The 62,377-nt window shown below is 45.2% G+C and overlaps 1 protein-coding gene and 1 pseudogene across 2 annotated transcripts in view; both read right to left on the bottom strand.

Annotated features, from left to right (window-relative positions):
* Nucleotides 1-2,552: 2,552 nt before the first annotated feature.
* On the bottom strand, nucleotides 2,553-36,876 carry LOC138349811 (monocarboxylate transporter 12-B-like; annotated as a pseudogene).
* Nucleotides 36,877-45,564: 8,688 nt separating this feature from the next.
* LOC123764539 (monocarboxylate transporter 9) overlaps nucleotides 45,565-62,377 on the bottom strand; it is a 47,943-nt gene continuing 31,130 nt past the window's right edge. Inside the window, exons 3-5 of one of the 2 annotated variants that reach the window (XM_045752519.2) lie at nucleotides 61,705-62,377; nucleotides 57,480-57,671; nucleotides 45,565-46,436 (exon numbers count right to left, since the gene is read on the bottom strand). The exon at nucleotides 61,705-62,377 is cut by the window's right edge and continues 284 nt beyond it. In XM_045752519.2, coding sequence (XP_045608475.2) covers nucleotides 46,237-46,436; nucleotides 57,480-57,671; nucleotides 61,705-62,377 — 1,065 coding nt within the window. In that variant the 3' untranslated portion in view covers nucleotides 45,565-46,236. The remainder of the gene's footprint in view (nucleotides 46,437-57,479; nucleotides 57,672-61,704) is intronic. The other variant, XM_069314586.1, reaches the window with a different exon arrangement.

The following is a 62,377-nucleotide window of genomic DNA, read 5'->3' as shown; positions in this document are numbered from 1 at the left end:
AAATACAGTCCACTTAGAATTATAGTTCAATATGAATAATTAAACTAAAAATTATAAATTAAATTCAAAATATATGTATATAAATAAAAATATAAATGTTCGTATGTTCAAAATTGCTAATCTCCAAAAGTTCTTCACTGAGTGCTTTAAAATTTTCACACAACGTTCCATTCGCATCCGAGCGGGTTTTTATATACATACTAACTCGTACCTATATACGTTCCTACCTATCCTACCTATACGTACCTACCGTCATACCTACCTAACTCGTACGTATATACGTACCTACCTCTGCTCTCATCTCTCTATATTATGCACTAATCTATCCCTATCTTAATTATGGTATCTGTGCATGGGGTTCAACCACTGCAAACCACCTCAAGTCCATCATCACCCAGCAAAAATCTGCTATCAGAATAATAAGAAATTCTGCTTTCAGACAACACACAGCCCCCTTGTTTAACTCCCTAAACATGCTAAACATAATCTCACTCCACACATTCTTTTGTGTCAACTACATTTACAAAACCCTGTTCTTAAATGCAAATCCTGCTCTGAAACTCTCCCTGGACAGATGTAATAGGACCCATTATCACCACACCAGAAATAAATATCTCTTTGATATCCCCAGAGTCAAACTTAATCTGTGTAAACACTCTATGCAAATAAAGGGACCCAGTCTATGGAACTCACTCCCTATTGAATTGAAAAGCTGTCCAACTTTTGCGTCATTCAAAAACAATACTAAAAAGTACCTAATTTCATCTTCATAATTTTTACCTTTTGCTTTAAAATTGCACTGTATCTATTACTACCCAATCTCCCAATCTTTGTGTACCCAATCTGAACATCTTTATCATTGTGATCATTGCTGTCTTCTTATATGTGCTGTCAATCTGCTGTATGGTGTCTATTAATCTTGTTTAAATTACCAATCAAGCTGTCAATGTAATCAATCAGAGCTTTAATATACCAATGTGCTTTAATATACTTACTAATCTCTCTCATCTCATTTTTTTTCTTGCAATGTATTTGTTATCATTTTATTAATTCTGATAGAATTTACCTATTTAAAATTATCTGTTACATTAAGGACCTGCCCGAAACGCTGCGCGTGCTAGTGGCTTTACAAGATTGTAAATACTGTACTATGCTATGTATTCTCACAAACCCAATGTACCTTCTTGTATATAAATAAATAAAAATAAATAAATAAGTACTATATAGATGTCACGTCTGTGACAGTGAAACACATTTTTTTTTTATTTAACTGTGTTTTACATGTGTTTTTCATGTGAGGGGAAATCTTCAAAACCTCTTTACTGATTGCTTTGAAATTTTGACACAACGTTGCATTCGAATAGGTGCGTGTTTATATATATCTACTATATACATGCCTCACCTGTGAAAGGAAAAAAACATACTTTTTGAAAAACAGAGCCATCTGTTTGATATAAGAGCAACATATGCTGTAATCTCCAAAAGTTCTTCACTGATGCTTTGAAATTTTGATACAACATTTCATTCGAATGTGCACGTGTTTATATACTTACTATATAGATGCCACACCTGTGACAGGTAAAAACATTTTTTTTTTTTAAATAGCACCATCTGTTGCATATAATAACAACCCATGCTATACTAAATATGTTACGATTCCGTTTCAATGTTTCTGATTGCATTGATAAATTAAATTATCACAGAATTCGATATATTTCATTTTCATTAAATTATTTTGTGACATTGTGTTGGAATTCAGTTATGTTGTTTACCATACCATTAATTTCGTAAGTATAAGTATAGATGCCACACCTGTGACAGGTAAAAACATTCTTTTTTTCAAAAAACAGCATCATCTGTTGCACGTAAGAGCAACAGATGATGCATGCTATACTATATATGTTACGATTCAATTTCAATGTTTCCAATTGCATTGACAAATTGAATTTTCATAGATTTTGATTTATTTTCATTTTGATTTAATTATTTTTGTGTGACATTGCATTGGAATTGAGCTGTGTTGTTTACCATACCGTACATTTTGTGAGTACATTTTCACCTCATCCAAAACTATTGTAACATCTCACTTCACCCAAATGTAGGTATAAAAACTCGAAAGATGTTTAAGCTCTATTCAGTTAAAGTTGTGTGTGTTTGTGTAACTAAAGTCTTTGAAAATGTAATAAGTTTTATGAAACGCGCTCAAGTGTCGCGTCAAACTAGAAATAAAAATGAATTTTGGAGAATTGATCTTTGAATTACAATCAACAGTGAAAAGAAACGTAAGAAAGATCGAGAAAATTCGTGTTAGAATTATTAATCTTACTTTTTTGGTTATATTTAATAATATATATATATATATTATATATATATATATATATATATATATATATATATATATATATATATATATATATATATATATAATATATATATATATATATATATATATATATATATATATATATAATATATATATATATATATATTTATTTGCATGTAAGACAGACGAACCATTATAAGAACAAGTCGTATAAACAAATATGTCTTACTGAAAATAGCGGCAGCAGTAGCAGCGAGGCCGGCCATGTAGGCAGCCCTCATGTTGAACCTTGGGGAGTCTGAGAGCGCAGACATCAGTATCCTGCACAAGAGATTACAGCCCGCTGACACTGATATGCACCAGGCCGCATCCTCCAGCGTGTGGCCGGCTCTTAGCATTGCGAAGGAACCATCATTATAAAGTTATAGTAGCCATTGATGAAGAATGTACACCCGAGGGAAATAATCACCGCTCGCGGTTGAACGGAATATTCTCAAATCACTAAGGATGTTGTGGGCTACACGCAGTGCCAGCTCCCCCAAGCCTGTCCGCTGCTTCCCTTCCTCGTGATCGACACTAGTCATCTGTGATCCGTTCTGGAGTGCGGTAGTGATGCCAGTTTTATTGAGCGAGGGGAGTGAGAGGGCTGTGGCTTCCACTGGTGGTGCTTCAATCCCCTCTCTCACCTTGGCGTCCACTGGTGGGGCCTCCCACACCTCTCGCACTGCACAGTGACTGGCAGGAGCCCTTCCATGCTGTGTCTATAACTTCCTTCTTTTTAACAATGACTTCTGGTAATGTAAGACTTGTTCCACCACTCAGCCACTCACCAGTACCGTCACACGCCGGCCTCATGTGCCACTCTACCGGGTGGAAAAATGCTGCGCCGACGAGAGCATTGAGCATGAGAGCACCGAGGATGAGAGTGGCGCCCTTGAAGGTGTACACGTCTTGCAGGAGACGGACGAAGGGCGGACCCACGATCTGCCCCGTGCACACCCCAGCCATCATGACAGCGTTGGCCAGCCCTCGCCGGCGGTCAAAGTACATAGGGACTATGATGAAGCACATGCACACCACCACGCCCCCGCCCACACCTGCAAGGATAACTCAAGTAAACACATCACTCAAACAAATAAACGGTTTGACAAAAATAAGATGTAAAGAACCTTAGACACACACCTCTAATCATCTGGAGAGCATAACTGGAAATACCTGGAGAGGGTTTCCGAAGTTCTTCTGAGCGTCGTACCTTCAACAGATTACACAGGATTTTATTATAGATTTTACAGTTTGGCGACCTTGAGGAAGCCAGAACTGTTATCTTAGATCGGTGAGGGTATCTAGTACCCCCCCCCCCCCAACAGAGTGCTGTTTTTGTGTATGTTTAACACAATTAGCTAACTTACTATGTGGTGTCGGATATTTTTTTCTTCCTGGTCTGTGTTGGCATGCTTCAAGTGGCCCTACACCTTATTATAACTGTTCAGGTCAAACCAGAGACCCATATCATTCAGTATTTTATTAAGGAGCTTTTCAAAATCCATCCTGTATATATCTGTTTGGGGTCTTTTGACCCAGTACTTTGGGGGACTAGGGAAAGGACAGTTGATTCTCATATTCTTTAGGAAATCAAACACCACTTGTGTGACACCTAGTAGTTTCGTTCAGTTCTGTTATGGACACTTTGGGGCCAGTAACCGGTTTCTTGCTGTTATAACCTCCTCTATCTCCACCCTAAGTCGGTGGTAAGCTTTTAAGAACTGGCTGTAAGGTATTAGTGTAAAGAATAAAAGGGGGGATAAACAATACACTATCACACCTTCACCAATATATTAGCACTTTCACCACTATATATAATATATTAAAGTATTACTACACGTATTTACAAAGTGTCTCTTTCACTCTGGACAATACATCGGCAGTGTTTATTAATACCGGTGAATCCACTTTCCAGGTACACGTCGTCCACGCCTAATGGCAAACACTGGCGAGTTCACCTTCTACAGCATGGGCCAGTCCATGACACTGTATCTTCACGATGTGCCAATACCCCACCTCTGCTCTCCAGATACACACTGGCAGAGGGTTTCAGCAAGACGCTGACAGGGGTCTCAAAGAATCGCATACATAGGTAGCTAACACCCTGGCAGAAGTCTCTAGCAGCTCGTTAGCAGCACTTCTCAACAGACGCAACACTGCTGTCGCGTAGCTCTTCCTGGACAATTCCCGGGTATATCGGCCCATTCAACACTGCATAAACCAGCAGCTAACACACTGCAATAACCGATGGCAGCCACTTCGTCCTCTCACAGGACCAGGTTAAGAGTTCTTGAACTGCCCTCGTTAGCACAATCGGCCTGCTTACTTCACCTCTATGAACACAAAACGTCATTAACTTGTCGGACAGTACACTGGGTGCCCGTAGGATAACGCCACCCACCTGGGAAGTAAAATTGTAACTTGTAGCCACAACCAAGATGGCGTTGATCTCGATATGCCACCCACCAGAGGTGATCATCATCGACCTCCTCTTCTAACCGAGGCAGGAAACCGGAGCCTTTTACTGATACCACGCCACCACCAATAGTTGGCGTTGTCTGCGTAGCACCCAATACTAGGGAGTTAGAGTGCAGATCCATAGATGGAGCTGAAATCGCCACTCCATACTCCAGCGATGGTATCGATACCGTAACAAGTTCAGAGTACCGATTAGGATCAATTACCAAAGTCTAAGGTGATTCTGGATTCTCAGTGGGAGCAGTGATATTAGTCACAATGACTTGTGGCTTTTGTTCAGGCCACTGGTCACTGACTAGCCACTGAGGTCCATTGAACCACGTCTCTCTGCTTTTGTTAATTGCTGTAAAGTTAGGCCTCTAGACAGATAATCAGCTGGATTCTCTTTGGTGGGTACATATCTCAGTTTGTACCCTGCTGATAACTCTCTGATTTTCTTTAAGAGGTTACTCATGTAAAGAATTTTACTGTTGATATTTCTCACCCATTGTAGTACTGCCTCATTATCTTACCATAACACTTCTTCAATGTGGATGTTACTTAAGACATTGATCAGATAATGAGCCAATCTTACTTCTAGCAGTTGGGCTGTTAACTCCAGTTGGGGCAATGACCGTTTTTTCAATGGTGCCACCCTGGCCTTTGCTGTGAGCATTTTTGGCTTGCCTCATCTGATATTAGGTAGGCTACTCTGCCATAAGCCTTTCCTGAGGCATCACAGAACATGTAGCTTAATTGGTCGAATCTGATGTACTATGTTCCGAGGGAACTTGACAGACTCTAGGATACTTAGATCCTTCACTAGCCCCTACCACTTTTCTTGCAAGGCCGGTGTTAGTGGACCATCCCAGTCTATCTTCTGTTGCCAGAACTGCTGCATTATCAACTTCCCATTTATTAATATGGAACTTAATAGTCCCATGGGGATGAAGAGTTTGCTGACTTGGGATAGTAGTTTCCTCATTGTTAGATTGGTGGTACCTGGTTCCACCGTTATGATGGTCAACTGATTCGAAGTTGTATTCCGTTCGACACCTAGTTCCTTTGTCTTCTGGAGAACTTTGTAATTGGGAAATTCTGCTTCGGTCAGTTGTTTTAATTAAGTTGGTATTATTGGAGACCCACAACTTGAGAGGGCATATTTGCTCCCAACAACTCTCGTGTGGCCTCTTGGTATATATTCAGCAGCCTTTCTTCACTGTTGGTTGTTCCTTGGAAATTGTCTGCATACAGGTTGTTGCTAATTTCAGTTTTATTTGGGCTATTTGACTCCTTCAAGTGCATGTATAAGGTTGCTCTAAGCTCAAACGGTGAAGAAGTAGCTTCAAACAAAACTCAAGCAAACCTGTATGCAATCAATTCACTGTTTGGATCATTAAGATCCTTGATCCATAGGAACTTTGTGTAGGTACGGTCTTCTTCTTGGAGACCTACCCTATGGAATGCCTTACTTATATCAGTCGTGTGTACACAAGTCCCTATATGGGATTTTAACAGCACTTCATACAGCCTTTGTGTCAGGATAGGGCCAGTTTTGAAGGCAATCATTCAATGAGACACTATTCTGCCTGGTTTTGACATTGCAGTTAAATACTAGACTTAGTGGGGTAGTAGCTGAATTTTTCAGTACTGGATGGTGCGTCAAATAATGTCCTTCCTTAGGGTCATCATTAGTTACAACCTCGATGAATTTGTTATCGAGTTGTTATTGGATTATACCATGGTACAATTTCAAGTATTCAGGTTGTCTATTTAAGCACATCACCTGAGACCTTAATTGGTTTTGTACCATGAAATGGTTTACTGGCAGCTGAAGATGATTCAGCTTCCATGGTACCCTGACTCAGTATTGGTTGTCCCTGTAGATAACTGAGTCCAGGTATTGTTTGTAAGTCCAGTCACCATCTGGACTAAGTTGTTATGGGACTATCTCTAAGGTGGCTAGATCCCATAATTTATGTACTGAGGGATCAGGCTCATCTTCAGACATATCTATGAATTTGAGTGGTGACTGTTCTTCACCTAGTCATGCAACCTTCACTGGGTTGACTTGTTGGCTGTCTACAGGTGTGGGCTGCTTCAGACTCAATACTGGGCCAGTGAGCAAATTGCCTCCCACAGACAATAACAGGTTCATTCCCTGCCGTTTTGTACTTCCAGTGATGAATTTATGGTAATAGTCTGCACCTACGAGGGAATCCCATGTTTGAGAGGTGATCAGATGTTATATTGTTATCAGCCAAATTAATTCCCTTTCCCTGTAGGAATTTGGCTGTTGGACCTAGACCATAAACATATAGGACAGATGGGATTTTGTCTACCACAATGGCCTGTACCATTTGGGCATAACTACCTAAACATATTAATAGTTGGACCACTTTATACACTTGGGTTCTTGAGTTGGTCAGGAATCTTGATATGTCTAGTTTCACCTGTCGAACGGGTTTTAGTTTTAAGGTGTCTGCCACTTTCTGTGTGACAAATGTCTTTTTGGGATCCTTGGTCAAATAACCCACGAGTGGTTACCTTGGACCTTCTGTTTTTGATGAGTAGTTCAGCAATGGGTAAAGCTGTGTTATTATCAGACTTTGTTGAAAGGATTCTTACATCCTGACGTACTTTACACAACTGTATTGTAGTGGAAGTTTCTCCCTGCACCTGGGGTTAGGGAGACCTTGGTCTTGTGTCCCCACAGAGAGCTGCATGGTATTGACTCTTATTGCACCTATTGCAGGTGAATATTTGGGTTACACAGGTAATGGGGTTATGTGACCTTATACACTTAGTGCATTTATGCAACTCCTTGAGTTGTTTTACACGTGTAGCACGATCAGGGTTAGTAGTACAGTGTTATATGGAATGTTCTTCATCAAAGAACAAACACGTCATCCATTTTACAGAACCTTCAGGAGCCACTGCCTTGGGTGATACAGTAACGGTAGGTTTGAAAGGACCCACTGCATATGTTCCCACTCTGCCTTGCTTCCACCTTGGAGTGGAGGTAGAAGGTTTATTTGGAGTACTGTGTGTACTCTGTGATATACAGTGGGTGGTTAACGAAGATTTAGATGTGATTTACCATCTGTGTTTGCTCTCTGTCGTTCTATAACAGAGCGTTAACCTTTTGTAATCTCCTGAACCGTCAGGGAAGCTTTGTTAAGCATGGTACACAACTTATCCAGTGTTTCACTGATTAATTTGCGTCTTACAATAACTTTTCTTTTAACCAGTCTGCTCCATTTAGATCGATCTTAAATTTGAGTGTTTTGAGTAATGACTCAAGCTCTAATCTAAAGGCTTGGAGTGAGTCAGATGATCCGTCTGTGGATGGTAAGTCCAACAATGTTTTAACTAAAAGTGTGACAGCTCGTTCTGGGTTAGTATAATTATCCTTAAGGAGTACACACTCCCATGGTGTAGTGAGGGACCCTCCCATGGTGTAGGGAGAGGGTCACACTCCCACGGTGTAGTGTGGGACCCTCCATGGTGTAGGGAACATATCTTTACCACTCAGCAGGGAGAAGGAACCTAACTTACCACTCAGCAGGGAACTTACCACTCAGCAGGGAACTTACCACTCAGCAGGGAACTTACCACTCAGCAGGGAACTTACCACTCAGCAGGGAACTTACCACTCAACAGGGAACTTACCACTCAGCAGGGAACTTACCACTCAGCAGGAAACTTACCACTCAGCAGGGAACTTATCACTCAGCAGGGAACTTACCACTCAGCAGGGAACTTACCACTCAGCAGGGAACTTAACCACTCAGCAGGGAACTTACCACTCAACAGGGAACTTACACTCAGCAGGGAACTTACCACTTAACAGGGAACTTACCACTCAGCAGGGAACTTACCACTCAGCAGGGAACTTACCACTCAGCAGGGAACTTACCACTCAGCAGGGAACTTACCACTCAGCAGGGAACTTACCACTCGAACAGGGAACTTACCACTCAGCAGGGAACTTACCACTCAGCAGGGAACTTACCACTCAGCAGGGAACTTACCACTCAGCAGGGAACTTACCACTCAACAGGGAACTTACCACTCAGCAGGGAACTTACCACTCAGCAGGGAACTTACCACTCAGCAGGGAACTTACCACTCAGCAGGGAACTTACCACTCAGCAGGGAACTTACCACTCAGCAGGGAACTTACCACTCAACAGGGAACTTACCACTCAGCAGGGAACTTACCACTCAGCAGGGAACTTACCACTCAGCAGGGAACTTACCACTCAACAGGGAACTTACCACTCAACAGGGAACTTACCACTCAACAGGGAACTTACCACTCAGCAGGGAACTTACCACTCAACAGGGAACTTACCACTCAGCAGGGAACTTACCACTCAACAGGGAACTTACCACTCAGCAGGGAACTTACCACTCAGCAGGGAACTTACCACTCAGCAGGGAACTTACCACTCAGCAGGGAACTTACCACTCAGCAGGGAACTTACCACTCAGCAGGGAACTTACCACTCAGCAGGGAACTTACCACTCAACAGGAACTTACCACTCAGCAGGGAACTTACCACTCAGCAGGGAACTTACCACTCAGCAGGGAACTTACCACTCAGCAGGGAACTTACCACTCAGCAGGGAACTTACCACTCAGCAGGGAACTTACCACTCAGCAGGGAGAAGGAGAAGAAGAGGAACTCCGCTGAGGGCGTGAAGGCTGACATGATGACAGAGACGGACGTGAGGAGGACGCCCTTGATGGCGATGTTCCTCCACCCGAACTCCTTGGCCAGCGGCCTGACGACGAGGGCCCATCATGTTCCAGACGAAGCACTGGACGTTGAAGATCCAGGCGGTGGTGGTGGAGGAGCTGCCCTCCTGCAGCAGGAAGCGGGAGAACAGCACCCCGAAGCAGGGACCCAGCAGCGGCACCAACATCTTCACACCCAAACACAAGGTCAGCTTCAGCAAGTAAATTTAATATTTAACAAAACATTTACCAAATGAGCCAAGAATGGCTTAGTTAATTGAGGACAATAATTTATCGAGAAAGAAAAAGAAAAAATAGCTGAAAGAAATTATGCAGCAGATAGCCGGGACAGCAGACAGCAGGGTCAGCAGACAGCAGGGTCAGCAGTCAGCAGGGTCAGCAGTCAGCAGGGTCAGCAGACGAGCTTACTGAATGGATGACCAGCTAATGAAAGCTGAGGCAGGACAACTTCCTCAAGTCATTGGTGAAATTTTGACTACGTTGTCTCTGTATTACTCGTGTATAACTTTGTCCTCCTGCAGCAAGTGACCTTGTGGTCCCTCCTGCAGCAGGTGACCTTGTTGTCCTCCTGCAGCAAGTGACCTTGTGGTCCCTCCTGCAGCAGGTGACCTTGTTGTCCTCCTGCAGCAGGTGACCTTGTGGTCCCTCCTGCAGCAGGTGACCTTGTTGTCCTCCTGCAGCAGGTGACCTTGTTGTCCCTGATGCAGCAGGTGACCTTGTTGTCCTCCTGCAGCAGGTGACCTTATTGTCCTCCTGCAGCAGGTGACCTTGTTGTCCTCCTGCAGCAGGTGACCTTATTGTCCTCCTGCAGCAAGTGACCTTGTGGTCCCTCCTGCAGCAAGTGACCTTGTTGTCCTCCTGCAGCAAGTGACCTTGGTGTCCCTCCTGCAGCAGGTGACCTTGTTGTCCTCCTGCAGCAAGTGACCTTGTGGTCCCTCCTGCAGCAAGTGACCTTGTGGTCCCTCCTGCAGCAGGTGACCTTGTTGTCCTCCTGCAGCAGGTGACCTTGTTGTCCTCCTGCAGCAGGTGACCTTATTGTCATCCTGCAGCAAGTGACCTTGGTGTCCCTCCTGCAGCAGGTGACCTTGTTGTCCTCCTGCAGCAAGTGACCTTGTGGTCCCTCCTGCAGCAAGTGACCTTGTGGTCCCTCCTGCAGCAGGTGTCCTTGTTGTCCTCCTGCAGCAAGTGACCTTGTTGTTCTCCTGCAGCAAGTGACCTTGTTGTCCTCCTGCAGCAAGTGACCTTGTGGTCCCTCCTGCAGCAAGTGACCTTGTGGTCCCTCCTGCAGCAGGTGACCTTGTGGTCCCTCCTGCAGCAGGTGACCTTGTTGTCCTCCTGCAGCAAGTGACCTTGTTGTCCTCCTGCAGCAAGTGACCTTGTGGTCCCTCCTGCAGCAAGTGACCTTGTGGTCCCTCCTGCAGCAGGTGACCTTGTTGTCCTCCTGCAGCAGGTGACCTTGTTGTCCTCTTGCAGCAGGTGACCTTGTTGTCCTCCTGCAGCAAGTGACCTTGTGGTCCCTCCTGCAGCAAGTGACCTTGTTGTCCTCCTGCAGCAGGTGACCTTATTGTCCACATGATGGACACAGTAGCCCCACACAGTACTCACCATGATGGACACAGCACTCACCATAATGGACACAGTAGCCCCACAGAGTACTCACCATAATGGACACAGTACTCACCATGATGGACACAGCACTCACCATAATGGACACAGTAGCCCCACAGAGTACTCACCATAATGGACACAGTACTCACCATAAGGGACACAGTAGCCCCACACAGTACTCACCATGATGGACACAGTACTCACCATGATGGACACAGTACTCACCATGATGGACACAGTAGTCTCCCACACAGTACTCACCATGATGGACACAGTAGTCTCCCACACAGTACTCACCATGATGGACACAGTAGTGTCCCCCACAGTACTCACCATGATGGACACAGTAGCCCAACACAGTACTCACCATGATGGACACAGTAGCCCCACACAGTACTCACCATGATGGACACAGTAGTCCCCCACACAGTACTCACTATGATGGACACAGTACTCACCATGATGGACACAGTAGTCCCCCACACAGTACTCACTATGATGGACACAGTACTCACCATGATGGACACAGTAGTCTCCCACACAGTACTCACCATAATGGACACAGTAGCCCCACATAGTACTCACCATGATGGACACAGTAGTCCCCCACACAGTACTCACTATGATGGACACAGTAGTCCCCCACACAGTACTCACTATGATGGACACAGTACTCACCATGATGGACACAGTAGTCTCCCACACAGTACTCACCATAATGGACACAGTAGCCCCACATAGTACTCTCCATGATGGACACAGTACTCACCATGATGGACACAGTACTCACCATGATGGACACAGTACTCACCATGATGGACACAGTACTCACCATGATGGACACAGTACTCACCATGATGGACACAGTACTCACCATGATGGACACAGTACTCACCATGATGGACACAGTACTCACCATGATGGACACAGTACTCACCATGATGGACACAGTAGCCCCACACAGTACTCACCATGATGGTCACAGTACTCACCATGATGGACACAGTACTCACCATGATGGACACAGTACTCACCATGATGGACACAGTACTCACCATGATGGACACAGTACTCACCATGATGGACACAGTAGCCCCACACAGTACTCACCATGATGGTCACAGTACTCACCATGATGGACACAGTACTCACCATGATGGACACAGTACTCACCATGATGGACACAGTACTCACCATGATGGACACAGTAGCCCCACACAGTACTCACCATGATGGTCACAGTACTCACCATGATGGACACAATAGCCCCCACACAGTACTCACCATGATGGTCACAGTACTCACCATGATGGACACAGTAGCCCCCACACAGTACTCACCATGATGGTCACAGTAGCCCCACACAGTACTCACCATGATGGACACAGTAGCCCCACACAGTACTCACCATGATGGACACAGTAGCCCCACACAGTACTCACCATGATGGACACAGTAGCCCCACACAGTACTCACCATGATGGTCACAGTAGCCCCCCACACAGTACTCACCATGATGGACACAGTAGCCCCCCACACAGTACTCACCATGATGGACACAGTAGCCCCACACAGTATTCACCATGATGGACACAGTAGCCCCAAACAGTACTCACCATAATGAGGAAGCTGCCAGCCACCACCAGCCAGCCCCAGCCACCGTCGGGGACGCTGGCCGGCCGCTGGCCACAGTCAGCCCGGGTCAGGTCTTGGGCTTCCGGTTGACCAGCATCGTGGGAATGGTTCGAGGCTTCCTGGGCGCGCGTGCGAGTGCGTGCATCACTCTCCACTGGGCCATAGCGCACCCATGGTCGCCACTCACGCACTCTCATTCCTGAGTGGCGGTCAACACTCATGTTGTGAGGGCTGTGGGCCTGCTGTGTCAGTGTGCTGTGGGCCTGCTGTGTCAGGGTGCTGTGGGCCTGCTGTGTCAGTGTTGTGGGTCTGCTGTGTCAGTGTTGTGGGCCTGCTGTGTCAGTGTGCTGTGGGCCTGCTGTGTCAGTGTTGTGGGTCTGCTGTGTCAGTGTGCTGTGGGCCTGCTGTGTCAGGGTGCTGTGGGCCTGCTGTGTCAAGGTGCTGTGGGCCTGCTGTGTCAGGGTGCTGTGGGCCTGCTGTGTCAGGGTGCTGTGGGCCTGCTGTGTCAGTGTTGTGGGCCTGCTGTGTCAGTGTTGTGGGTCTGCTGTGTCAGTGTTGTGGGCCTGCTGTGTCAGTGTTGTGGGCCTGCTGTGTCAGGGTGCTGTGGGCCTGCTGTGTCAGTGTTGTGGGTCTGCTGTGTCAGTGTGCTGTGGGCCTGCTGTGTCAGGGTGCTGTGGGCCTGCTGTGTCAAGGTGCTGTGGGCCTGCTGTGTCAGGGTGCTGTGGGCCTGCTGTGTCAGGGTGCTGTGGGCCTGCTGTGTCAGTGTTGTGGGTCTGCTGTGTCAGTGTTGTGGGCCTGCTGTGTCAGTGTTGTGGACCTGCTGTGTCAGTGTTGTGGGTCTGCTGTGTCAGTGTTGTGGGCCTGCTGTGTCAGGGTGCTGTGGGCCTGCTGTGTCAGTGTTGTGGGCCTGCTGTGTCAGTGTTGTGGGCCTGCTGTGTCAGGGTGCTGTGGGCCTGCTATGTCAGGGTGCTGTGGGTCTGCTGAGTCAGTGTGTTGTGAGCCTGCTGTGTCAAGGTGCTGTGGGTCTGCTGTGTCAGTGTGTTGTGGGCCTGCTGTGTCAGTGTTGTGGGCCTGCTGTGTCAGGGTGCTGTGGGCCTGCTGTGTCAGTGTGCTGTGGGCCTGCTGTGTCAGTGTTGTGGGCCTGCTGTGTCAGTGTGCTGTGGGCCTGCTGTGTCAGGGTGCTGTGGGCCTGCTGTGTCAGGGTGCTGTGGGCCTGCTGTGTCAGGGTGCTGTGGGCCTGCTGTGTCAGTGTGCTGTGGGGCTGCTGTGGATGGCACGGTGGCACTTCCTCTCCACTATGTGTTTGGGAGCATTTGGCAGTGTGGAAGTTGCAGACACTATCTTGTGAGCATGACTTAAGCTACTGCTGTTACGTCCAGGACTTTCTGCTTACGTCCAGGACATTCTGCTTACGTCCAGGACATTCTGCTTACGTCCAGGACATTCTGCTTACGTCCGGGACCTTCTGCTTACGTCCAGGACCTTGTGCTTAGGTCCAGGACCTTGTGCTTAAGTCCAGGACCTTGTGCTTACGTCCAGGACCTTGTGCTTACGTCCAGGACTATGTGCTTACGCCCAGGATCTTCTGCGTACGTCCGGGACCTTCTGCGTACGTCCGGGACATTCTGCTTACGTCCAGGACATTCTGCGTACCTCCGGGACCTTCTGCTTACGCCCAGGGCATTCTGCTTACGTCCAGGGACTTCTGCTAACGTCCAGGACCTGCTAACGTCCAGGACCTGCTAACGTCCAGGACCTGCTAACGTTCAAGACCTGCTAACGTCCAAGACCTGCTAACGTCCAAGACCTGCTAACGTCCAGGACCTGCTAACGTCCAGAATCTTCAGCGTGTGCGCCGTGGTCCTCAGCCTGTAAATGACACTGAGCGTTACTTCTGTCACAACGGAAAAATGAGTCCCTCTCGTAGCTCCAACCCATCCTCCGAATAGACAGTAAGTTTTAATACTAAATGTAATAAGTACAATCCTGACTATCGGCATAGTACATAAATACACTTAATTGGCAGCACCGCACCAAAATATTGTGAATATTGGAGTTTACCTGAAAAGCTGTATAGAAAACCACGACCTAACCTAACCTAACCTAACCTAACCTAACCTAACCTAACCTAACCTAACCTTGGGAGTGTTGGAGGACAAGCATGTCAATTACATTTATTGCTTCTTAATTACAATTAGTACTTAACCTATAGCTATATTGATATTACAGTTTTATAAAACTAATTAAACAAAAGTAAAGTCTGTCAATAAATTATAAAGTAACTCAGGATATTTTCAAATTTTGTATAAAATCTCTATTGTTTAATAAAACTGATATATATATATATATATATATATATATATATATATATATATATATATATATATATATATATATATATATATATATATATATATATATATATATATATATATATATATATATATATATATATATATATATATATATGTCGTACCTAGTAGCCAGAACTCACTTCTCAGCCTACTATGCAATGCCTGATTTGCCTAATAAGCCAAGTTTTCATGAATTAATTGTTTTTCGGCTTCCGAACCTACCTAATCTAACCTAACCTAACTTTTTCGGCTACATAACCCAACCTAACTTATAGAGATAGGTTAGGTTAGGTTAGGTAGGGTTGGTTAGGTTCGGTCATATATCTACGTTAATTTTAACTCCAATGAAAAAAAAATGAACTCATACATAATGAAATGGGTAGCTTTATCATTTCATAAGAAAAAATTTAGAGAAAATATATTATTTCAGGAAAACTTGGCTTATTAGGCAAATCGGGCCATGCATAGTAGGCTGAGAAGTGAGTTCTGGCTACTAGGTACGACATATATATATATATATATATATATATATATATATATATATATATATATATATATATATATATATATATATATATATATATGTCGTACCTAGTAGCCAGAACGCACTTCTCAGCCTACTATGCAAGGCCCAATTTGCCTAATAAGCCAAGTTTTCATGAATTAATTGTTTTTCGACTACCTAACCTAACCTAACCTAACTTTTTCATGTACCTAACCTAACCTAACCTATAAGGATAGGTTAGGTTAGGTTAGGTAGGGTTGGTTAGGTTCGGTCCTATATCTACATTAATTTTAACTCCAATAAAAAAAAATTGACCTCATACGTAATGAAATGGGTAGTTTTATCATTTCATAAGAAAAAAATTAGAGAAAATATATAAATTTAGGAAAACTTGGCTTATTAGGCAAATTGGGCCTTGCATAGTAGGCCGAGAAGTGCGTTCTGGCTACTAGGTACGACATATATATATATATATATATATATATATATATATATATATGTCGTACCTAATAGCCAGAACGCACTTCTCAGCCTACTATTCAAGGCCCGATTTGCCTAATAAGCCAAGTTTTCATGAATTAATGTTTTTTCGTCTACCTAACCTACCTAACCTAACCTGACCTAGCTTTTTTTGGCTACCTAACTTAACCTTACCTATAAATATAGGTTAGGTTAGGTTAGGTAGGGTTGGTTAGGTTCGGTCATATATCTACGTTAATTTTAACTCCAATAAAAAAAATTGACCTCATACATAGAGAAAAGGGTTGCTGTATCATTTCATAAGAAAAAAATTATAGTAAATATATTAATTCAGGAAAACTTGGCTTATTAGGCAAATCGGGCCTAGAATAGTAGGCTGAGAAGTGAGTTCTGGCTACTAGGTACGACATATATATATATATATATATATATATATATACATATATATATATATATATATATATATATATATATATATATATATATATATATATATACATATATATATATATATATATATATATATATATTAGTATATTTTGGTAGCAGTCTTTCCTGTAGACATATATTATTAAATATGACCGAAAAAGTAAGATTAATAATTCTAACACGAATTTTCTCAATCTTTCGTACATTACGCTTCACTGTTGGAGGTAAATTAAAAATCAATTCTCCAAAATTCATTTTTATTTCTAGTCTGACGCGACACGGGCGCGTTTCGTAAAACTTATTACATTTTCAAAGACTTTAGTTCACAAATACACAACTGAATAGAACTTACGTATCTCCGATTTTATATCTACATTTGAGTGAGGTGGAAGGGGTGATGTGGCATTAACACACGACAGAACAAAATGTGGTATTAATAGGGTATTAATTTCATCAACACAAGACAGAACAAGGGTATTAATAGGGTATTAATTTCATCAACACAAGACAGAACACGAAACAATGGATATTGAATAGAAGTGTTTGTAGAAAGCCTATTGGTCCATATTTCTTGATGCTTCTATATTGGAGCGGAGTCTTGAGGTGGGTAGAATATAGTTGTGCAATAATTGGCTGTTGATTGCTGGTGTTGACTTCTTGATGTGTAGTGCCTCGCAAACGTCAAGCCGCCTGCTATCGCTGTATCTATCGATGATTTCTGTGTTGTTTACTAGGATTTCTCTGGCGATGGTTTGGTTGTGGGAAGAGATTATATGTTCCTTAATGGAGCCCTGTTGCTTATGCATCGTTAAACGCCTAGAAAGAGATGTTGTTGTCTTGCCTATATACTGGGTTTTTTGGAGCTTACAGTCCCCAAGTGGGCATTTGAAGGCATAGACGACGTTAGTCTCTTTTAAAGCGTTCTGTTTTGTGTCTGGAGAGTTTCTCATGAGTAGGCTGGCCGTTTTTCTGGTTTTATAGTAAAAAAAGTGAAAAGCCATGCAACCTCTGAAGAGACAACTAACACAACACCTATTCCCCCTATTAGACTATTTTACAGGAACTTCTTTTCCACAGCTCATAAAACGGAGGAAAGGGTCCTGAAAGATATTGTTAATAGAAACGTTATCCCTACAGACAAAAATCAGAGGATACAACTGACGATTTACTATAAAACCAGAAAAACGGCCAGCCTACTCATGAGAAACTCTCCAGACACAAAACAGAACGCTTTAAAAGAGACTAACGTCGTCTATGCCTTCAAATGCCCACTTGGGGACTGTAAGCTCCAAAAAACCCAGTATATAGGCAAGACAACAACATCTCTTTCTAGGCGTTTAACGATACATAAGCAACAGGGCTCCATTAAGGAACATATAATCTCTTCCCACAACCAAACCATCGCCAGAGAAATCCTAGTAAACAACACAGAAATCATCGATAGATACAGCGATAGCAGGCGGCTTGACGTTTGCGAGGCACTACACATCAAGAAATCAACACCAGCAATCAACAGCCAATTATTGCACAACTATATTCTACCCACCTCAAGACTCCGCTCCAATATAGAAGCATCAAGAAATATGGACCAATAGGCTTTCTACAAACACTTCTATTCAATATCCATTGTTTCGTGTTCTGTCTTGTGTTGATGAAATTAATACCCTATTAATACCACATTTTGTTTTGTCTTGTGTTAATGCCACATCACCCCTTCCACCTCACTCAAATGTAGATATAAAATCGGAGATACGTAAGTTCTATTCAGTAGTGTATTTGTGAACTAAAGTCTTTGAAAATGTAATAAGTTTTACGAAACGCGCCCGTGTCGCGTCAGACTAGAAATAAAAATGAATTTTGGAGAATTGATTTTTAATTTACCTCCAACAGTGAAGCGTAATGTACGAAAGATTGAGAAAATTCGTGTTAGAATTATTAATCTTACTTTTTCGGTCATATTTAATAATATATATATATATATATATATATATATATATATATATATATATATATATATATATATATATATATAATTGAACACGAGAACTTCAACCTAAAAATTTTTAGTGTTTTTATCAGAAAATGAGGAGAATATATGGGGAGGTAAATGTAACAGTACAATTAAGTGTATTTATGTACTATGTAGACAGTCATGAATGTACTTATTACATTTAGCATTAAAACGTACTGTCTATTCGGGGGAAAGGTTGCATAGCTCACAGGAGGACCTCTAACAAGGGCCTCTATATGAAGGTAGAGGAGTACCCTGAACACTCCCACAGCTAAGGTAGAGACACACAGAGAAAGATTGGAGAGAGACAGAGACACAGAGAAAGAGTGAGAGATAGACACTAAGTGGGAGCGCATCCTGCGGATGGAAAGCAGTTGGCCCGATAGATAAAATATAGACACACACACACACACACACATGGAGTCCATATCTAGTCAAGTATAAGACTAAACTGGAAAAGATTCAAAGGTTTGCCACCAGACTTGTACCCGAGCTGAGAGGTATGAGAAACGAGGAGAGACTACGGGAATTAAACCTCACTTCCATGGAAGACAGAAGAGTTAGGGGGGACATGATCACCACATCCAAGATTCTGAAGGGAATTGATAGGGTAGATAAAGACAGGTTATTTAACACAAGGGGCACAGACACTAGGGGACACAGGTGGAAACTGAGTGCCCAAATGAGCCACAGAGATATTAGAAAGAACTTTTTTAGTGTCAGAGTGGTTGACAAATGGAATGCATTAGGAAGTGATGTGGTGGAGGCTGACTCCATACACAGTTTCAAGTGTAGATATGATAGAGCCCAATAGGCTCAGGAACCTGTACACCTGTTGATTGACGGTTGAGAGGCGGGACCAAAGAGCCAGAGCTCAACCCCCGCAAGCACAATTAGGTGAGTACACACACACACACACACACATCCTAAGTGAAATACCTTGGGACACAGACCTCAGAGACAAGTCTGTACAGGGTATGATGGACTATGTTGCCCAAAAGTGTCAGGAGGCAGTAAACAGGTTAATCCCGGCTCAAAGGAAAAAATCCGAGAAGCAACAAAAGAATCCATGGTATAATAGGGCGTGTATGGAAGCGAAGAAACTGAACAAAAGGGCGTGGAGGAACTTCCGGAATAACAGAATACCAGAAAGCAGAAAGAGAGATACCAGAGAACCAGGAATGAGTACGTCAGGGTGAGAAGAGAAGCAGAGAAAAGTTATGAAAATGATATAGCAAACAAAGCCAAGACCAAACCAAACCTACTCCACAGTCACATCAGAAGGAAAACAACAGTGAAAGAACAGGTATTGAAACTTAGAACAGGCGAGGACAGGTATACAGAGAATGACAAAGAGGTGTGTGAAGAACTCAACAAGAGGTTCCAGGTCTTCACAGTAGAACAAGGTGAGGTCACTGTGCTAGGAGAAAGGGAGGTAAACCAGGCGGCCTTGGAAGAGTTCGAAATTACGTGAGAGGAGGTCAAGAGACACCTGCTGGATCTGGATGTTAGAAAGGCTGTTGGTCCAGACGGGATCTCGCCATGGGTACTGAAAGAGTGTGCAGAGGCACTTTGCTTGCCACTCTCCTTAGTGTTATAGTAAGCCACTGGAGACGGGAGACCGACGAGAAATATGGAAGACGGCGAATGTGGTCCCAATATACAAGAAGGGCGAGAGACAAGGGGCACTGAACTACAGGCCAGCGTCTTTGACTTGTATACCATGCAAGATGATGGAGAAGATCGTGAGAAAAAACCTAGTAACACATCTGGAGAGAAGGGACTTGGTGACAAATCGCCAACATGGGTTCAGGGAGAGTAAATCTTGCCTGACTGCTTAATAGAATTCTACGATCAGGTGACAAAGATTGAGCAAGAAAGAGAGGGCTGGGCGGACTGCATTTTCTTGGATTGTCGGAAAGCCTTTGACACAGTACCGCATAAGAGGCTGGTACATAAGCTGGAGAGACAGGCAGGTGTAGCTGGTAAGGTGCTCCAGTGGATAAGGGAGTACCTGAGCAATAGGAAGCAGAGAGTTACGGTGAGGGGTGAGACCTCCGATTGGCGTGAAGTCACCAGTGGAGTCCCACAGGGCTCTGTACTCGGTCCTATCTTGTTTCTGATATATGTAAATGATCTCCCGGAGGGTATAGATTCATTTCTCTCAATGTTTGCAGACGATGCCAAAATTATGAGAAGGATTAAGACAGAAGAGGACTGTTTGAGGCTTCAAGAAGACCTAGACAAGCTGAAGGAATGGTCGAACAAATGGTTGTTAGAGTTTAACCCAAGCAAATGTAATGTAATGAAGGAAGGTGTAGGGAGCAGGAGGCCAGATACAAGGTATCATCTGGAAGAGGAAATTCTTCAGGAGTCAGAGAAGGAAAAAGACTTGGGGGTTGATATCATCCCAGACCTGTCTCCTGCAGCCCATATCAAGAGGATCACATCAGCGGCATATGCCAGGCTGGCCAACATACGAACGGCATTCAGAAACTTGTGTAAAGAATCATTCAGAACTTTGTATACCATATATATGTCAGGCCAATCCTGGAGTATGTAGCCTCAGCATGGAGTCCATATCTAGTCAAGGATAAGACTAAACTGGACAAGGTTGAAAGGTTTGCCACCAGACTAGTACCCGAGCTGAGAGGTATGAGCTACGAGGAGAGACTATGGGAATTAAGCCTCACTTCGCTGGAAGACAGAAGAGTTAGGGGGGGGACATGATTACCACATTCAAGATTCTGAAGGGAATTGATAGGGTAGATAAAGACAGGCTATTAACACAAGGGGCACACACACTAGGGAACACAGGTGGAAACTGAGTGCCCAAATGAGCCACAGAGATATTAGAAAGAACTTTTTTAGTGTCAGAGTGGTTGACAAATGGAATGCATTAGGGAGTAATGTTGTGGAGGCTGACTCCATACACAGTTTCAAGTGTAGATATGATAGAGCCCGATAGGCTCAGGAACCTGTACTCCTGTTGATTGACGGTTGAAAGGCGGGACCAAAGAGCTAGAGCTCAACCCCCCTCAAACACAACTAGGTGAGTACACACACACACACACACACACAGACACACACACACACACACACACACACACACACACACACACACACACACACACACACACACACACACACACACACACACACACACACACACACACACACACACACACACACACACACACACACACACACACACACACACACACACACACACACACACACACACACACACACACACACACACACACACACACACAGGGTGACCACAGTCGTGGTCAGTCAGCTGTGGTGGACAGAAGTGGGTCTGGGAAGCTCTTGGGCTACTAGTAAACTGGGAGGGATAATCAGATTACATTGAAGTGAGAAAGTGTTTATGAGTGAATGAAAAACTAGTAAACTGACTCAAACCACAAGAAAGTGTAGAAAGAAAGTAGCAATAGTGCCATTGATAATAAGTTTTGAACACATTGTGGCATTGTGAGATAGTGTAGCAGCCCTCGTGATGGCCGCGACCTCACAAGCCTCAATCTGTGACCGACCGGGACCTCATACCTGACGCACAGCGTGGAGTACTTGCTCGCCGTTTATGTAGCAGATCGTGCAAGGTATTTTGGAGCGCCTGTTGACTAGGTTGTCTATTGCAATGACGAAATCAGGAAGAGCCTCACGATCAACCACCAGCAGGGAAGAGGAGGAGGATAGATTTGTAGACAAGCTAATAGGGAAATTTGTAGAGAGGAGGAGCATTTGGATGGAGAATCTAATCCAAGGGATTAAAAGTGAGATATTTCAACAAATACAGGACGAGGTTGAGAGACAGAATCAAAGGCTTATGCACTATATTTAGTAAGAAATTTGGAACAGCAGGAAAGAATGGGAGCGTGAATATGTTCGGCTCACAAATGAATTAGGAAGGATTAACAGCTTGGCTAGGGACAGTGGATTAGTGGGGAATGAATAGTGAGTGTGGGGAGGGATGGGGGTATCCAGGGGAGGGGCTACCAGTATGAGAGTGAATCACTGAGAAGGCGCTCAATTATCCTTCAAGAATTATTCGAATCAGGGGCAACATCAAGACATGAAAGGATAGAAATGGAAAAGTATGAATTGCATGAGATTTTGAGATGTATTAGGGCCAAGATGGCAGGAAATGAGGTGGAACTCAGCCGCCGGGTTGGACCTTACAAGTGTACCAAGAATAGACCTGCTCTGGTACAATTCTCTAATGAAGAGGCAGTGGATTACATAATGAAGAACAAACATTTACTCAGAGGCAGCGAAGCCCATTACAATGTGTTTATTGAAAGGTATATGACGAAAGAAGAACAAATAGCCAGCAAGGCGAAATGGCCAGCACGACACCAAAACCCCTAACCTCCCAAGTAGTCCCATCACTCTTTCCCAGGTCACACCCTCCCCAACTCTGCCCTCCCTTCTCTCCCCCCCCCCTGCTTCAACCCCCGACAACTCCCCTGCCCCTTCCACACTTGCACTCAACTCGGCCTGCTACATCGCTCCCTTCAATGACCCTATTGGGCCAAGCCATACCCTCCCCAAACCCACCTTCCCACCCCTCCTCCCCTACTACCCCCTCCAACTTCCCTACCTCTTCTACCTCATTGCCTTCAATTCCATCTGCTCCATCCCAGTTCCCACTGCCCCCCCCCCCCCCATGATGGGGTATCCAATAAAGCAAAAGAGATTAAAGAAAGAGTTAGTGAGGCAAATCCAGACATAGTTGCAATAGTGGAAACTAAAATAAATGGCATGATCTCGGATCCAATCTTTCCAGAGGGGTACCAGGTGATAAGAAAAGAAAGGACACAGAGACAGGGAGGAGGAGTGGCACTCCTAATAAAGCGAAAATGGAAGTTTGACGAGCTGGAAAATCTGGGTACCAATGAAAGCACAAGCTCCATACATGGAACTCTGACAGCGGATTGGAAGAAGATTGTGATCTTGATAATCTACAATCCCCCACCAAACAGTAGAAGGCCCAGGCAGAAGTAGGACAACAGCAACAAGGCTTGTATAGATGAACTGCAGATGGCAGCAATAATAGCGCATAGAATGAAAGCGAAACTGCTGGTCATGGGGGGACCTAATTCAAGGAGAGATAAATTGGGAAACAAGCAATCCCCATGGTGGGGAGGAAACGTGAGGAGCGAAGTTAGTAGACGTTATAGACATAAATTTCCTAACACAACATGTGAAGGAAGACACAAAGGAAAGAGCAGGGGATACACCGAGCCTATTAGACCTGATTTTCACCCAGAATGTGGAAGACATCGAGAATTTGGAACATGAAATACTACTAGCAGCCAGTGACCATTGTGTCCTTGTCTTTGACTACATGATGGAACTCAAAATTGTGACCAAAGGACAAGAGGCTTGGGAAAGGAGAGTTGATTACAGGAAAGGGGACTACAGAAAGATAAGAGACTACTTGGGAGAAGTGCAGTGGGAGGAGGAAATTAGAGGAAAAACAGTGCATGATGAACCTAGTCATATGGAAATGCAAGGAGGCCGAAGAGAGATTTATTCCAACAGTAAAGGAAAAAAGCAGGAGGGAATATTAAACCCATAGTTTAGTAGACAGTGTCAGGAAGCAAAAATGAGAAGCAGGAGGGAGTGGAGGAAATACAGAAGACAAAGGACAGAGGACAACAGGATTAGATGTAACAGAGCTAGGAACGATTACATTAACATAAGACGAGTATCGGAAAGAAATTATGAGAATGATATTGCAATCAAAGCGAAAAAGCAACCTAAATTACTACACAGCCATATAAGAAGGAAGATGTCAGTAAAGTGACAAGACTGAGGAAAACAGAAGGGGCATATACAGAATGTGATATGAAATCTGCGGGGTACTGAATGCCAGTTTTCATGGAGTGTTTACAACTGAGCCTGAGCAGCCTGTCTGAGAAAGACTATCAGATATAGAGGTGACAGCAGAGGAGGTAATGAAACAGTTGACAAACACTGGATGCAACTGAAGTGGTTGGACCAGACATAGTATCACTGTGGATACTAAAAGAGGCAGCGCAGGCCCTCAGCGTGCCTCTGGCAATGATCTTTAATGAGTCACTTATGTCGAGAGAATTACCCAGTTGCTGGAAGAAGGCAAATGTCGAACCGATCTTCAAGAAAGAAGATAGGGATAAGGCACTTAACTACAGACCCGTATCACTGACAACCATCCCCTGCAAAATACTTGAAAGAATAAATGGGCTAAGACTGGTTGCACACCTGGAAAACATTAGGCTTGTAAACAAACACCAACATGGGTTCTGGACAGGGAAATTATGCCTAACAAACCTTTTGGAATTCTATGATAAAATAACAATAATAAGACAGGACAGAGTAGGTTGGGAAGACTGCATATTTCTAGATTGCCAAAAGGCCTTTGATACAGTACCACCACACATGAGACTGCTATTTAAACTTGAGAGGCAGGCAGGAGTAAGCAGAAAGGTCCTAGCATGGGTAAGGAACTACTTAACAAGAAGGAGCCAGAGAGTAATGGGGTAAGGGGCGAAAAGTCTGACTGGCGAACAGTAACGAGTGGAATACCTCAAGGATCGGTGCTGGGACCAATTCTATTTCTAATTTACATAAATGATATGTTTACAGGAGTGGAATACTACACGTCAATATTCTCGGATGACGCAAAATTAATGAGAAGAGTTGTGACAGATGAGGATTGTAGGATCCTCCAGGAGGATCTGGACAGATTGCAGAGATGGTCAGAGAAATGGTTACTGGAGTTCAACACTAGTAAATGTAAGGTTATGGAAATAGGATCAGGTGATAGGAGACCAAAGGGACAATACACAATGAGGGGGAACAGCCTACCTGTGACGACTCGAGAAAGAGACCTGGGAGTGGATGTGACACCTAATCCAATTCCTGAGGCACATATAAAGAGGATAACGACAGCAGCGTACTCTACACTGGCAAAAGTTATAACATCATCCAGAAACCTAAGTGAGGCGGCATTTAGGGTGCTTTACACTGCCTACGTGAGACCAGTCTTAAGAGTATGCCGTGCCATCATGCAGTCCCCACCTGAAGAAACTCAAAAAGGCTCAAAAGTTTGCGACGAGGCTTGTCCCAGAGTTACGACGGACGGGATATGATGAGCGCCTGAAGGAACTGAACCTTACGACATTAGAAAAAAAAAGGGAGAGGGGGGATATGATAGGAACGTATAAAATACTCATGGGAATTGACAAAGTGAAAGTAGATGAAATGTTCACACGTAATAGTAACAGAACGAGGGGACATGGGTGGAAGCTGGAAACTCAGATGAGTCACAGAGATGTTAGGAAGTTTTCTTTTAGCGTAAGAGTAGTGGAAAAATGGAATGCAATTCAGGAACAGGTTGTGGAAGCAAACTCTACTCATAATTTTAAAGCTAGATATGATAGGGAAATGAGACAGGAGTCATTGCTGTAAACAACCGATGGCTGGAAAGGCGGAATCCAAGAGTCAATGCTCGATCCTGAAAGCACAAATACGTAAGTACAAATAGGTGAGTACACACACACACACACACACACACACACACATGTCACAACATCAAGAGGATAACATCAGCGGCATATGCCAGGCTGGCCAACATACGAACGGCATTCAGAAATTTGTGTAAAGAATCATTCAGAACTTTGTATACCACATATGTCAGGCCAATCCTGGAGTATGCAGCCCCAGCATGGAGTCCATATCTAGTCAAGGATAAGACTAAACTGGAAAAGGTTCAAAGATTTGCCACCAGACTAGTACCCGAGCTGAGAGGTATGAGCTACGAGGAGAGACTGCGGGAATTGAACCTCACTTCACTGGAAGACAGAAGAGTTAGGGGGGACATGATCACTACATTCAAGATTCTCAAGGGAATTGATAGGGTAGATAAAGACAGGCTATTTAACACAAGGGGAACACGCACAAGGGGACACAGGTGGAAACTGAGCGCCCAAATGAGCCACAGAGATATTAGAAAGAACTTTTTTAGTGTCAGAGTGGTTGACAAATGGAATGCATTTGGAAGTGATGTGGTGGAGGCTGACTCCATACACAGTTTCAAGTGTAGATATGATAGAGCCCAATAGGCTCAGGAATCTGTACACCTGTTAATTGACGGTTGAGAGGGGGGACCAAAGAGCCAGAGCTCAACCCCCGCAAGCACAACTAGGTGAGTACAACTAGGTGAGTACACACACACACACACACACACACACACACACACACACTCACACACACACACACACACACACACACACACACACACACACACACACACACACACACACACACACACACACACACACACACACACACACACACACACACACTCACACACACACACACACACACACACACACACACACACACACACACACACACTCACACACACACACACACACACACACACACACACACACACACAGACACACACACACACACACACACACACACACACACACACACACACACACACACACACACACACACACACACACACACACACACACCACACACACACACACACACACACACACACACACACACACACACACACCACACACACACACACACACACACACACACACACACACACACACACACACACACACACACACACACACACACACACACACACACCACACACACACACACACACACACACACACACACACACACACACACACACACACACATACACACACACACACACACACACACACACTCTCTCCCTCCCCCCCTCTCTCTCTCTGTGTCTGTCTGTCTCTCTCTCTCTCTCTCTCTCTCTCTCTCTCTCTCTCTCTCTCTCTCTCTCTCTCTCTCTCTCTCTCTCTCTCTCTCTCTCTCTCTCTCTCTCACACACACACACACACACACACTCATAGGGAAATCATGGAAGGGAGACGAACTCTGACTGCCAAACGCAGGAAATTCACAACTGGAACAAACACAGAGGATGGGATGGAACAGGAAGCCTGGATGAAGGAAGTACTCCAGCAAATGCAGAATGAATTCAGTGAAGGACTGAGGGTAATGAGGGAGACAGTAGCCAACCTGCAAGATGATTTAAGGGCAGCAAAGGAGGAGATAAGATACCTAAAGGAGACTCTTCCACAATACCAGGCACAAACCGTACCCCAGGGAGATGGGAATGCTACTGTGGAGGGGACCACCACAACCCAGATCTCATTTGCTGAAATGCTTAAAAAGAGCCCTGAAGCTAGGTCTGCGGTTAAGGAAGTTGCCATGGAAGTGGCTTCCTCTCAGGAAGCAGCTAGATGTACTAGCCGGCTGATAGAGAGAAATAGAGCAGTAGTAGTAGCAGGCATTGAAGAACAAACAGGGACCAGACCAAAGGAGCGGAGAGACAAGGACAAAAACATGATTAAAGAGATCCTTAAAGAGGTAAGGATGGAGGGAGCTGAGCGAAATGTTGAAAAGGTTTTCAGGCTTGGAAAGTACAACAAGGACAGAGACCGAATGATAAAGGTGGTTTTCATGAGCGAAATCGCGAAAGAGGAACTGCTAGCAAGGAAGTGTTGTCTAAAAGGTGTAGAGAAGTTCAAGAAAATATTCCTGCAGAGGGATATGACAAGGGAAGAGAGAATACGGACAGCAGACGCGAGGAAGGAGCGCAGGGAGAGAGAAGGAAATCAGAGTACCACAACCCAGAACCCTACAATCCCAGAGGGAAGTGGAGAACCCTCCTCAAACAGTGCAACAGCCACAGGGATTGGGGCACCACCCCCAAATTCTACCCAACAGACACCCAACCTGCCCCATCCCCTGTCAGCCCCCCACTAAGTACCCACCTAGGGCACCCTCCCCCCACGCACCCCCCTCCCCCCACTCACCCCCCTTCTCCCCCTCACCCCTCTCCCCAGGACCTCCCTTCTCCCCCATCCCCCATGCCCTCCCTTCTCCCACATGCCTTCCCGTCTCTCCCACCCCCATGCCCTCCCTTCTCCCCCTCCCCCCTAAGCCCCCCACTCTCCCCCACCCCACCTAAGTCTTCCCCTCTCCCCCACTCCCCTAAACCCTCCCCTCTTCCTCACCCACCTCAGCCCTCCCTTTTCCCCCACGCCCCCCAAGCCCTCCACCCTTTTCTCTCCCCCCAAGCCCCCCCATCTCCCCTATCCCCCACAGCCTCTCCTCCCCCCATGCTTCCCCAACCCTCCCTCTCTTACCCACCCCCTGTACCCTCCCCCTCTTATCCACCCCCTGTACCCTCCCCCTCTTATCCACCCCCTGTACCCTCCCCCTCTCCCCCACCACCCCAAGCCCTCCCTCCTCCACCAATCCCCCCGTGCCAGGTCCCCTCAGCTCCCACTCACCCCAGATCCCAAAGGTCCCCCCCAGAAAAGAAGCAGAAGAGAGTCAGTTTCAGGGTGATGTACTCGAACATAGATGGGATCACAAGCAAGACAAGTGAACTAAGGGAAAGAGCACAAGAAGTTAACCCAGATGTAATCGGACTCACTGAAACAAAACTCTCTGGAATCATAACGAATGCCGTGTTTCCCCAGGAGTATACAGTAATAAGGAAAGAGAGGGAAGGTAGAGGAGGAGGCGGAGTGGCCCTACTCATGAGAAGGGAATGGAGTTTTAAGGAGATGGCCATCCCGGGCTGTGAGGAGTTCAGAGACTACATAGCAGGCACCATAACAATGGGAGGACCAAGAATAGTAGTAGCAGTAATATACAACCCTCCACCAAATGACAGGAGACCCAGTCAAGAGTATGAAAACAACAACAAGGCAGTTAACACTATAATTGAGAGGGCAGCCTCTGCTGCCTGTAGAAATAGATCCCACCTGCTCATCATGGGCGACTTCAATCACGGAAAGATTGACTGGGAGAACAAGGAACCGCATGGAGGCGAGGATACGTGGAGAGCCAAACTATTGGAGGTGGTGACAAGCAACTTTTTAACGCAGCATGTCGGAGAACCCACAAGGATGAGAGGCAATGACGAACCAGCGAGACTCGACCTAGTCTTCACTCTGAACGACTCCGACATAAGAGAAATCGGTTTTGAGGACCCAGTAGGAATGAGCGACCACAGTGTACTGGTGTTTGAGTACTTGATTGAAGAAGGGTTATTGAACTCGAGGAGGGATACCGAAACCAAAAGGTTAGCATACCGAAAGGGAAACTATGAGGGGATAAGAAAATTCCTAACAGATATAGCATGGGAAACAGAGCTCAGGGGAAAGACGGCCCAAGATATGATGGATTACATCACGCAGAAGTGCAAGGACGCAGCAAACAAGTTTGTCCCAGTCCAAAAGGAAAACAGAGAAATGAAGATGAGAAACCCATGGTTTAATCAAAGATGTAGGCTAGCTAAGCAGCAAAGTAAAAGGGCATGGAGAAACTATAGGAATAACAGGACACTGGAGAGCAGAGAAAGATACCAGAATGCCAGGAATGAATATGTCAGGATGAGAAGAGAGGCAGAAAGACAATACGAAAATGACATCGCAAGCAAGGCAAAGACTCAGCCTAAATTGTTGCATAGCCACATTAGGAGAAAAACAACAGTAAAGGAACAGGTTATGAGATTAAGGATAGGGGCGGAAGGATTCACTACAAATGACAAGGAAGTGTGTGAGGAATTGAATAAGAAATTCCAGGAGGTCTTCACCTTAGAACAAGGAGAAATTCCAGAGGTAAGTGAGGGAATAGCTAACCAGGAACCACTGGAAGAGTTTGAGATTACCAGTGGGGAAGTAAGGAAGTGTTTACTAGAGTTGGACGTGACGAAGGCTATAGGCCCAGATGGAATCTCCCCTTGGGTTCTAAAGGAAGGAGCAAGAGAACTGAGCCTACCACTCTCCATAGTGTATAACAAATCACTGGCAACAGGGGAACTGCCAGATATTTGGAAAGCAGCTAACGTAGTCCCGATATACAAGAAAGGGGATAGACAGGAGGCACTGAACTACAGGCCAGTGTCCCTAACCTGCATACCATGCAAGCTGATGGAGAAGATTGTGCGAAAAAAACTAGTGGAGCATCTGGAGCGAAGGAACTTTGTAACACAGCATCAACATGGGTTCAGGGATGGCAGGTCCTGCCTCACAGGGTTACTTGAATTCTACGACCAGGCAACAAAAATAAGGCAAGAAAGAGAAGGGTGGGCAGACTGCATATTTTTGGATTGTCAGAAAGCCTTTGATACAGTGCCACACAAGAGGCTAGTGCGAAAGTTGGAGATGCAGGCTGGAGTGAGAGGGAAGGTACTCCGGTGGATAGAGGAATACCTAAGCAACAGGAGACAACGAGTCTGTGTGAGGGGTGAGGTCTCAGATTGGCGAGACGTCACAAGTGGAGTCCCGCAGGGGTCAGTCCTTGGACCTATACTGTTTCTGGTATATGTAAATGATCTCCCAGAGGGTATAGATTCGTTCCTCTCAATGTTTGCCGACGATGCAAAAATTATGAGGAGGATTGAAACAGAGGATGATAGTAGGAGGCTACAAGATGACCTGGATAGACTGAGTGAATGGTCCAACAAATGGCTGTTGAAGTTCAACCCGAGTAAATGCAAAGTAATGAAACTAGGCAGTGGAAACAGGAGGCCAGGCACAGGATACAGAATAGGAGATGAAGTACTTAATGAAACAGACAGAGAGAAAGATCTAGGAGTTGATATCACACCAAACCTGTCTCCTGAAGCCCACATAAAGAGAATAACGTCTGCGGCATATGCGAGGCTGGCTAACATCAGAACGGCGTTCAGGAACCTGTGTAAGGAATCATTCAGAATCTTGTACACCACATATGTAAGACCAATCCTGGAGTATGCGGCCCCAGCATGGAGCCCGTACCTTGTCAAGCACAAGACGAAGCTGGAAAAAGTCCAAAGGTATGCTACTAGACTAGTCCCAGAACTAAGAGGCATGAGTTATGAGGAAAGGCTGCGGGAAATGCACCTCACGACACTGGAAGACAGAAGAGTAAGGGGGGACATGATCACAACCTACAAAATCCTCAGGGGAATCGACCGGGTAAACAAGGACGAACTTTTCAACACTGGTGGGACGCGAACAAGGGGACACAGGTGGAAGCTGAGTACCCAAATGAGCCACAGAGACGTTAGAAAGAACTTTTTCAGTGTCAGAGTAGTTAGCAAATGGAATGCATTAGGAAGTGATGTGGTGGAGGCTGACTCCATTCACAGTTTCAAATGTAGATATGATAGAGCCCAATAGGCTCAGGAATCTGTACACCAGTTGATTGACGGTTGAGAGGCGGGACCAAAGAGCCAGAGCTCAACCCCCGCAAGCACAATTAGGTGAGTACAATTAGGTGAGTACACACACACAGGCTGCACCAGCCAACAAGCTGGTCCCAGTTCAAAGGCAAAAAAAATCTAGATGCAAATGAGGAAGTCTTGGTATACTCAGGGATGAAAGCCGGCAAGGCAACTAAGTACAAGGTCATGGAGAAACTACAGAACTAACAGGACACCAGAGACCAGAGAAAGATACCAGTGGGCCAGGAATGACTACCTCAGGGTGAGAAGGAGGGCAGGAAGACAACGAAAATGAAACCAAATAAAGCAAAAACCTAACTCTAATTACTGCACAGTCACATCAGGAAGAAAATAACAGTGAAGAAACAGGCAATGCTATGGAGAGGAGCAGATAGGTTCACTTTAAGTGAAAAGGAAGCGTGTAGGAACTCAATAAGAAATTCCGGGAGGTCTTCACAATAGAACAAGGAGAAGTTCCTGAACAAAGATAGGGAATGTCTAACCAGGTACCACTGGAGGAGATTGAGATTTCAAGTGGGGAGGTAAGAAATCATTTGCTCAAATGGATGTGGCAAAAGCTGTTGATCCAGACGAAATCTGACCATGGATACTAAAAAATGGAGCAGAAGCACTGTGCCTGCCACTCTTGATGGTATATAACAAATTGCTCGTAACAGGAGAACTGCCAAAATTTGGAAGATGGCTAATGTAGTCCCGATATACAAGAAGGGGGATAGACAGAAGGCACTTAATTACAGGCTTGTCTCTAACTTGCATACCATTCAAGTTGATGGTGAAGATTGTGAGGAAAAACTAGTAGAGCCTCTGAAGCGAAAGAACTTTGTAACACAACATCAGCATGGGTTCAGGGATAGCAAATCTTTCCTCTCAGATTTAAAAGAATTCTCTGACCACGTGACAAAATATAGGGAAACAAGAGAAGGGAAGCAGCCTGCACATTCTTGGTTTGCCAGAAATTAAGCGAGTGACTGCGAGGGGTGAGGTCTCGGAGTGGCGAGGCGTCACCAGTGGAGCCCCGCAGGGATCAGTTCTTGGACCTATACTGCTTCTGATATATGGAAATGATCTCCCAGAGGGAATAGACTCGTTCCATTCAATGTTTGCTGATGATTCAAAAATTATGAGAAAGATTAAGACAGAGGATGATAATGTGAGGCTACAAGATGACCTAGACAAACTGAATGAATGGTCCAACAAATGGCTACTAAAGTTCAACTCAAGAAATGTAAAGTAATGAAGTTAGGTGCTAAAAACATGAGGCCAGACACAGGGTACTGAATGGGAGATGAAGTCTTCCATGAGACGAACAGAAAGAAAGATCTTGCAGTTGATATCACGGCGAACCTATCTCCTGAAGACCCCATCATGAAGATATCATCGGCGGCATATGCGAAGTTAGCTAACATCAGAACTGCCTTTAGAAATTTGGGTATAGCTTGATTTAGAACCTTGTATACCACATATGTCAGACCAGTCCTGGAGTATGCGGCTCCAGCAAGGAGTCCATACCTTGTTAACCACAGGACGAAGCTGGAGAAGGTTCAAAGGTATCCCACCAGACTAGTCCCAGAACAACGCGGTATGAGAAATGAGGAAAGGCTGCGTGTCACACAAGGGGACACAGGTGGAAGCTGAGTACCCAAATGAGACACAGAGATATTAGATTTTTTTCAGAATCAGAGTAAATAATTAAGAAATGGAATGCATTAGGCAGTGATGTGGTGGAGGCTGACTCCATACACAGATTCCAATGTAGATATGATAGAGCCCAATAGGCTCAGCACACCACAACAACCATCGGGAACAGAGTTTAGGGTTATAAAATGGGATAAGCTTTAAGTAGAAAGGATAAGTGGTAGTTTAACTGGAAAAAGGAATAGTGATTAACGTTAAACATAACTGCCAGTTTGGTGTATGTGGGCTGGACGGTGGACACGAGACAGACCCGTCCACGAGTACGGATCCCCACACCCCGTCTGAGGTACTTCCTGTACCCTATTCACCAACAGGACACCCCCCCTCCCCACGCCCTCTCTCAGCCAACTCTCATCTGGTTAGCACCCCAACCGTTCTTAATACCGGAAGGTGACCCGCATCCCGGCGGCGTCAGTGTTGTCACACATGGTAAGTGTACACACCTGTACCACACCCCTGACTGTCAGTGTTGCCACACATGGTAAGTGTACACACCTGTACCACAACCCTGACTGTCAGTGTTGCCACACATGGTAAGTGTACACAACTGTACCACAACCCTGACTGTCAGTGTTGCCACACATGGTAAGTGTACACAACTGTACCACAACCTTGACTGTCAGTGTTGCCACACATGGTAAGTGTGCACACCTGTACCACACCCCTGACTGTCAGTGTTGCCACACATGGTAAGTGTACACACCTGTTCCACACCCCTGACTGTCAGTGTTGCCACACATGGTAAGCACCATGGTGCCATCGAGCACGAGGAGTGCCAATAGAGTATGGGTGCCACAGGAGAGGAAACAAATCACATAAATGCCTAGAGCTTTAAGCCTAATATGTCAGCAGGAGACACGAGGATGAAGAGTGCTTAGTGAGTCACTCATTATTATTGTTGACGAAAGTGATAACATTATTGTTGAGGAGAGAATGTAATTGGAGGTGTTTGTCTGTTACAAGTTATGTGAAGAGCACTTTGGTGAAGCGTTCATAGTGATGATATTATACCATGCTTCTATATTATATTATACACACACACACACACACACACTGTGTGTGTTCGGACTGGCGAACAGTAACAAGTGGAGTACCACAAGGATCGGTGCTGGGACCAATTCTATTTCTTGTATATGTTAACGACATGTTTACAGGCGTAGAGTCCTACATGTCGATGTTTGCGGATGATGCAAAGTTGATGAGAAGAGTTGTGACAGATGAGGATTGCAGGATCCTCCAAGAGGACCTGAACAGATTGCAGAGATGGTCAGAGAAATGGCTACTAGAATTCAACACGAGCAAATGTAAAGTTATGGAAATGGGACTAGGAGATAGGAGACCAAAGGGACAGTACACAATGAAGGGGAACAGCCTACCTGTAACGACGCGTGAAAGAGACCTGGGGGTGGACGTAACACCTAATCTATCTCCTGAGGCACATATTAATAGGATAACGACAGCAGCGTACTCTACACTGGCAAAAGTTAGAACATCATTCAGAAACCTAAGTAAGGAGGCATTTAGGGCGCTTTACACTGCCTACGTAAGGCCAGTCTTAGAGTATGCCGCCTCATCATGGAGTCCCCATCTGAAGAAGCATATAATGAAACTGGAAAAGGTTCAGAGGTTTGCAACGAGACTCGTCCCAGAGCTACGAGGGATGGGGTGTGAAGAGCGCCTGAGGGAACTGTGCCTTACGACACTAGAAAGAAGAAGGGAGAGGGGGGACATGATAGGAACGTATAAGATACTCAGAGGAATTGACAGAGTGGACATAGACGAAATGTTCACACGGAATAGTAACAGAACGAGAGGACATGGATGGAAGCTTGAAACTCAGATGAGTCACAGAGATGTTAGGAAGTTTTCTTTTAGCGTGAGAGTAGTGGGGAAATGGAATGCACTTCAGGAACAGGTTGTGGAAGCAAATACTATTCATAATTTTAAAACCAGGTATGATAGGGAAATAGGACAGGAGTCATTGCTGTAAACAACCGATGCTCGAAAGGCGGGATCCAAGAGTCAATGCTCGATCCTGCAGACACAACTAGGTGAGTACAACTAGGTGAGTACACACACACACACACACACACACACACACACACACACACACACACACACACACACACACACACACACACACACACACACAAGGGCCTGGTGGATAGCGCGCAGGACTCGCAATTCTGTGGCGCGGGTTCAAATCCCGCACCAGGCAGAAACAAATGGGCAAAGTTTCTTTCACCCTGAATGCCGCTGTTACCTAGCAGTAAATAGGTACCTCGGAGTTAGTCAGCTGTCACGGGCTGCTTCCTGGGGTGTGTGTGTGTGGTGTGAAAAAAAAATAGTTAGTAAACAGTTGATTGACAGTTGAGAGGCGGGCCGAAAGAGCAAAGCTCAATCCCCGCAAACACAACTAGGTGGATACAACTAGGTGAATACACACACACACATACAAAACCTACACATTCCAAGCGACGCAGGGAAGATTAACTGGGCACCAAACCTTAAGTGTTCGCCCCTGTGCACCCAGCAGTAATTGTGGACGTGGTTGTCCCCTTACTGGTGGGTGTGTTCCAGGGACAATATAGTCCTGTAGGCCTTACCAAGGGCAATGTGAAGGGGAAGGTGCCAGCGTGGTGGAGGAGTGAGGGAGCGTGTGCACCCACCGTATTAACACAAGCGTGGATGAATGAGAGGGAGAGCAATCAAGAGGACCACGACGCTCTCACACACACTGGCCTCGACCCGCTCGGACCCCAGGATGATAACATGAAGCTGACAGTCTACCATGGCAACACCTCTTCCATCACTGGCAACCTGCCAACACTGGCGGCAACCTGCCAACACTGGCAACCTGCCAACACTGGCAACCTGCTATCACAGGCAACCTGCCAACACTTGACGCTGCTCACTAACACTAGTGTCTCATTAAGCGCTTCAGTCGCATAAGTTCCTTCCTTGCTGCCACAGCCACAACTTTTGGCCCAGCGTTGCTTAAGTGTACTACTGTAAGACGTGTAGTGTGTCGCAGTGGTTCTCACTCACACTTCTCACAGCCACGCACAGTGAGGAGACTGTAGCTGGGAGCGGGATGAGAATATTGTTCTGTAGCACATGAGAGACGCTGGCCCCAGACCTGTCGCACCAGGAGCTGGGTGCGGACTGTGGCCCACACCTGTTGCACCGGGAGCTGAGTGTGGACTGTGGCCCACACCTGTTGCACCGGGAGCTGGGTGCGGACTGTGGCCCACACCTGCCGCAGTGTAGCATTATATTAACCCTAGAGGATACTGATTATTACTAACACTTCATACTGGTTGCACTTGGTAGCGCTTTATTGAGGTAAAACTTGGTGATCCTAGTTATTGAAACACTGGTAATTTAGACACAATGTAATATGAGCTGAGATGTGGTGTACCTCGGATGGTTACAACCCGAACCAATTGTAACTTTCCATGAAAATGCAACACAGAGAACTTATTTCTTAAACCACTGCCACCATCTTGCCTCTCACTTAGCTATATCAAGAATGAAGCAAGAAGCATTGCTTGGCTTTGAAAGTCCTTTTCTAACTGTCATTAAGTACTGACCGGTTGTTAACAAAATTGAACTTGGAGGAATTAGGAGGTTCCATTAATTGACACAGATGGAAAGTTTAACATGGGTTTATTGAGAACAAAATATGTTATTCACCAAACTGTTCGTCCCTACCCTAACACTGGCAACTGAGTAGACATTACACATGGAAAATATCAAATTACTAAAATATTGCCTTATATATATTATATATAAATATATATATATTTATTTAAAATAAAAATATTTTATATATTTTTATAAATATTACCTTCTGGGTCCTGCTCAACGACTTGGGTGAAGTCACTCTGTCTCCTGAGGCCCGCTTGAGGTCCTGTGGCCTACACTACCTCTCTATCCTCCAGCACTCTCTAGCTCCTAACTCTCACACAGGGCTATATATATACAAGCTTTTGTCACGCCCCGAATCTGGGGAGGGATCCTTTGCACTGTTGTGGGAGAGTCTGGTGTGGTTCTGTTCCCAGCTGATTCAGCCTACACAGGAAAAAGTGTTTTGAACACCTTACCAGTTCGCCAGCACTTCAAGAAGTCACCTCTCAGGGTGTGTGCAACAACACTCAAGATGTACCATTAAGTTTGTTTGCCAAGACTATAAGAATTAATGGTAAACATGGAACAAGCTGACTAGAGTGTAGCTCGTAGCCACCACCACCACTGGTCGTAGCCTCCACCACCACTGGTCGTAGCCACCACCACCACCACTGGTCGTAGCCACCACCACCACTGGTCGTAGCCTCCACCACCTCTGGTCGTAGCCACCACGACCACTCTTCGTAGCTACCACCACCACTGGTCGTAGTCACCACCACCACTGGTCGTAGCCACCACCACCACTGGTCGTAGCCACCACCACCACCACTGGTCGTAGCCACCACCACCACTGGTCGTAGCCACCACCACCACTGGTCGTAGCCACCACCACCACTGGTCGTAGCCACCACCACCACCACTGGTCGTAGCCACCACCACCACCACTGGTCGTAGCCACCACCACCACCACTGGTCGTAGTCACCACCACCACCACTGGTCGTAGCCACCACCATCACCACTGGTCGTAGCCACCACCACCACTGGTCGTAGCCACCACCACCACCACTGGTCGTAGCCACCTCCACCACCACTGGTCGTAGCCACCACCACCACCACTGGTCGTAGCCTCCACCACCACCACTGGTCGTAGCCACCACCACCACTGGTCGTAGCCCCCACCACCACCACTGGTCGTAGCCTCCACCACCACCACTGGTCGTAGCCCCCACCACCACCACTGGTCGTAGCCCCCACCACCACCACTGGTCGTAGCCTCCACCACCACCACTGGTCGTAGCCACCACCACCACCACTGGTCGTGGCCACCACCACCACCACTGGTCGTAGCCACCACCACCACTGGTCGTAGCCACCACCACCACCACTGGTCGTAGCCACCACCACCACCACTGGTCGTAGCCACCACCATCAACACTGGTCGTAGCCACCACCACCACCACTGGTCGTAGCCCCCACCACCACCACTGGTCGTAGCCTCCACCACCACCACTGGTCGTAGCCCCCACCACCACCACTGGTCGTAGCCACCACCACCACCACTGGTCGTAGCCACCACCACCACCACTGGTCGTAGCCCCCACCACCACCACTGGTCGTAGCCTCCACCACCACCACTGGTCGTAGCCCCCACCACCACCACTGGTCGTAGCCCCCACCACCACCACTGGTCGTAGCCTCCACCACCACTACTGGTCGTAGCCACCACCACCACCACTGGTCGTAGCCACCACCACCACCACTGGTCGTAGCCACCACCTCCACCACTGGTCGTAGCCACCACCACCACCACTATTCGTAGCCCCCACCACCACCACCACTGGTCGTAGCCACCACCACCACCACTGGTCGTAGCCACCACCACCATCACTGGTCGTAGCCCCCACCACCACCACTGGTCGTAGCCTCCACCACCACCACTGGTCATAGCCACCACCACCACTGGTCGTAGCCTCCACCACCACCACTGGTCGTAGCCCCCACCACCACCACTGGTCGTAGCCTCCACCACCACCACTGGTCGTAGCCCCCACCACCACCACTGGTCGTAGCCTCCACCACCACCACTGGTCATAGCCACCACCACCACCACCACTGGTCGTAGCCTCCACCACCACCACTGGTCGTAGCCCCCACCACCACCACTGGTCGTAGCCTCCACCACCACCACTGGTCGTAGCCCCCACCACCACCACTGGTCGAAGCCCCCACCACCACCACTGGTCGTAGCCTCCACCACCACCACTGGTCGTAGCCACCACCACCACCACCACTGGTCGTAGCCTCCACCACCACCACTGGTCATAGCCACCACCACCACTGGTCGTAGCCTCCACCACCACTGGTCGTAGCCTCCACCACCACCACTGGTCGTAACCCCCACCACCACCACTGGTCGTAGCCACCACCACCACCACTGGTCGTAGCCTCCACCACCACCACTGGTCGTAGCCTCCACCACCACCACTGGTCGTAGCCTCCACCACCACCACTGGTCGTAGCCCCCACCACCACCACTGGTCGTAGCCTCCACCACCACCACTGGTCGTAGCCTCCACCACCACCACTGGTCGTAGCCACCACCACCACCACCACTGGTCGTAGCCTCCACCACCACCACTGGTCATAGCCACCACCACCACTGGTCGTAGCCTTCACCACCACTGGTCGTAGCCACCACCACCACCACCACTGGTCGTAGCCTCCACCACCACCACTGGTCGTAGCCACTACCACCACCACCACTGGTCGTAGCCTCCACCACCACCACTGGTCGTATCCCCCACCACCACCACCACTGGTCGTAGCCTCCACCACCACCACTGGTCGTAGCCCCCACCACCACCACTGGTCGTAGCCTCCACCACCACCACTGGTCGTAGCCTCCACCACCACCACTGGTCGTAGCCACCACCACCACCACTGGTCGTAGCCTCCACCACCACCACTGGTCGTAGCCACCACCACCACCACTGGTCGTAGCCTCCACCACCACTACTGGTCGTAGCCTCCACCACCACCACTGGTCGTAGCCACCACCACCACCACTGGTCGTAGCCTCCACCACCACCACTGGTCGTAGCCACCACCACCACCACTGGTCGTAGCCTCCACCACCACCACTGCAGCAGTCGGTGAAGGCCCATGTCGTAGCGCCGTGTGTACCAGCAATGAAGGAATAATCATTTAACTGGTACTTAAGATCCTGCTTTGAGCTGCGTGAAGCAAAGAAAGCAACACAACCCCTTTTCCCACCCACCCCTACAACACAACCACCCCCCCTGCAACCCCCCCCCAGCAACACAACCCCCCCCCCCTGCAACACACTTCCTCTCCCCCACGTCAACAGTCTCTTCACTACATTATTTGTTGTTCTCGTGCTGGCGCAGTCATTGTCGGTGTTGTTGTGTGGTGGTCACATGTGCTGGGAGGCTCGTGCGCTCGCACACGCGCGCTCACTTACGGTGGTGTTGGACCTGTACCCTGAGGTCAGGGCTGTGGACCCTCCCCCCAGCCCTAAGGTCGGGGCTGTACCCTGGGGTAAGGGCTGAGGACCCTCCCCCCAGCCCTAAGGTCGGGGCTGTACCCTGGGGTAAGGGCTGAGGACCCTCCCCCCAGCCCTAAGGTCGGGGCTGTACCCTGGGGTAAGGGCTGTGGACCCTCCCTCCAGCCCTAAGGTCAGGGCTGTACCCTGGGGTAAGGGCTGAGGACCCTCCCCCCAGCCCTAAGGTCGGGGCTGTACCCTTGGGTAAGGGCTGAGGACCCTTCCCCAGCCCTAAGGTCAGGGCTGTACCCTGGGGTTAGGGCTGAGGACCCTCCCCCCAGCCCTAAGGTCGGGGCTGTACCCTGGGGTGAGGGCTGAGGACCCTCCCGCCAGCCCTAAGGTCAGGGCTGTACCCTGGGGTTAGGGCTGAGGACCCGACACAACCCACATGTCGGACATACAAACAAACAGAACCAAAACTCGACACATAATATAAGGACTCAATGACCAGTGAGTGTTGGTCTCTGAGCACGAAGGTCACTGATAAAGATAACAAGGAAGGGAAAGATAACCAGTCTACACAGATAAAAGAGGAATGTGTTCAAAATTAGAAATTCCCTGAGAGATGTGGAGTGTGATACACTACTCAAGAACATGAGAGAACAGGGAAATAGAGACTATGTTCTCCAGAAATGTTCAGGTGAAGGGAGATTCGAAGCCATGTTTCGGAACAAGGGAGCCTAGCACACCCTCATGGACTACCACACAGCCAACTGTGACAAGAGCATCAAGAGAGATCATAAGCGGGTCCTTCATGATTGTTGCCGCCGGAGACGGCTAGTTTATTGTGCACCCCATACTCATCCTGTGAGCGGTAGTTTATTGTGCACCCCATACTCATCCTGTGAGCGGTAGTTTATTGTGCACCCCATACTCATCCTGTGAGCGGTAGTTTATTGTGCACCCCATACTCATCCTGTGAGCGGTAGTTTATTGTGCACCCCATACTCATCCTGTGAGCGGTAGTTTATTGTGCACCCCATACTCATCCTGTGAGCGGTAGTTTATTGTGCACCCCATACTCATCCTGTGGGCGGTAGTTTATTGTGCACCCCATACTCATCCTGTGAGCGGTAGTTTATTGTGCACCCCATACTCATCCTGTGAGCGGTAGTTTATTGTGCACCCCATACTCATCCTGTGAGCGGTAGTTTATTGTGCACCCCATACTCATCCTGTGGGCGGTAGTTTATTGTGCACCCCATACTCATCCTGTGAGCGGTAGTTTATTGTGCACCCCATACTCATCCTGTGAGCGGTAGTTTATTGTGCACCCCATACTCATCCTGTGAGCGGTAGTTTATTGTGCACCCCATACTCATCCTGTGAGCGGTAGTTTATTGTGCACCCCATACTCATCCTGTGAGCGGTAGTTTATTGTGCACCCCACACTCATCCTGTGAGCGGTAGCGCAAAAGCATTACAGAGGGCACAAAAGGTCTTTATCAGACCTCATCTTAGATTATTACATAAACAATTTCATCTATCCTTCACACCTTATAGTTACAATGTCAGCTAGTTACAGAGAAAGTGCTATTACAAGAGCTACATATTTACAGTAAGTCATCATACATTAATGGTAGGTCTTATCACTAATACATAATAGTTTGGCCAATGGGGATATTACAGAGTCATAGGGGAGCTTCTGTTTATTATTAGTCCTCACAATACACTACTTGTTTCTGAATCTCATATGTCGTTCATCTACTGGAAGCAAAATGTGGGTACAGTGCAAGGATTTCAGGTAATTTATCCATGGTAATAAGATAGGTTGCCATATCATACAGAGCGAGCTCAGATCCATCTCTAAAAGGCTCAATTTTACAACAATCCAAGATATAGTGTTCGAGTGTGTGTCCCTGCCTATGTCCACACACTTTACACTTTACTTCATCTAGATCCCTATACAAGCCGAACTGCCAGAGATACTTGGAGCCAAGTCTTATACGAGCTGTGACAACATCTGTTAGTCTACTGACTTTGTTACTTGCCCCATACACATGTTTTACTTCACACATTTCATTGTGATGAACAATGGACCTGCTAGTTCCAGTTTGCACTGTTCTACTTTCTTCAAATCCATCTAGGAGTTCTCGTCTAATGACACTTTTAAGGGACCTATTTGATAACTCAAGATTCCATTCAATACTGTCTTTATTTACTGCAGCCTTAGCAAGGGCGTCAACTTTGTCATGTTCCTGCATGCCAATGTGAGAAGGAATCCACAACATTTTTATATTTACCCTCTTGCTAAGTATTCTTACATATCTACGTCTAGCTTCCAAGACAAGCACGTTATTACTTGATTGCAAACTGTTTATTGCTCGTAGTGAGGATAGGGAGTCAGAAATAATTAAGCTGTCTACTTCAGTGCTATCAATAATTTCGAGTGCTACCAGTATCGCTACCAACTCGGCTTGCATTGTGGATGCCCAGTTACTAATTCGGATATTCCTTTGAATTGTGCTGCCATCGGGCTGATGAGCAATAACAGCACTTCCTGCCCTCCCTGTAGCTGTATTGAGTGATCCGTCAGTGTATATGGTCTGTGCAATGTTGTTTTCAGCTTGTATATTGTGAATGTGTTCTATGGTGCTTAATTTAGCAGCAAGCTGAGCATGAGGGTTGCTTGTGATTAGTTTCTTGGTGGGGTATGCAGGGGTCAGGATGTCAAAAGGTACTATCTGCCAGGGTGGAAGGAAGTGCTGTACTCTTTCATCTGTATATACATCGTGCAGTCCCATCATTTTAATATGAGTGGCTGTTCTTTGAATCCATTTAGACTCGCTAGTTCCATTTCGTATGTGTTCTAACAGTGCAACTGACACAATGTTGTTTTTGTTATCACGCAGCAGCTTTAGTCCCATCATAAGATTAATTTCAAATATTCTATCTCGAATGCTAAGTATATCACTATTAACTCATCCTGGGAGTGACGCGCTCATTCCAAAACTCTTATTAACTAACTCAATTTCAAATTCAATTCAGCTACTTAATTAATGTTTGTATACACACAGCTAAATTGGTTTATATAATATAATAATTTACAGTAAATTATTGACCTGAAGAAGTCATAATAACTTGACATACAATATCAGTAGCTGTAAACACCACACAATATTTTGATGTTCAGTTAGAAGCTGCATTCCCAGTGATCTAAAAAACTGTGACGTTATTAGATTCTAGTGGTGAGCCAAGGTACTGGCAACACTGTCTAGTGGTGAGCCAAGGTACTGGCAACACTGTCTAGTGGTGAGCCAAGGTACTGGCAACACTGTCTAGTGGTGAGCCAAGGTACTGGCAACACTGTCTAGTGGTGAGCCAGGGTACTGGCAACACTGTCTAGTGGTGAGCCAGGGTACTGGCAACACTGTCTAGTGGTGAGCCAAGGTACTGGCAACACTGTCTAGTGGTGAGCCAAGGTACTGGCAACACTGTCTAGTGGTGAGCCAAGGTACTGGCAACACTGTCTAGTGGTGAGCCAGGGTACTGGCAACACTGTCTAGTGGTGAGCCAAGGTACTGGCAACACTGACTAGTGGTGAGCCAGGGTACTGGCAACACTGTCTAGTGGTGAGCCAGGGTACTGGCAACACTGTCTAGTGGTGAGCCAAGGTACTGGCAACACTGTCTAGTGGTGAGCCAAGGTACTGGCAACACTGTCTAGTGGTGAGCCAGGGTACTGGCAACACTGTCTAGTGGTGAGCCAAGATACTGGCAACACTGTCTAGTGGTGAGCCAGGGTACTGGCAACACTGTCTAGTGGTGAGCCAAGGTACTGGCAACACTGTCTAGTGGTGAGCCAGGGTACTGGCAACACTGTCTAGTGGTGAGCCAAGGTACTGGCAACACTGTCTAGTGGTGAGCCAGGGTACTGGCAACACTTTCTAGTGGTGAGCCAAGGTACTGGCAACACTGTCTAGTGGTGAGCCAAGGTACTGGCAACACTGTCTAGTGGTGAGCCAAGGTACTGGCAACACTGTCTAGTGGTGAGCCAGGGTACTGGCAACACTGTCTAGTGGTGAGCCAAGGTACTGGCAACACTGTCTAGTGGTGAGCCAAGGTACTGGCAACACTGTCTAGTGGTGAGCCAAGGTACTGGCAACACAGTCTAGTGGTGAGCCAAGGAACTGGCAACACTGACTAGTGGTGAGCCAAGGTACTGGCAACACTGACTAGTGGTGAGCCAAGGTACTGGCAACACTGTCTAGTGGTGAGCCAAGGTACTGGCAACACTGTCTAGTGGTGAGCCAAGGTACTGGCAACACGTCTAGTGGTGAGCCAAGGTACTGGCAACACCGACTAGTGGTGAGCCAAGGTACTGGCAACACTGACTAGTGGCAAGCCAAGCTACTGGCAACACAGTCTAGTGGTGAACCAAGGTACTGGCAACACTGACTAGTGGTGAGCCAAGGTACTGGCAACACTGACTAGTGGTGAGCCAAGGTACTGGCAACACCATCTAGTGGTGAGCCAAGGTACTGGCAACACTGTCTAGTGGTGAGCCAAGGTACTGGCAACACTGTCTAGTGGTGAGCCAAGGTACTGACACCACCATCTAGTGGTGAGCCAAGGTACTGGCAACACTGTCTAGTGGTGAGCCAAGGAAGTGATATTACAGTATCGAGACAACAGCTCAGCAACGTTGCCAAATCTGAAGGGAAACAATGTAATAGTGATGATTGTTGGAGACTTGATGCAAACAGATCAGCGAAGAAATGGTTCACATAAGAAAATATGATTCTGGCAATTTGGAGTTTATTGTTGACAACAGTACCAAAACATTATTTTAAATATATCCAAAGTTAATCGCCAGAATTATAAACGTCGCTTGTTTTTGGAGATTAACAAAACTTAACTTATCAGTAGCGTTTAACAAGGCTTAACTTAATGCTTTAACACGTGGACACAAGACTATGTTAGGAGAAAATGTTGCAACAACATTGACAGGTTGTCAATGTCTCAACACAACACTTTATGTCTGAGTATCTACCGGGATGAGAATATGAGTGATGGTCTATGGAACAAACTACTGGGTAACATAATACACTTGGAACAACTGCATTGTTTCATGTGCAGCCTTGACATATATATATATATATATATATATATATATATATATATATATATATATATATATATATATATATATATATATATATATATATATATATATATATATATATATATATATATATGAGTGAGTTTGATTGACTATCAAGAGGAACTCCTACGCATGAGTCTTGTGTAGTCTGTTGTGTTGTTGAGGTAACTCTACCACCAGGAGCTGCAGTCTCTCAGGCAGGAGTGAGGAGAGGGTGCGGTGTGTCTCAGGTAGGAGTGAGCTAGGAGACGTGAGAGGGGGCAGTGTGTCTCTGGAAGGAGTGAGGAGAGGTGAGAGAGGCGGTGTGTCTCAGCGTCCTGGGAGTACCAGCGGAGGTCGTAGGCCTGGGGAGGTCGTAGGCCTGGGCAGGTCGTAGGCCTGGGAGAACCAGCGGAGGTCGTAGGCCTGGGCAGCGGGCATCAGGAGCCACAGGACGAAGGCCGTGTACATCATTGCTGCCAACACCCACATGGTCACGGAGTAGCTCCCGCTGCTGTCACGGATCACACCTGTGGCACGGACACAACTGGTCAACACCTGTGGCACGGACACAACTGGTAAATACCTGCGGCACGGACACAACTGGTCAACACCTGTGGCACGGACACAACTGGTCAACACCTGTGGCACGGACACAACTGGTCAACACCTGTGGCACGGACACAACTGGTAAATACCTGTGGCACGGACACAACTGGTCAACACCTGCTGCACGGACACAAGTGGGCAACACCTGCTGCACGGACACAACTGGTCAACACCTGCTGCACGGACACAAGTGGGCAACACCTGCTGCACGGACACAACTGGTCAACACCTGTGGCACGGACACAACTGGTCAACACCTGCTGCACGGACACAACTGGTCAACACCTGCTGCACGGACACAACTGGGCAACACCTGCGGCACGGACGTAACTGGTAAACATCTGCTTTACGGACACGACTGATGCAGCGCACTACGTCATAGGCATATGTAATGATGGTACTAATGATGTTAAAGATGCAAATGAGGTTATGGATGTAAAGGGGTAATGATGATAATCATCAAATTAAAAACAAATAAATAATTAAAATAAACAAATACAAAATAAAAAAAATAAAAAGGGTCATTCAGCGTGTCTGGTAGACAGTTCCATTTTTTATGATGGGTGAACGTTGACTTAAAATGTTTTGTCCGAGTATCAAAATGTTTCGTTCATAGAATTTTTTTTAGTTAAAAAATGGAAGTAATGAGTGATATGAGATGTGAGAGTGAGAGAGAGAGAGAGAGAGAGAGAGAGAGAGAGAGAGTGAGAGAGAGAGAGAGAGAGAGAGAGAGAGAGAGAGAGAGAGAGAGAGAGAGAGAGAGAGAGAGAGAGAGAGAGAGAGAGAGAGAGAGAGAGAAAGTGTGGTATAGATGAAATCAAATATAAAGGTGAAATATATCAATAATAATAATATTAAAATGAGTGGAGACGGGTCATAGTGAACTAGCCTGTGAAGATGTGTGTACATAGTAAACTCATGTGTGCAATAACTGTTATTGTCTCCGTGGGAATGTATAGATACTCTCTCTCTCTCTCTCTCTTCCCTCCAGACGTAAGTGGCAGTGTTCCCCTCTCACACAATGGGGCCACATGTTGTACAAAGTCCAGCCGAGGGTGTAGAGGTCTCCTGCAGGGATCCCCTGATGGAGCCACCGTGATTATCACTCCATTGTTCTTTCCCCGAAACTGTCTCACAACTGAGAAGGTTAGCAAGCTCTCATGAGACCACATCCTCCCCTCCTTTCACCTAGCAGCCATTTAGCACCTGGGCAGGGGCTCGTCACCTATCAAATCTTAGCCCCCAGCTCAAGGGTTGGAGGAGGGGGGGGTGTATGAAAGCTATTCAGCTCGAGTTTAAAAAATTTAGGGGGAACTATTGTTTCACAGAGCGAGCGTGTGAGGTAGTTGACAGAGAAAAAGTGAGAGAGAGAGAGAGAGAAGTATCAGTCAGAAAGACAGACAGACAAAGAGACATGTTAGCCTTTTAATTCTAAGTCGGTTGGTGTATAGCCAATCCTGTGGCCAGTGAGCCATGACGTCACTCCTCAGTGCAGCGCCGCTTCCTAGTATTCCGCCAGGTCCTCACAGACCTAGTAAAGAGCAGGACCTCAGGACCCTGGTGTGTTGGTTATGTATTCTCTTTACTTCAGCCAATAAAGCCCAAGAAGTCAGCTTGTGTATTTCTTCAGACCAAAGCAAGATCCAATCATCAACTGAATAAAATAACAACCCATTCGGGTTGAACCCGGCACCTCGCGTGTTCACACACATTACCCAGGTCATCGTGGCACGTGTGCGTCTGTTAGGTGTTCGGGTGTTGGATTGCCTCAATGACTGGCTGGTTTGGGCTCCCATACGGTCGCGTGTCTGCTCGCCTGGGATTTGATGCTTTCCCAGCAAGCCAGGTTCAAGTTCCTAGTAAACTGGTGGAAGTCCCATCTGGTTCTCTCCCAGGTTCGGACCTGGCTGGGTCTTGTGTGGGACTCTCGGACTGCTTCCTTATCTCTTCCTCCAGAGTCTCGTTTGGCTGCAGTCCTGCATGCCCTTGTTTCTGAAAGGCTCCCGGGTCTCCCGGCGGTTTGCTCGAGGGTCTGTGCGAGAGCCTGAACTTTGCAATGATAGTCTACTCGCTGGGTCGGGTTTGGCTTCTTCAGCTTTTCTGGTTCCTTCCGGGATGTTCCTTCCACCTCTCTCGCGATCGCTGGGTCGACCCCCGGAGGCTTTGTGTTGGCTGCTGCATCGCCGGCTTCCTCTTCGGGTTTTTTGGGGTTCAGTGCCTTGGCACCTATCCGAGCCCTCGCTCCATGTGTTTACGGACGCGTCGTCTCTCGGCTGGGGCTTTGTGGCCAGTGCTCACCAGGCCAGTCAGGGGCAGTAGGGTCGGTCCTTCCGTCTGGCCCACAGCACGGTGTGGGAGTTCGTGGCGTTATGGTTTGCGCTTCGGAGGGTTCGGGTCACCCGCTGATAGACGATCAGGCTCCATTTAGACTACTCCCCAGTGGTTCATTGCATGAACCGAGGGGGAGGGTTCAAATGCGGTCCTTGGCTCTTTGGGGCTGGTTGCTTCGGGTGACTCGTCTGCTGAGTTCTCGGGGTTTGGCTCCCTTGGCGGTTCATGTTCAAGGGGTCTCCAACGTCCTTGCGGATGGTCTGTCTTCGTTCGTTCCTCTGTCCACGTAATGGACGTTCGATGCCAACTAAGATGTTGATAATTTTGTTTTAGGCAATACATTGAGTTGTATTGTTCATACCTAATGCTTAGACATGCTCATGTTCTTCATGCAGACGAGAAGTCACAATAACGTGGCTGAAATATGTTGACCAAACCACACACTAGAAAGTGAAGGGACGACAACGTTTCGGTCCGTCCTGGACCATTCTCAAGTCGATTGAGAATGTCGTCGTCCCTTCACTTTCTAGTGTGTGGTTTGGTCAACATGTTCTTCATGCTCTTGCTCCAGTAGATGCATTGTTACCATGATTTTTCACTGAGTCAATTATGAACTAATTTTTGTTCACATGCCAAATGGTGTTAGTATTATACACACGTGATCCAATCTTTTATGTTTATTCTGAAACTTTGCATGTATGACATTATTTTTGTCACAAAGGGTCCTTCATTATCATTGTAACTAGCTAGCTAGAGATTGTCGACAAGGAACGTCGACTTGGTAGCATCTACGAGCTGTGTTAGCCATTAAATTCAAAGTCAGTTGGTGTATAGCCAATCCTGTGGCCAGTGAGCCATGACGTCATTCCTCAGAAGAGCGTCGCTTCCTAATAGGCCGCCAATACCTCACAGACCTAGTTAAGGACATCAGGACCCTGGTGTGCTGGTATATATATGTATACATATATATATATATATATATATATATATATATATATATATATATATATATATATATATATATATATATAATGTGTGTGTGTAAACTGGTAAATGATTTCTGTGTTGTTTGTTAAGATTTCTCTGGTGATGGTCTGGTTGTGGGAAGAGATTATATGTTCCTTAATGGAGCCCTGTTGCTAATGCATCGTTAATCGCGTGGAAAGATATGTTGTTGTCTTGCCTATATACTGAGTTCTTTGAGGCTTACAGTCCCCAAGTGGGCATTTGAAGGCATAGACGACGTTGGTCTCTTTTAAAGCGTTCTGCTTTGTGTCTGGAGAGTTTCTCATGAGTAGGTTGGCCGTTTTTTTTGGTTTTATAGTAAATTGTCAATTGTATCTTCTGATTTTTGTCTGTAGGGTTAACATTTCCTATCAACAATATCTTTCAAGACCCTTTCCTCCGTTTTATGAGCTGTGGAAAAGAAGTTCCTGTAAAATAGTCTAATAGGGGGTACAGGTGAAGTGTTAGTTGTCTCTTCAGAGGTTGCATGGCATTTCACCTTCCTTCTTATGATGTCTTCAACGAAACCATTGGAGAAGCCGTTGTTGACTAGGACCTGCCTTACCCTACAGAGTTCTTCATCGACTTGCTTCCATCCTGAGCTGTGGCTGAGAGCACGGTCGACATAAGCGTTAACGACACTCCTCTTGTACCTGTCTGGGCAGTCACTGTTGGCATTGAGGCACATTCCTATGTTTGTTTCCTTAGTGTGGAAACCTCCGCTCCTTTCCATGACTGTTACATCTAGAAAGGGCAGCTTCCCATCCTTCTCCATCTCGTAAGTGAAACGCAACACAGAATTCCGCTCAAATGCCTCCTTGAGCTCCTGGAGATGTCTGACATCAGGTACCTGTGTTAAAATGTCTTCAACATACCTGCAGTATATGGCCGGTTTCAAGTTCATGTCGACTAAGACCTTTTGTTCGATGGTACCCATAGAGAAGTTCGCAAACAGGACACCTAGGGTAGAACCCATGGCGACCCCATCCACTTGTTTATACATGTGCCTATCTGGGCTCAAGAAGGGTGCCTCTTTAGTACAAGCTTGGAGTAGTTTCCTTAGAATATTTTCTGGTATGTCAAGAGGAGTACAGGCTGGATCACGATACACTCTCTCCGCTATCATCCCGATTGTTTGGATGAAAATATCAGTGGGATATTCTTGCAGCCCCAGCAACCATTATAGAGCCAACAAAACAACACAAACAGTCCGGCTGGGACCACCCTCTAGTGGAAAAAGTAACTGATGCCATGCTCAGCGCCGCAATATCAGATAAGGAGAAAGCCCGCCTCAGAGCAGTGCGTGCCACCCATGCAGGAGACTTCCTCCTGGCAGTACCCATGTCAGCAATGGGCACGCGCCTAGATCCAGAATTCCTTCGTGTAGCAGTGGCCCTCCGCCTTGGTGCCCCAATTCACACTGAATATAAGTGTATTTGCAACAGGGTGGAAGCAGACCAATACGGACTGCATGGGTTGCATTGCGGAAGCACAAAGGGCTGGCATGCAAGACACAACGAGGTCAGTGACATCATCAAGAGAAGCCTCGTCTCAGCTAGGTGCCCAGAGGAGAGAACCTCGCATCCTAGGGGTCCAAAACCCGGATTTCCTCGCACTTCGCCCTGATGGCATCACCATATACTCATGGAAGGAGGGTAGACAGTTGGTGTGGGACTACACATGTGTATCCACCCTGGCTGACACCTATGTACACTTCGGAGCTGATCAAGCAGGTGGGGCGGCCAACCACAGGGAAACAGCAAAATCACTCAAGTACAGGCGACTGGAAGGTCAATACCTCTTTGTTCCCATTGCGTCTGAGATGCATGGCCCCTGGGGCAAGAGTGCCTTGGGATTTCTCAAGGAATTGGGTTCCAAGCTCATTGACGTCACCAGAGACCCAAGGGCTTCCAGTTTTTTGTTTCAGCGCCTCAGTGTGGCGATCCAGAGGGAAAATGCTTGCTGCGTCCTCGGTTCCTGTCCGGAAGCGGAAGAGCTTCAAGAGATCCATAACCTTTAGGCATTTGTCTTGTATGTTTTGTAACCTTGAAATACACAATAAATTTATTTATATATAATTTTAATTTATTTAATGTATATATTTATTTTAATACTTTTTATTTTCTTCTCCGAGGATATGGGTCCCCACATTGGCACCAGAGGTGGTACCCTCACAAATATTTATTTATATATATTATTTAATATATATATATATTTATTTAATATATTTATTTAATATGTATAAATTTAATTTATTTATATTTATCACAATAAATATTTATATATATATATATATATATATATATATATATATATATATATATATATATATATATATATATATATATATATATATATATATATATATATATATATATATATATATATATTCTTTACCTCAACTAATAAAGCCTAACTAGTCAGCCTGTGTATCTCGTCAGACCCAAGCAAGATCCAGTCATCAACAGAATAAATAAGAAGCAGAATAGACAGACATACAGACAGATACAGACAAACAGGCAGACAGAGAGTGAAAGTTAATCACCTTCTTCATTCTTCCATAATGTGTGTAGATTTTAGTTAAAAAAAAAATCAGGTAGCATAACTTCAATATTAAGTAATATTCACCATCCTAATAACTGCATTTGTATTCCCTGCAACTTAATTAAGACATGTGTGTGTTGTGTGTGGTACAATAAATACACACTTAGCACAAATTCAATCAATATATAACTAGTACAAATTCAATCAATATATAACTAGCAGAAATACATAATTCATACAAATACAATTACAAAATATGTGTAATTAATACAAAAATTGCACAAACAATACTCAACTTGTCCAAACAATGCACAATTTGTGGGATTGTAATCAATACACAATTGCAATCATCACACTACTTGTGCAAAATACTATCAATATATAACCTGTGCAATTAATATAGAACTTGCATAATTATAATCATTGTACACTTTACTCAAATACAATCACACCCAACTTGGTCAATTAATACACAATTTGCACACTACTTACCTAAATATGTTTAGAACATCAATTATAATATGCTGAGTTTAACCAAAAATTAACCCCAAAAAGTCAGAATTTCACATACTGTATATGAATCGTTCATCTGGCATCCTAAGATCTCAATCCTCATAAATACACATATTTCCATAAGTGTTTCAACATTATTAATGCTAAACTCTATTCATCTACTTTATGTCCATTGTTTTTAATAATTTATTAATACCCCTTGTTACATCCTCTCTATAAGCTGTCAGGGGGGGGGGCTGACAGCCTGACAGCTGAGTGGACAGCACTCAGGATTTGTAGTCCTGAGGTTCCGGGTTCGATCTCTGGTGGAGGCGGAACCAAATGGACAGAGTTTCTTTCACCCTGATACGTCTTTTCACCTAGCAGTAAATAGGTACCTTGGAGTTAAACAGTTGCTACAGACTGCTTTCTTAAGATGTGTAACAAAAAGGAGGCCTGGTCGAGGACTGGGCCACGAGGACGCTATGCCCCGAAATCATCTCAAGATAATCTTAAGATAGATCATATCACCCATATTTATTTAGAAAACCATCCAACAGGCTTATTGGATTTAGCCTTAGTTATGTTAGGTTAGGACAGGTAGGGTTAGGTTAAGTTAGTAATTATATATTAATTTAATCAAATTTACTATATCTTATCAAAATTCACCTTAACAGAACCTAAATTTAGATTTTCTTCATCTAGCGAAATTATACTTGTACTCCCCAAATTTAACCAAATTCAACCTAATAAAAGCTAAAGTAACTAAATATAAGCACTCATATCCTCACATACAACCCTATGTGACCTCTGTCCATCCATTACAAGAGCCAGCTATAACTCAAACCCAAATAGGATAAATTACATCATTACTCGAACAAGCTAGTTCATTACCTTTAAGACATTACATATACCACCCTACACAACCTTACCTAACCTGACCTAGCACAATCAAATGTTAGATTTTATTACAGTTGGTAAAATTTAAGCTGCCTCACCTGAATTTTACTTTATTTAATTCATTTTCCACCAAATTTAACCAAATTTACTGTATCACAGAACAGCCAAAGCCCAATGTAACCAAGTTAAACCTATCTCATCAAAATTTAATGTATATTTCCAATATCCTATCACCACATAACATATCCAAATCTCATGACCATTTAATGCTGTTACTGCTCACGACCCTGGGTACCTTTCTTCTCTCAAGAGGAGACTTTGGGAGAGATTAAAGCCCTTGCGGGTCCTTGTTGGTGTCAATCATGGGCTTAACGTGAGACTTGCTAGAATGTTTTATGTATCATATATACGCTCTGTGATTGACTACAATGCTCTACATCTCACACTGTATACTGACAAAGAGCTGAAATCTCTTGAAACCTTGCAAAATGAAGCTATGCGTCTCATCCTTGGGGCTCCAAAGTCCACGAGAATAGTTAACATGAGAGCAGAGTTAAAATTACCTACCATAAGTGAGAGAATCTTGTCTATTAGCACAGTTTTCGGCGTGAAGGCATTGAGTAGATCTAGACAACACATGAAGTTTCAAGCTAAACTTTCTAATATGCTACACTCACCTGAGGTCTATAGAAGAAGAACGAAATCTGATTATGTATATTGGTTCTACAAGGTAGCCAACTCCATCAAAATATTAAATATGTACCTAACTCGACTAATGATTAATCAGCCAATTACTCCATGGGATAACTGGGATCTATCAGTTGATTTTGTAAATGCGCCCAAGAAAGATAGTGTGCACACTACATTGTTAAAACAGTTAACACTGAAAAGCATCACTGAAAGTTCTCAGAGTATGGGTAACGATGTTTATCAGTGCTATACCGACGGCTCTGTAGAAGAAGGTGGACGATGTACCGGATGTGCATGTAACATATTTGAACAATCTTCTCTCGTACATACAGCAATGAAGCGCGTCAATGACTGGGCAAGTACAACTCAAACCGAACTTGCAGGCATATACCTTGCCACTGAATTTTTAAAAGACAAAGGCAGTGGACTTATATACTGTGACTCGCAGAGTGCACTCCTGGCATTGAACGCACATAGTAGTGACACCCAGAAAATAGTCAGTGATATTCGAATGAATGTTTTAGCTGCCAAAGAAAACAGATTTGAGATTAAATTCCTATGGATACCATCACATGTTGGCATCTCAAGGCATGACACTGTTGATATGCTTGCTAAGTCAGCTTGCAGAAAACCAGTGGTAGAAATTGATATGGGTGTTTCATTAGCAGTGACAAAGAGAATACTTAAACAAATATCTAATGAAAATCTCACCGACCTAACAAATTCTCAAAGACCTGAAAGTTGTAGCATTAAATATTATGATAGATATCGTGAGGAGACATTCACATATGGGACTAATAGAACAAGAACCCGGCAATGTGATGTTATAGTGGCCAGAATACGCCTGGGATATAGACGTATCTGGCAGCTTTCTCAAAACCCAAATGTCGAGTACACAATGTGTCAACTTTGTGAAAGAGAAAGCATGCACTCTCTTGAACATTATATTGTAGAATGTCCCATACTGACTGACTTTCGCCCTCCTGGGCTAAGGTATGCTGAACTCTGTAGTTACTATATGAGTACTGGAACACTTGATGATATATTGGACTTGTATCCAAAATTGACCATGTAATGTATCAATCATACAATGTATGTATGTGATGTAACTATATAACCTGAGCTTGTAAAAGCACCTTCATCACCTTCAGTGATTAAGTGCTTAATTGCACACTAGTTTCTTTATCAGCTACCTCACCCTGTCAGGGTAAATGAGACAAATGTATGTGAATGCATGTATGTGTGTATATATGTATGTGTATGTGTGTGTGTGTATGTATATGTATGGGTATAAAGCATATATGGAAGCTGATCAGAATTACATTTCACCTTTGTGAATGTACATTAATGACACTATGTAAAAGACACATCTAATACTTTATGTAGGGCGTACGTAAATCTGTGTATCTTTGTATTTACGTATGTAGGTTAGCTTAGCATTTTAAAAGCACCGAATCACCTTCTGTGGTTGAGTGTTCAATAAACCCTTGAACTGTATGTTTAACACTTCTCTAACCCTGTCCATGGAGGACAGAAGAAAATGTATATATGCTGGTTAGCATTGTAAATGTGTGGCCACGTCTGTGGTAGAAAAAAAAAAAAAAAAAAAAAAAAAAAAAAAAAAAAAACTGCTCTGTCCATCTAGCCATTTTCCACATCCAGATGTGATTTTTGGCATCAATCACACCAAACCAAACTTAACAACCTAACCTAACCTAACCAGACCTGACCTAACCAAACCTAACCTAACCTAACCAGACCTAACCAGACATAACCTAACCTAACCTAACCAGACATAACCTAACCTAACCAAACCTAACCAGACCAAACCAGACCTAACCTAACCTAACCTAACCTAACCAGACCTAACCAGACCTAACCAGACATAACCTAACCTAACCTAACCTAACCAGACCTAACCAGACCTAACCAGACATAACCTAACCTAACCTAACCTAACCAGACATAACCTAACCTAACCAAACCTAACCAGACCAAACCAGACCTAACCTAATCTAACTTAACCTAAACTAACCTAACGAGACCTAACCAGACCTAATCAGACCTAACCAGACCTAACCAATCCTAACCTTCCCTACCCTAACCCTACCCCTAACCTATCCTACCCTACCCTACCCTACCCCTAACCTATCCTACCCTACCCTACCCTACCCCTAACCTACCCTAACATTACTCAACACAATAAAAGCTAAATTTAACAGAATTTTTCCCAATTTGAATAACTTCAACTACATTTACCCTAATTAAATTTAATTAAATGTAAACTAATCACATTACAACCAAAAGCGGAAGTTAACTGTTAGTACTGTTAACATCAATTACCAACATCCAGTCTTGGCATGTCATACCCTATTCCCAAGACCATTTCATAGTGTTAGTGCTGTGTCCCTCTTGCTATTTCTATATCCAGATGTGTTTTTTCTAGCATCAATTCCACCAAACCAGACCAATCCTAGCCTAAGCTAACACAACAATAGCTAAATTCAACCACAATTATCACAGTTTAAGTAAATTTCCACTAAGTTTATCCTAATTATATCAAACCAAAAGGCAAATTCTACTAAACGTACCAATGGAAATCACATCCAGAGCTGCAGTTAGCTGTTAGAGTTGTTAATGTTTACTTCCAACGTCCATACCTCCCCAGGTTACAGCTGATTTTTGCGAATATATTTTTACCTGTAATGTTCAGGAGTACTGCTCTCCTGAACATTACAGGAGAGCAGTAGAATCTACTGAGGATTCGAACCTGTGCTGTGTAACCAGCCAAGCAGAAGCGCTAACTCCCACTGATGCATCGTTAAATGGGATTTCTTTGGCCACTAATAATAACAATAAAAATATTCTAGGTGTCACCAAAACGTGGGTTCAAATCCCACATTGCCACAAATAATTTTCTCAATAATAACATTGCTTGATAACATTGCACACTTACCTTATAAAATATATTTAAAGCTTACCGAGCCAAATGGGACACGTACCAATTAAGGGTCCAATGGTGAAGAAGCCGAGCGCCACCATGAAGTTCCTGGCGGCGAAGGTGGCGGCGATGTTGCGGGCGCCCACCACCTTGCTCATGAGCAGGTTGCACAGGCCGTAGCATGAGCCCACTGCACACCCCAACACTCCCATCACCACCTCCTGTCCCACTACACTTCCCTGCAACGTGAACACTAACACCAGATGTTACCAGCTCGCTCAACACACATGTAACAGCACACTCAACACACATGTAACAGCACACTCAACACACATGTAACAGCTCGCTCAACACACATGTAACAGCACACTCAACACACATGTAACAGCTCGCTCAACACACATGTAACAGCACACTCAACACACATGTAACAGCACACTCAACACACATGTAACAGCACACTCAACACACATGTAACAGCTCGCTCAACACACATGTAACAGCACACTCAACACACATGTAACAGCTCGCTCAACACACATGTAACAGCTCGCTCAACACACATGTAACAGCTCGCTCAACACACATGTAACAGCACACTCAACACACATGTAACAGCACACTCAACACACATGTAACAGCACACTCAACACACATGTAACAGCACACTCAACACACATGTAACACCACACTCAACACACATGTAACATCAACGCTAAATGCAGCCTATATGATATATAAAATCCATACATTAATGCGCTGTTTCCCACTAGCACCGTCTGGCGGGGAGTCAGTCAGGGGGTCAATATATCTCGGCCAGTAGTAATAGTGTCCTTAGTGTGGAGTTAGTGGTCAACAAACACACTACACTCCAGCACTCTTACTGAGAGTTAGTGGTCAACAAACACACTACACTCCAGCACTCTTACTGAGAGTTAGTGGTCAACAAACACACTACACTCCAGCACTCTTACTGAGAGTTAGTGGTCAACAAACACACTACACTCCAGCACTCTTACTGAGAGTTAGTGGTCAACAAACACACTACACTCCAGCACTCTTACTGAGAGTTAGTGGTCAACAAACACACTACACTCCAGCACTCCTACTGAGAGTTAGTGGTCAACAAACACACTACACTCCAGCACTCTTACTGAGAGTTAGTGGTCAACAAACACACTACACTCCAGCACTCCTACTGAGAGTTAGTGGTCAACAAACACACTACACTCCAGCACTCTTACTGAGAGTTAGTGGTCAACAAACACACTACACTCCAGCACTCTTACTGAGAGTTAGTGGTCAACAAACACACTACACTCCAGCACTCTTACTGAGAGTTAGTGGTCAACAAACACACTACACTCCAGCACTCTTACTGAGAGTTAGTGGTCAACAAACACACTACACTCCAGCACTCTTACTGAGAGTTAGTGGTCAACAAACACACTACACTCCAGCACTCCTACTGAGAGTTAGTGGTCAACAAACACACTACACTCCAGCACTCTTACTGAGAGTTAGTGGTCAACAAACACACTACACTCCAGCACTCTTACTGAGAGTTAGTGGTCAACAAACACACTACACTCCAGCACTCTTACTGAGAGTTAGTGGTCAACAAACACACTACACTCCAGCACTCTTACTGAGAGTTAGTGGTCAACAAACACACTACACTCCAGCACTCTTACTGAGAGTTAGTGGTCAACAAACACACTACACTCCAGCACTCCTACTGAGAGTTAGTGGTCAACAAACACACTACACTCCAGCACTCTTACTGAGAGTTAGTGGTCAACAAACACACTACACTCCAGCACTCTTACTGAGAGTTAGTGGTCAACAAACACACTACACTCCAGCACTCCTACTGAGAGTTAGTGGTCAACAAACACACTACACTCCAGCACTCTTACTGAGAGTTAGTGGTCAACAAACACACTACACTCCAGCACTCCTACTGAGAGTTAGTGGTCAACAAACACACTACACTCCAGCACTCCTACTGAGAGTTAGTGGTCAACAAACACCCTACACTCTAGCTGTCCTCCTGGGCAGCACCTACCGCTCCATGAGACGAGGTGCACTCACCTATTTGTATTCTGAGGTTGAGCTATAGCTCCTGGGTCGGCCATTGTAACAGTCAACTGTGATGTGACATTAAAGATGTGATGGAAGGTGCTTCCACCACTTCTCTCCTCGTATTACATTTGTTTACTTTCAAGGCATTGTAAACAATATTTAACTGAATTTACGTGAGGGCAACCATCTCTCTAGTGGCCTCGATGGTGGACAGAAAATCAGTGTGTTGTCAAAGGTCTCCGGGCTGAGAGAGAGTTCTGTACATAAATTATATTCTTCCACTGTTAAAAGGAGTTGGTTCTCAGATAATCAGATTAGTTACTAGATAAACTTCGCATAGTTCTTTAACAGCTATAACATCTATCACAGCTAGCTATCCATCTGTTTATAGTGCATAATTAGCCTCCTGAGCGCCTGTAACATCTCAACATTGTCAAACAGGTAAAGGAGAGAACTACATATCAACACTTAATGTTAAGTATCTGGTCAATATTTGTTGGAAATTTCCAACACTAAATACAACACTGTTGTATTCTTATTAATTCTTACTAATTCTACTAATCATTGTAGTGATTAAAATTAACCAAGCGTAGAGTTCACATGTACTAATAATTACATCTGTACAATAAGGCTAGAATTCTTACGTCACCCGACGCCAGTATTGCGTCAGATTCCATTGTAATAAACACATTTATATCCAATGTGTCTGAGAATTGAATTTGATTCTCTATAAACAACGGTGTTCTGTGTGATAATTAATTACAGATAAACTGATCCCCAACTAAAGCCAAATAGAGCGTTTATAGTTATAACTGTTATCTAGTAATAAATTTACGTCATGCATGAATGCCCTGGAGAGACTTTAATTCATCTCCATTGTTCGTTTACTATCATAAAACGGGCAAATAATAATATTTAACTCCTCTAAATAATAAACCCGTACTTATCCGAGCATTTCAATCACAACTGCGAGAAATGATAATATCCGCCATAAATAATTTGAGTAACAAACGCGGGACGCGGGGCGGAGGAGACGCCAGTTCACGAGGTGACGTGCTCACGGCGAGACGCCATTACCCCAGACACGAGGGTAGACGCCATCAAGAACTCGAGGAGAAAGTCGCCACTGTGAGGTGTGAAGAGCCTTTGCAGACATTAACTTTGCTGGTGTCAGTGTCATTTTACAAAACAAGTCGAATGGTCAAGAGATTAATTTGATATTCGGCCAGAACCTATTAAATTTGGTTCTATGTAATACCACGTGACCGGCCAGTGAAGCGCCTCAGTATCTAGGATAGGCTGGACCGGAACCTAGGATGCGAACTTCGGCAAGCCTTAACTTACACAGTGCCCATATTAGCTAAGTACCTTTATCCTTATTTGATGCATCATATAGGGGGTGGGTTTATAGCTCGGTAGCTTGTCGTGACGCCGTGCGACAATAAAAAACTACAGGTCATTATTTCCTCTTATTATTAATCTCAATTTCTTGAACATGGATATCTAGTAGCTTAATCTGTTGCTACTGAAAACAATTTGATTTACAGCGTGTGTGAAGAATTCTCCGAGCTGTCATTTCCCATGTTAATCAACTCCCAGTGTTCCATGACGAGTCCAGGAGAATCAGAGGATGAGTCGTAACTAACTTCTTGGAAATCGTCTTTAAGCTAAGATTCCTTTTTGTATTCCTTGATTTCTATTATCTGTATTCCTTTACATGCAGAACTCTGTTCATTGGATTAACATGTGTTTATTATAATTATTATATTCATGTTCGTAATCTATGTTCTCATTGATGATAAAGATAATGACTCTATAAATGTTCATAGGATTAGATTATTATACATTGGACTGGTGAACGAACCACACTAGTTCCTGGACGTATTGAGTTCCAGTAATACCCCCCCAATGTAGGTGTTTGAGGCTTTGATTCATTTAATTATACAGCCCATTAATTATTTCAGTGATCATATTCTCTAGTATTTTATCCATAGTTACTGGTTCATCTAGGAAATTTCTAATGATCATATTTTCTTAGTTTCCCTCTTTACTATAAAAGCGGGTGGTACTTCGTAATTGATTTTCATTACTTTAATATTTAAATAAATAGAGTCAAGCCCCAAATGTCCCACCATATTATATTACTTTTGTGAAACGATATATCACAACTGTAATTGGCTTTTAAATATAATTTAACTTACCAATGACAGTGGTGCCCATGGTAGCCATGCCAGTCATGTAGCAGAGTTTCATGTTGAACCAGGAGAAGTCAGAGAGGAAGGACACGGTCATCCTGGTGAGGAAGCTGCACGCGCCCGCCACAGAGAGACACCAAGCAGCTGTCTGCAGAGAGTATCCAGCTGCTTGTATGGCGAATGGAACCAACGCAATGAAGTTCGAGTGGCCCCCGACAATGAGCATTGTTCCCAAGGCTACTATCAAGGCGGAAGGATGTCTTAAAATGCTGATGTCCTTTATAATGGAACGAACTACTCTTCTTATAGTAATGTATAGTTTGTACAAACGACTCGGACTGTTTTCCTCGGGTAATGAGGTGGTTTTCACGTCAGTGTTTAGAGAGTCCCGGTCGGGTAGCATAGTTAAGGAGCCTAGGGAGGCCAGGCTAGCCAGGTCTAGGTCAGATTGGCTGTATGATGAGGCTTTGCTAGATGCCCTGGACGTGTGAGAGCTCTGGCTCTCATGCCTACTTCTCTTGTGGGATACTTCCTTTGACTTGTTGTGTCTCCGTAAATGTTCCTGGGCTACCTCTGTTGACCACCGATGTTCTTCTGCCCTCGAAAGTGACCCATTAGAACAAGCCGCTTTTAAATTTGTGACTTCAGATTGTGCTTGCTTTGGCAGAAGCAAGGAGAC

The sequence above is a fragment of the Procambarus clarkii genome, chromosome 79 (genome assembly GCF_040958095.1).
Source record: "Procambarus clarkii isolate CNS0578487 chromosome 79, FALCON_Pclarkii_2.0, whole genome shotgun sequence".
NCBI lineage: Eukaryota > Metazoa > Arthropoda > Malacostraca > Decapoda > Cambaridae > Procambarus > Procambarus clarkii.
The sequence above is the reverse complement of the archived record's forward strand: the minus strand, read 5'-3'. Positions and strand labels throughout refer to the sequence as shown.